Source organism: Parasteatoda tepidariorum, chromosome 5 (assembly GCF_043381705.1).
Source record: "Parasteatoda tepidariorum isolate YZ-2023 chromosome 5, CAS_Ptep_4.0, whole genome shotgun sequence".
NCBI lineage: Eukaryota > Metazoa > Arthropoda > Arachnida > Araneae > Theridiidae > Parasteatoda > Parasteatoda tepidariorum.
In genome coordinates, this window is record NC_092208.1 from 11,953,864 (window position 1) to 12,025,952 (window position 72,089).

General features: G+C 29.8%; 1 protein-coding gene across 1 annotated transcript; it reads left to right on the top strand.

Annotated features, from left to right (window-relative positions):
• The first annotated feature begins 25,784 nt into the window (after positions 1–25,784).
• On the top strand, positions 25,785–26,180 carry LOC139425590 (uncharacterized). Its single transcript, XM_071180886.1, has one exon. The coding sequence runs from the start codon at positions 25,785–25,787 to the stop codon at positions 26,178–26,180; it is 396 nt and encodes a 131-aa protein (XP_071036987.1).
• Positions 26,181–72,089: the final 45,909 nt, after the last annotated feature.

Consider the following 72,089-nt stretch of genomic DNA (forward strand, 5'->3'; position numbering starts at 1 on the left):
TGATTTAGTTAGTGCCACAGTTTTTACATTGTGTCGCACTACTACTGAACGTTTAAAAATAGTTTTTAGTTTGGTGTCACAGTTTTTACAGTATATTTCTCCGATACTAAACGCTTTAAAATGTTGATTTAGTTGGTGTCACAGTTTCTACAGTGTATTACACCACTACTAAAAGTTTGAAAACCGTGTTTCAGTTGGTGCCACAGTTCTTACCATGTTCTGCAACTAATGCACCACAGTTTTTCCAGCACTTGCAGTCTATCCAGAATGGTTGTGTTTTACAAAAATCGAAAAAAAGCGAAAAAAATTCTTTTTAGTGATCGATAAATATTAATTTATATAGTCTGGGGATGTTATTTTTAAATTTCAAGTGTTGTTTTATCTAAAGCCATCAGATAAAATACAGCTTATTCCGAAGCATAGTTAGGATAAAAAAAAAGCTTTTTAAGTTATTGATTACATTTTCAAAACGCTTATTACTTTCCACGGGAATGCATATTACAAAAGAATAATAATCAATTCAAAGGTTAAATTTTACATCAAGAAGAGGATAAAGTAAGTTATTTACTCTTTTTTTTTTCTTCAGATCTTCCCGAAGGGTTTACTCTGAATTAGAAAAAAAAAATTAAAACGCTAGCGAGGAGAGGAATCAATAAAACACTCCCTTTTCCAAAGATCTCTCCCTCAGGGAGGAGTGTTTTTTTCCCCTTTCAGAATTGAGTTACAAGGAAGAGGGAGAAAAAAAGCGTAAGCATTCGATCAGTAACATACGATCCGAAAGAATCTTGAATTAGATTTTTTTTTTAAAAGTAAAGAGAATAAAGAGATGATCAAATGATAATTATAAAGAACATATCATCTGATAATTATTTAAATTAATTTTGCAATTTATTTTATATTAGACGGTTTTTAGTCTAATGTATTTACATATTCCTTATTTTATTTTAACTCCATATTCTTTTTTTATCATAAAAATAATTAAATTAGCCTTATTGCTTTGTAAAACTTTTGATTGCTCACAATTGAAATAGCTCTAACATGAAAAAAATTATGATTTAAGGCTGTTTCTAAGAAGGTTTAGACCAATATCATGGCATTTACCCAATAAGAACCCTTTAGTTCAATAAGAAAGCACTGTCGGTGCTCTCTTATTGGATCAAAAAAATTATCTGATGTGATTTCTAATTAGCGCTGCTGCCCTTAACTGTGACTGTCATCAACATAAAATCAATGAAATGTCAATAATCTAGCTTCTCTTCAAATTTTTTCGTAAGCATAGAGATTGAACAAGAATTAAATTTTAAAATTAAGAAAATTTACTGTTTTTTTTTCCTTTTAAGACCAAATAGTTGTTGTTCTGGATACTTTCTCGTCCGGTCATAATTGGGCTATATTCGTGGCAAAGCTAATTTTAGAGCATTACCCATGGCTACGATAGTCCGTTTGCATCACTTTCTTGTGGTTTGGGAAATTGCGCTTCTTGGCGAGTTTTCTGTTTGGCGAGTTTTTAAAATTAAAATAAGTATTTACTTAGAATATACTTAACTGGAACCTAACTCATTCATTTTTTTTTTTCAAATAATAAAGTAAAATTATTGCGAACTACTTACCTTTATTTCAATTAATTTAAAACTGCATGTTTTTTTTTTATTTTTTTTTATTTTTAAGATAGCATAGCTTAACCACGCCTCCCCTTAGTCATCCAGGGAGATACTGACGACTCGAAGTGTGAGCTCGTACCAGCAGAGAAATGAGAGTGACACAAGAAAAAAGGGATAGCTTGAAGTCAGAGAAAGGTAACAAGTCATCGGGCTAAAGAGACGTGAGATTTGAACTCTTGGATCAGCAAGATGGATGCTCGAGACTGGGCGCTGCACACGCAGCACGGCAACCGCACCACAGGCCAAGGCCCTGACCAGAAGGCTGCAAAAAAGCTTAATTCTAAGAAGGAAAAAAAAAGCAGAATCACAAAAACTCAGGAAAATATTTAGTTTTGTTCACTGTGGAAGAATTGACATTATGGAGATTAATGTGGAAAATATTTAGTTTATTGTGGAAGAATAACCTATGCTTAAAATCACTATCCGTATTGTCCTAACCCATAAACATCCACTTTAAAAAAATAGAAGTGAATCAATACTATTCTGTAATCCTCAGTACTGAAAGACTGAAATAGACAAAAATGCATATGATAAGGTTTGATACCAAAAGAATGGAAAATTTTATTCGAGGATGTATAGTGATAGTCACTTAAATACCATACCTATAAACAGTACGCAAACCGTACCTATAATACCATACCTATAAACAGTAACTTTTGATCTAGGGATCGGATTTTCCAGTCCCAGATTTCAATCCCAAATGGCTCGAGTTCCTGACTTCAAATATGCTAATTAGTTAAGTTCAGATGCTATTCTAAGTTATGAAATCAGACACAAAAACGTACTTTCTCTGAATAAACATAGCTTTTTTTCGACGACTTATGACCCTCAAAATATGGGGAATATCCCGACCAAATTATTGGGACCATATGGGGAATATGTTCCCAATAATTTGGTCAGGAAAGCTATTCAAAGTTTGGACCCCTTATTGTTAATTTTACTCTTTCCGCATTTCACCATATTTCGAGAACTTTTTAAGCGAATGAAGAAATTTTGGCACAAAATTACGAAATTCATTTATTCGAAGATAATTAAAAAAAAAAATAGCTTTTAGTAAATATTTACAATTTTTACTACATTATTTAATGATAGTCAAAAAAATTCTGAATTGTAAAGTATAGCATTTTTAACATAATTTTAAAGGTCATTAGATCAAAAGTAATTCATGGTGGTCTGTTTATTTTTTTTGTGCACTATACAATCACTTAAAGCGGTATGTGCTTTGAAGCGTTATGCACACCATATAGCTATGCTATCTTCAAGTTCTGAAATAGATGTGATGAGAAATCATGGTTGATTAAGTCTTTAAATTATTCCCACAGCCAGGTCACAAGGATTCAAGTCTAGTGATCTGAGAAGCTGGCTTTTAGAGAAAAACGCCATCTCATGATAGTTTTTTTAAATTTTTTTAATTACATTTCTTTTAAATCTCATTCCCACAAACACTAAATAAATAAATATACTTTTTTTCCGACTAATTCGAAGTTTTAACTCTCAAAATATGAAGATGGGAGAATTTGGAAAAAAAATGGCCAAAATAGTTAATTACACAATGTAAAATTAACACTAAGGGGCTTAAAATTAACACTAACTTTGGAGCTGTCTCCTAACCTAACTGTTGGGACCATATTTTCCAGATTGCGGCTTACCCCTATATTTTTGGGGACAGAAATCCGAATTCGTCGAAGCAAAGGTATGCTTATTTAGAGAAAGTACGTTTTTGTGTCTGATTTCGTAACCTAAAATGTCGTCTGCACTTATTAATTAGAATATTGGGGGACACCTCCTAGAGCCATTAAGGTTGAGTCCTATAACGTGAAAATCTGATCATAAGTGATCAAAAGCTATCCAGGTTGATCCGTTTTTTTGGCGCATTATACATTAGTATCTCGTAATAAAGTTTAACAAGAATTTATTTGCACAATAGAATTACTTAATTTGGATCTGCATAATTATTGCAGCTAATTTTTACAGTATTATGATTTGTCGCTTTCTAAAATTTCCATTGCTGTAAAAATTAAGAATTTTTAAATATTTAAACCTACTTATTCTTTTAGAAATTTTGGTTTTTAAATAATATACGACATTTATTAAAATCCGCCATGTAAATAACAAAATCAAAAACATTTTATGAATGAGTCTTGATAATTTGATAAATTTAAAAAAAAAACTTTCTTTTAAAGTAAAATATGCTTTTAATTTTATAGGAAAATTGAATACAATTTTCTAAAATTAAACAATGAAATCTTATTTCAAAATTATTTCCTTTCTTATGTAATTTGAAGTTATTCACGGGGAAGAATAAATTTGATTTTTTATCCTTTACTTCAAAGAAAAATTTGCATAACTTTGTTTTGGAAACAAACAAATAAAATCAACCAATTCTTTTAACTGTTACAAGAATTCCAAGAAATAATAATGACTAACATTGTTTTTGTAAAGAAAAAAAAAGCCATTTGTTATTTATGTGGAAAAAAATTGGTAACTTCGTTATTCTCCGAACATTCGATTTCTGATTCGAAAACCAATTGCATTTTTTGTTTTACTTTCAAAAGCTAACTTCGCAAATAAAAAAATAAAATATTTAAAGAAAATTATCATTGTGAAGATTCTACGTCTTAAACAAAGATTTTGTAACTAAGAATTTATTTGCGTTCATTCTGTTAAGAAAATAATTTTCAAATAAATGTTTTTGTTTTCTACGTTCCATTGAAAATTATTATGTCAAACTTAAATAAATAAATAAAAATATTGCGTGTAAATAAACAGCAAGGGTCAAATTTAACAATAATCTGTTTGTTCAAGTTCCCTAACATCAGATATGAGCCGCAATTAAGTAATTAGTAGTTGTTTCCCAAACCAGCAATCAATGTAATGAAATGGAATGCTGATTTGTCTTTTTGTTTTTGATTTAGTATGTTGGTCTGTCGTTTTGTTGCAAAACAAAACATTTCATCATAATTGCTATTGGTCATTTGGACTTTTCGACCTGTAATAGATCATTATAATATAGATATTTTTAGAAAAAGAATCTTAATTTAAATGTTTTTGCTATTGTCTTTATGTGGTAAATATCATGTTTCAATTGGGTATTTTGATTCATGGCGTGTTATTTCTTTATAAGTATATTTTTGGAACATTTTTGAAAGGTGTACTAAAAATACATATTCAAGGCAGTAATTACGGAGCACTTTGAGTTATTTTAAGTCGTTGATTTATTTTAAGTAAACAGTGTTTTCGAGAGCTAAAAACTTTTTTTTATTATGATAAAACATGTTTTTTCTCTCTAGTAAGTATGCTTCAATGTCTATATTTTCAATATTGTATTTATGAAAAATATATATTAATGTTGTTCAATAAATATAACTTTATGTTTAGATATTCAATTTTTTAAGAAAAATTTAAAAAGTAATGCTTATCAACAAATTTTTTAATAATGATGTTTTATTTTGTATGTTCTAAAAACATTTTCATGAAAAATAGCATGCAGGTAACATAGAATTATGTAGGTAACATAAAATAAAGTAGTTTGTTTTATGATAAATGAACCATACATTGCATTAAGGAGAAATAATTGGGAAATTTCTGAATATTTCAAAATAAATTTAATTTATTTTACACATGAATCTGTCAAAATTATAACAAAAATCCAATTTGTAACCAGTTTAATAACAGAAGAGATATATATACTGCTATACTCAATCTGAAAATTTCTGAGTTATTTCCAATTCGAGCTTCGTACGAGCGTACAGAAAGGTTTTAAAAAAATGCCGGGGGAATTAAATTCTTAACAATAGGAAAAAATTTTATATCAAAACAATTAAAAATAATTGCCTTATAGTGAATAATAATAAAATTTACATTTTTTTACAATATTTTTATACAATATCCTAATGTCTAAAGAAATTCTTGAGGTAAAAAAAAATATTTATATTAAAAAAAAACTTTTATTTTTCTGTTAACTGCTTTATTCATGCATTAATAAATTTATTTTTCCGCATGATTTATCAAAATATTCTTATTACGAAATTTTGACGAAACCCAGCGTAGAATTTTATTTAATATAAATAATTAAATCCCAAGTGCAAAAACAGAATATATATAGACTCCTTTCGAAGTCCAACTTTCTGTAATCATACAACTTCCTGTATTGATGCAACACTCAGTATGCAACACCATTTTTTCCTGGTGCAAAAATAAAAAATATTATTTTTTTTCTTTCAAAATAAGTATATATACTTTTACTAATATATTTATTAAGACTTTCTTTGAATAATTTATAGAAATATTCTTATTAAGATTTTATCTAACATAGAATTTCTTTATTTCAGAGAATGATTCCCCCAAGGGCAAAAATAGAATATTTAAACTCCTCCTAAAGTCCAACTTCCTATATTACATTTAATTGATCATAAGGAAGAATGAAATTAGCGTACGATCTTCTAGCACGGGAGAAATATAACTCCCACGAGATAGCTTCTCCGTTATTTCTTTACCGTTAAATAACTTTAACCGTTGCCCTCGAATTTAATCAAGCCGATACAACGATGTCAGTTATTGAATTCCCTCTGACCGTTGAAAATGAAAGTATCCAGTTTTCCCGAATTTAAATAAGATTCCAACATGTCCGGGATACTGTTTCCGTCTCATGGCGATCGTCATTAGCTCAGAAACTAATAATTCCAGACATGATATCCCGATTGTTCGAACCATGGAAATAAATGAGTGGAAGTTCTTAATCAGCAAGTCTTGTTTCCAGAGAATTTATTGTTCCATCTGTCAGTTTTAATTTTCGTGACATTATAAAAAAAATGTATGCTATTAATTTTTAATGAGAGGACAGCGTTATTCACTTTAGTAAACTTGTTTTAAAGTCAAGTCGTGAAAATGTATATGGATTTTCGATGCTTCGGAAAATGATCACGTTTTGTATTCTAACTTTGTTTGAAATTATCATATTTTTATGAAGTACAACCCTTAATAAAAGTAACTTTTAGGTAGTTGTTCTCATCAGCCGTTAACAAAGAGGGGGTGGGATTGTTCTTGTTTTCCAGTGGCACCATCTATGGCCACGAATTTGACATCTGTCACACTAATACGTAACACCCGCTTATAGAGAGAATCCATTAATACATACATTAATTCATCCTCAGATCGTAATTTTGACCTGAAACAGAGAACGATCAATCTCCAATTCAGTACCCCCAGGAGGTATTGATTTGTTATGGAACATGGAAGACTTTGTGACCCGACATAGTTAACGTGCACCAGTCACCATTTACTACATTTTGGCCAGGATTCGAATTCCTTCGTTCTCACAAGAGTAGCGACCTGCCAACCAGGTTATCCTCGCCTACTTTTAGGTGATATTGATGTATATTTGCTTAGGTTGTAAAGGTTGCTTATGTTGTAAGGGTGATTATGACTACGACTTTATTTTGACGCAAACTGCAGTTTTGTGATTAGTGAACTCTTTTGTTCTTACCAGGACAGTTTTTAGATTTTAGTATCTTTTTTTTAATTATTTTAATTCATTTTATGAAATCTTTAGAGGTATACTAGCTTATTATTACAGCCTTCATCCATTTTGGCTTAGTTTTACTGTTTAAAAGATCACAACTTCTGGGAAAAGTTGATCCTTACCTATTATTGAAAGAAACTATAGATAAGAATTGAAAACAAAGCAAAAATTGGGGATTTTGTGGGTTTGTAAAAGAGGAAATAAAAACATTGAATTTCAGGATGGATTTGAAGTCAAATACTTATAAATTGGGTGAGTCATAACTCATAAAAGACTTTGCTGATTTTCCGCTGCTTAACATTTATTTCAAACTAGACTAAAAAATTGAATCTCAATTTTTTGTTTTTTATAATATAAATGCTTCAATACAGTACATACGGTACATGTTTCAATACAATTACGCGTTGAATGAAATTTTAGGAACGGAATGATGTTTTAAATTGAAATTCACGTTTAATAACAAAATTTTTTCTTATTATTTCAATGGCATTTTTTTTGTATTTCTGGTCACAATTAGGGATGTTTCATATCAAAGATACAGCTCTAGCCATAACTTTATCTGCATCAAAGGTTCGAAATTCTTTCACCCTTTTTTTACCTTAAGATTTTAATTGGCAACAACATGTGCCTAATTTCAAACTTAATATAAAGTTTTAAATATCTACCTTAAGGTGTTTTCAAATGTTATTAACTTTAATGGGCATAGAAAATTACTTTATATTTAAATGAAAATTTGTATTTTTATATTTTGTAGTAAGTTAATTTTCAACATTTATAAGCATTTAATTTTACACCTAAGGATATAATTGCAAGCATGAGGTGTTTGGTTTACGCTTGACCAAATATTTAATTTAGTATTAAAATTTAGACTAGATGTTAAAGTATTTTAAGTCTAGTTTAATGTAAAAAATTTAATTAGGAAGCTAATCATTAAGAAAAATATTATTTAATTTAACAATAATATAAAATGTCTCTTACGCAACAATTCAAAATTTGCAATAACTAAATCTAGTTTCAAACTATTTTTATGCATTATCAAAAAGAAATGTACCATAAGGGGATTTAAACTTTCAAACAATATCGAATTATACAAATTCAAACTTTTTCCACAAGTAGGTTCTTTTTTTAAATAAAGAAAAGGAATAAAATTATGTTTCAAATTTTAAACATTTATTTAAAGAATGCTTAAAAACATGACATAGTATACATAATTTTAGGAATTAAGAAGCTGTGATCAAACTCTTAAAAGGTTTATGCAAAGTTAATTTTTATTCCATAAAATTATACCAAATTATATATCATATATAATTAAATATTTGTACCTCGGGAGCAAAATATCCAATGTTAACGTCATTATAAATGTCCAGTATCACCTTAATAGTCTTTTCACCTTAATCGTCATCTATAGGAATTTAAGTTAAATTTTTAATCTTCTTTATTTTTTCTTGACACACTTTTGACCCACCTAGTCGGTTTGAAAATTTTAATATTCGCCGATATCACTAATTGATTCCGAGTTTGATACCCAAAGCTATTCAGGAGTTCGCTATACAGGATCTCTTCATAAAGGAACTCACTATACAAGAATTCTTTACTTCAAATAATACAGTCTGATCAGACACCAAGCTAAAGTCTTGGTGTCTGACCGGACGTCCATATTTCTGATCGTGTCTTTGTAGTTCATAATCCTCGCTAATGTAAGAGTCGGAAAAACTCACGCACAATTGAGCGGAATTATTTATCATACAGAATTAAATACTTATTCCGCGGTAGCAAAATATCCAATGATTACGCCATTATAAATATCCATTATCACCTTAATAGTCTTTTTATCTTAATCGTCATCTAGGAATTCAAGTTAAATTTTTAACCTTCTTTATTTTTTAACACACTTTTGACTCATCCAGTTGATCGAAAATTTTAATATTCGATGATATCGCGAATTGGTTCGGAGTTTGATACCCAAAGCTATACAATTCATACTGGAGGATACAGGGACACAGGAACTCACTAGTCATGAGCTCACTATGCAAGAATTCTGTACTCTAAATAATACAGTCTGATCAGACACCCTGCTAAAGTCTTGGTGTCTGACCGGACTTTGATCGTGTTTTCATAATTCTGAATACACGTTAATGTAAGGTAAGTACGGTTGAGTGGCTGAAAAGCGCGGGAAAAAGACTCGACCCCCCCCCCCNGACTCCCCCCCCCCCCCCTATGCCTTCCGATGTAGCTTATGGTCATTTAGTGCACCTATTCGCTGGTATTGTCTTCGGAACCTGATCAAGGATTAATCTTTAACCGTCACTTATAGCCCATTGACGTAGCTATTTCACGATATTAATAATTAATCTAACAATCTTTTGACTATAGAATTATCATTTGATAAATATTACTTATGAAAAAAGTAAGACGTTTACAAACAACTGAAACTTCGCATGCATGAGATTATAAAAACCTCAGTTGGGGAGTCGGTGGTTGAAATGTTCAACTCCGACTTCGGACTTTTCTTAGAGCTTCTAACTCCGACTTTACTAAAACTTGAACGGAATCCATTGAAAAAATGCATAATAATATTACTAAGTAAAGATGAGTTTCAATTTATGCATGTTATCTAACGATAAGTGTTATAGAGTTTTTAAAATATCTAAAAACTATGAGACTAACACAAGCATGAATAAAACAAAACATACAACGAGATCAGGAGGAAAATAAAAGAACGGGACAATTTTTGGAATTGGGTATACTATAGCCTACGTCACAGGTTGTGCTATTCCTACTAAATTTAACCCATGAACGGCATTTTCTGCGAGCCTAACTTCAAGCCACAAATAAACAAACGAAGTGTTTGATCGTTTAAATAGCTGCTCGCCAGATTTTATTGCATTATAAAGAAAAGTAATTGATATTCGATTTTTGATTAATAATTGATTTATGTGGATAGTGGCATAGAATTTAGCATTGCGTCATGGTAAATGTTATTCCTACTAAGTGGAAGTAGTTGTGTTTTTTTTATATTATACCCAATTAGTTAATTAGTTTTTGGTGAATTAAATTTCGTTGAGATTAGTTTTTCTGAATTTAGTGCTTATACTAACCTGTTAAGGGAATTGAAGTTAATTTTGCTTTGTTAATGTGTGTTTCCAATAAATGTGTTTTTATAAAATAAAATAAAACTTTTTTTCAATATAGCTTGACTCGTCTAGCCGTTTTATTTAAAGCGACATGCCATATTATAACATATTGTTGTTGTTGTAGTTCATTTACGTCTCACTAGAGCTGCACAATGGGCTATTGGTGACGGTCTGGGAAACATCCCTGAGGATGAATCGAAGACATGCTATCACAATTTTGATCCTCTGCAGAGGGGATGGCACCCCCGCGTCGGTAGCCTGACGACCTGCAAGCGAAGTCGAGCACTTTACGGTAAAACACCAATACAACGCACCCTCGGTCCCTACTCATAGTGATCCAAGTGTCATATTATAACATAACAGTTAAAGAAATAAAAACTTAAAAAATATTTTTTTAATTACTTTTTTAATTTTTTATTATTTTATTTAGTACTTAAAAAGTTTTGAAACTGACCAAATCCATTATAAGAAAGCATTGTGAGTGAGCCTGTGTGATATCGATATCTATATCTCACCTGCGCACTTGCCAAGTTCAAAAAAAATTTTATAGCACGAAAATTCTTTTGTGAATATTCTGGAACCAGAAAACAGTTACAAATTGATGAATAGAATACAATTGCATACCTTTTTAATTAACTTTTCAAATATTATATTAATAAATTTGTTTTTAAAGTTTTAGTATTATTACAATAGTTTAATCCACCATGTGATAGATTATATCTGAAATAATTGCTACTATATCATTTAGGTAATATTTTTGTTCATATACTAATTTTAAAATTATTTAAATAATTTTCATAAGATCATAAGCAAGAGCTGTTATAATTGATGGGCCTATTTGAAAAACAGTAGTACAGTTTTCTTCTATATGAGCTTCAGTTTATAATTTTACGAGGGCAATATTGTCACTCATCCTATTAAACCTAATAAAATAATTTTTCCTTTTTGTTTAAATAAACATATTTTTCCAAGCCTATTTCCATCTAATGAAGTAAAAATCAATTAGTAACTAATTTAAGACATAAACATGGAAAAAAATCTAGCTATTTACCATACACGTATGAAAAAGGCGTTTCTTCTTTTTCTTTGATTAAATAAAAAACTATCATTCTGAAAGTTAAACCGAAATTTTCAGTACGTAGACCATTCATTTGCTACTTTTACAGCTCGTTATTGTAAAAAATTACCGAAAATTCTTGTTTTCAAAATCATATATCATATTATCAAACATTTATGTATTTATTAATACACGATCCTTGCAGACTTGTGTGCTTAGTTACATAAGTACGGTTTATAAACCTTTGTCAAGTAGAAAAATATATCGCGCAATTCAAAAGAAGGACAGCATGATGATGCATCTATGGTTACGATAGGATTTGAACCCACTACCTCCACGCAACACAGTATTTGGTAGGTGATACCGCTAGGTCAGAGACGCCTGTTCTGTATGTTTATGGATACGACTTTTTAATAGTTGTAGGAATTGATAGATGTTAGCTTATAGCTTACATAGAGATGAAAACAACTCTCCGATCAAAAACAAACATTACAAGCATTTACTAAATAGAATAGATGTTATCAAAATGAACATTTTTGCATTATCTGAAATTATACTAGTACTGTTAAAATTTCCCTCTCAATTACTAAATTTATCACATTTGCTACTAAATTTTATCACCAAAAGTCATGATGATAAAATCATATTTTAATAATAATTTTACTAAGAGTCATTACTAAAGTGCTATACTATACAGTACGTTTTAGTGACACTATAGCGCCAGAAAACAAATAAATTTTAATTTATTATGGTAGTTTTGACCATAAATTCTTCTCTCAGTGAAGATTCATGATAATTTTCATTGAAAGAAAAATTATTTAAAAAATGCAATATGCTTTCATCCGCTGTGTTAATGCGATAATTTTTGCTTCATGTATTAAAACTGATTTAAATAAGGTAACATTTTAGAAAATAATATCTTTTGATGAAAGTATAATTTTAAAGATAAGGACACTAGATCATACAACGTTGATCCTTTTGTTTGACGTTCTATCTTTTCCGAAGTAATTGTGCCTAATGGACATTTTATGCACCCTTTTTTAGTTAAAGAAATTTCTTGACTCCCTTCACGGCAGGTGGTTAAAATGTCTCTTATTTAATATGTTGAAAATGCCATTAACATATGGTGCAATCATTCCTCACCTAGCATCATTAAATATGAATTATTCTCAACTTAAAATTCAGTGTTGAAAACTCTTCACTTACACTTGTGGGGAATCTTTTTTTTTTCTTTGAAAGTAATTTTGAACTGTTGTCAATAAAGTTAGATATTAACAATGGCTTTCTTGGGGGTTATTTTTTTTTGTGCTGCTGAAAGAATTATTTTATAAAAAATAAAAAAAATCTAGGAATTTTTAAAAAAAAATTATTTTGCATATCTGTTAATGAGAGTTGACATTAAGTTGCCTATTACAATATTTATACGTTAAATTCAAATGTAAGTTTTGAATTAAGCATTATTTAAAAGAGCAATTAACTTTTGCCTTTTTATTGTTCAATGTAACCAAGCTCATTTTGATAATAAAAACTGAGAAAAAATTTGTTCAATTAACGGCATTTATAAAACATTAACTAAATAACTTAGCTCCCTATTTCCTGTATGGGTGATTTAAATGCATATTTAAAAATGAAAACACTGTGACAATTAACTATGAATTACATATATATTTTTGAAATACTTTAAGCTAAATCATACCCGAAGTGACTTATACTTGCGATCATTTTGAAGAAACGTTTCAAATTTTTGTTCCTTAATTATTTTATTTAAAAGTTAAATATTTATTAGGTATAAATAATTTATAACCATAGAAAGATATTTTTAAACTAGGGAATTTAAAACATAGAGAAAACATGGAAAATAATAAAGATTAATAAATAGAGAAGAAGAAAAATTACTAAAATAAAATACCTTTTGAAATATTTAAAAAAAATTATTTAAAGAAAATAAAAATATCAGAAAACCGGGAAGCAAAATAAGGAGAACATAAAACTTCTTCATTAGCTCACACGATTATATCCGCAAAAGGAAGTACTTTCTAATATTGTTTCAATGTTGAAAAGCAAAAAATATATCAATACAATAGTGTGAGGAGCACTCAAAAAAATTGAAACGAAAAAACGAACACTTTAAGAAAAAATATAAGCGAAATTAAAACATATCAAGCACAAAGCAGAAAATAAAATGTAAAGAAAATACCGAATAAAACAAAAAATGATATCTATAAAGCGAGTAACAAACTCAAATGAACTTACACGTACTAGAATCTTTTAATAATGATTTAAACTATTTTCGTAATAAGATTTGCCAGATAACAAAATATGTAATCCTCTATTTAGAAGTCTTAAAATATGTAAGCGTAATTTTTGTAATTATTCAGTTACTAATTTTTATATTGAGATTTTTTTTGTTTCATTTTATCAATGGAAATAAATTGAATTGAAATAATCGCACTAAAAGCAACAGTGAATAAGTATAAATAATTTGAAAACGATGAACATTATGTATTCTTTATATTCAAATAGTTTAATTAACACATAAACAATCTGGGATATAATATTGTGTCTTAATTTCTAATTCATTAGTGATTTATGTTTAATTTTACTGGAAAACACATGCTAAATAAAATCCTATTTTCATAATACACCATGTGTTTGCATAAAAGGAAAGACAATAAAACGTATTACGTAGTTCAAGGAATGTTGTTTATAGATTTCATTTATGTATTTATTTCTTATTATCGTAATATTTAAATAATTTAGTTTATTGCGAAAACTAATACAGTGTTTAGTGTACTTAATTTAATAAATTATCTTATTATTAATTAAATAAATTCGCGATGAAAAAAGTTTAAATTATTTTTTCCTCTGAAATTTCTATTGACAGGAACTAACTATTTTTAACTAATAAAGATTCTGAAAATAATATAAACTATATAAAGTTAGCTGTTTATTGATAAAAAATATCATTGAAATAATATATTTATTAACTTTTATAAAATAATGTTTACGAAATTATATGAATAAAATTATTTAACTTGGGGAAAAATCTTAATGGTATCTCGGATATTGTTTATTTTTTAAAAGAACTTCCAAAACTCTTTGGTGCTATAAAATATCTTTTCTTCATTATTTTTCCTAGAATGGCACTTTAAATTATGTTTTTCCCTTACTCTGAGAAACTTTTGAACTAATGATCGGATCTTCACGTTCTAGGACTCAATCCTAATAGTTTGAGGGGGTGACCTTAAATATGCAAATTAGTTAGTCTAAAAGATATTTTATGTTATGAAATCAGTCACAAAGCGAATTTTTTAAAGCTGGACATCGTAATGTTGATCTTACTTTTTGTGTATTTCTGTATATGTCTAAGCATTTTATGCGAATTAGAAACTCGGTGCGTACAATGAAATTATTCAAAGATAATTCCATGAAAAATGTGACTTTTATAAATATTTATTATTTTTATAATTTTATTTAATTATTGTCGGAACTATTTTGAATCATAAAGTAGAAAATTTTTACATCATTTAAAATAATGTACCAAACTACAAAATTTGAGCGAAATCGGTCAAATAGTTCCTGAGAAATCGTATATTAAAAATTCCTTTTTTTTCCTATTTTTTTTTTACCTTTTTATAAAGCATGCAGAAACTGCTCTAGTTGTTTTCTTTTTCCTTTTAAATCATGCTCAAACACTGCGAAAATGAGTTTATTTTCTTTTTAAAAACATGGGGGGTGGGTTGCGTAAAATATTTTTACCTCTATCCAATCAAACTGGAGCACTGTAATTTGAAAAAATAAGTTTTATTTAATTCATAAGGCTCATGATGGCATCGTAAAGTACATTTAACATTTTTCGCACTGTAAAACGGATGCATTGTAAAATACGCTGTTTCTTTCAAGGTATGTGGAGGCTGGGTAAATTATGTTTTCCTACTCAATCACATTGAGGTATTGCAAAAAACTTTTTTTTTCTCTGTCAAGGTATAGTTAAAGGTACCTAAAATAGTTATCTTTTCCTATTTTTTCAGTTTTCTCTTCTCATTTTTTAAGATTGAAATCTTCTGCTCAAAAGAATTTCGATAAATTAGTTAATATACCTATTATGATGCTGTAATAGATATTACACATTTCGTAGCTTTTAAAATTTCTTTAATTTTATAACTTTATTTAATCATTCTTAATCGAATTTTAATTATAATCCAATTATTTCATTTTTATCTCTATTCTTATAAAAAGCTAATATAAATATTTTATTTCGTAACTTTTTATTTCAGTACAAATGTAAAACTCATTAATTCGCTGTCACGACTTAATTTAACATCAAAATCTATTTTTAACTCATTATTCTTTACTTTTCTTACCTGAAAAATGTTTCAAGTACAGGGCAATACTAACTCTCATGATCTTTTTTGGCGACAAGCTATAGCCAAATTTTTTTAAATTTAATATTGATTACGGGGGTTGGCTTTGTTTTTTGGCTTATTTCAAAATCTATCGATAAATCGCCAACCATGGATCTCTTCGCATGCTCCTAACTGTCTATTGGAAACAATTCAATCACTTTTAATTTGGTTTTGATTTTGACTGGTCATGAGGTATTTATCTCCCATGACCTGCCCTTATTTATATTACTATGCAAGATTTATTATGTTACTTAGAAAGTCGTATGGATTAAATAAAATTATAATTAAGATCCAGTTTTCAACGTCAACTATCACTTCCGTTATTTTGTTTTCATCACAATCTTCCATTAGTCAATTATTCCATATATCTCCAGCAGCACCAAAGTTCGTCATTATATTTAAATTTCTTTTTGTAACATGTGGTTCTTCTTAAATTTTCATGAAACCAAAACTACTTAGGAGATGTGACTGCAATGACCCTGGCTGCAGTTATGCACACAAAGAAGTTTCCGCAAAATTCGAACAGTTAGCCGCTAATTTGTAGAACCAGCTTCTGAGAAGAAACCCCAGTTCCCGTAAATGTAACAAACTTCCACAAAAAATAGTATAGTTGACTTTTAATTCATAAAGCCAGCGTCATTCTTAGAGAAAAAAAAAAACCCTGCTCCCAAAATTTTAATGAGCTTCAGCAAAACTAGTAGCATTGATTTACATGATCATTATATTAAAATTCCTAAACTGAATTCGGGGGTGTACACTTATTTCTATGGTGTTTTCAGCATCAGGCTGTGAACACAATGGGTTCGAATCCAGCTGGCACCAAAAAGCATCTTTCTAAATCTCACTTTTTATTCGCGAACATGCTTCTCTCTCACATCTTGGCTGTCGGCAGCTCTACATTATTTCTAATTGATTCGCTAAAAAAAAATCATCTGAATCTCAAAAAACTTCAAGGCCTGAGACTAAAAATGCATTTTACAAGTGTAACCTTTATTTATGTTCAATTTAATTTACGACTAGTTAAAAAAAGAAAAAAAAACTTAGTCCCAATACTTGACCCTATAATATTTTTGCCGAGTTCAAAAATACAAATTTTGGGATTCAGTTTTAAAAGACACTCGGAGGTAACATAGATTGCCTTTAAACGTCAGTGTGAGGATAAATTGAGACAAAATTCTAATGCATTGTTACTCGTAAAATGGACAAGATAACTTAACAAGATTACTTGCAGTCCATGTGACCGAGCGGTCATATTGCCAGACTGTGAAGCCAATGGCTGCGCTTTCGAATCCCGTCTAGGGCATGGATGTTTCTCTCTGTTTGTTGCTCTCTGTTGTGTGATATGTGAATGCGTCTCACCCTATAAACGGGAGAGACACACGGTGAATATCAGTGGCAGTGAATATCTGTGGCAAACGGGTGAATATCTGTTGTTGTTGTAGTTCATTTACGTCACACTAAAGCTGCACAATGGGCTATTGGCGACGGTCTGGGAATCATCCCTGAGGATGATCCGAAGACATGCCATCACAATTTTGATCCTCTGCAGAGGGGATGGCACCCCCTCTTCGGTAGCCCGACGACCTGCNGCAGACATGATGGAACCCCCGCTTCGGTAGCCCGACGACCTGCACGCGAAGTCGAGTACTTTACGGTAGAACAGTTCAACGAGGATCAATACCGCGCACCCTCGGTCCCTACGCAGACTGATCCAAGTGGTCACCCACCCGCGCACTGACCGCAGCCAGTGATGCTTGATTTCGGTGATCTGCTGGGAATTGTGCCTTAACGATCTGCCCACTGCGGGACTGAATATCTGTGGCAGTGTGGCGTAAGTAATGTTGCTCACCGCCGTGACTTAAGTTCACAGATGCCCGCCGAGTAATGTTAAATGTGCAACACTTCCGGCACCTACATAGATGAAGAACGAAAGTTCAGTGCCTGCCGTAGAAAAAAAGAAAGATTGTTTGTTGTTAAATGCAATTTTTCTTCTTCATGTTTTATTATTTATTTATTTTTTGAATTTTGGTTTGTTATTTATTTTTTGATGTATTATTTATTTTTTGAATTATTACCATACTTGACATGATCTTAAATGAAAATACAATATACAGCATATTTGCATTTTGAAGATTTTTTTTGTACAAATTCCAATTGCATTAAGTACTACAACATACTTTTATAGTTTTCTGTGATGATTTACTTAAATATTCATTAAAAAGCCTTCTTATCAATAGAGCAGAAACCTTAAATAAGAAATTACATAAAATCAGTTCTTGTCTTAATAGTTTTAACCTACATTTTTTAACAGCAAGAAAATAAAATAATCGTCTGTGTGGTTTGAAAATTTCAAGAAATGTCCCTTAAGAAAATTCAGTTCCTATTTCTCAAACCTTCCCTGGGGAAAAGGGAAGCATTTTATTGAGTGAAATGATGGAACAAATACAGTAAAATAATTCTAGCAAATCACAGTGGGACGTTTTTTGCCTTTACTCCTGTTTTTACTTTTATTTTGAGCAATAACGAAATGGATGGTATCTAATATCAAAACTTTTTTACTCCTTTTAGATTTTTGAAGTGAAAAAAAAAATCTATGCTCAAAATATAATAATTTTTTGAACATTTCTCAATTTAATGCTAATTCTTTGCATTTAGTTACTTACTTTATGAATAAGCCTATTTTCAATAAACAATAACAATTATTCTTACTAAGTACATTTAAATAAACATGTTTCTAATTACAATGCAACTGGATAAATACATCAGATACATTTTGGAATGCTATGAATGGTCAGTTGAGACTTTGAAACATTAGTTTTTCTCTTAAATTTTTGAATAGTTTAATTTTCAATTAAAAATTATGGTTTGTAAATAGATTTTTGCTTTCTTTGACAGCTTAAATTAGATAAAGTTTTTTTGACACTTTTTCCATTCAAATATTCGATTCTTATTTATCTACAACGAATAAGAAATTTTTAATTAAATGAATTAAAAAATAATAATGAAACAAGTTGAAAACCGAAGTTTGACTTGTAAGATAACTGCTACTTTAAAAAAAACTGAAAATACTATCTACTGATAAATCATTCTTTGTCCCTATTCCTGCCGATTATAATATAAAATGATTTATATAAAATTATTATTTTCTTTACATAAAATTATGATGATTTTTAAGAAATTATTTTCAGATAAATGATTGGTGATGGCCTATATATGAAAAATGAAATTTTTGTACTTAATCATTTTTATATCAATGTTCTCATTTCATGAATTAGATTTCTTCAATCATAGCCAGAAATATTGATTTAACATAGCAGACAGCTTTAAGTAATGCTTACATACATGAAATTAACAATATATGAAAAAAACATTGTTTTACTGGCAGATCATTTGAGTACAATGAAACAACCTGATGTGCAACAGTTCAATTATTAATTTTGTTACCTAAAATAACGAAGAAAAATAAATAAATTATACTAAAAATCATGTAAGAAACTTGCTATTTTATAAGAAAGGGCTGTAAATTAAAATTCATAAGCTTCTTTTACCTTTTAACTCGCTGAAAAAATCTGAATTTTCCACAAATTAATTTGTAATTTTTAAGACTGAGTAATATATATATATATATGCCGAAGAGCCATTACATTATGACCACCCTTATGACCCAATAACATGTAGGACCACCTTTTGCCCTCAAAACTGCTNCAGAAATATTAAGATAGAGATAAAATTATGATGATTTTTATGAAATTATTTTCAGATAAATGATGGGTGATGAAAAAGGAAATTTTTGTACTTAAGCATTTTTATAATGTTCTCATTTCATGAATTAGATTTCTTCAATTATAACCAGAAATATTGATTTAACATAGCAGACAGCTTTAAATAATGCTTACATACATGAAATTAGCGATATATAAAAAAACATTGTTTTACTGGCAGACCATTCGAGTTCAATGAAACAACCTGATGTGTAACAGTTAAATTACTAATCTTGTTGCCTAAGATAACGAAGAAAAATAAATAAATTATACTAAAAATCATGTAAGAAACTTGCTTTTTCATAAAAAAGGGCTGTAAATTAAAATTCATAAGCTATTTTTACTTTTTTAACTCATTGAAAGAAATCTGAATTGTCCACAAATTAATTTGTAATTTTTAAGACTGAGTAATATATATATATATATGCCGAAGAGCCATTACATTATGACCACCCTTATGACCCAATAACATGTAGGACCACCTTTTGCCCTCAAAACTGCTAACACCCGCAATGACATTGATCCCACAAGGTGCTGATACGTAGTCTGAGATATCTGGTACTAAGCGCTCACCAACTGTTCCTGCAATTCCCTCACATTGCGATGGGGTAGCGTGGCAGCACGAACTTAGTTTTCCAAGTAGGACCACAAATGCTCTATTGGATCAAAGTCAGGTGAATTTGGGGGCCAAGACATGACTTGAAAGTCACTGGAATGTTCCTCGAACTAATCCATGTCGATTCGACCCTTATGACATGGTGCATTATCCTGTTGGTAAACACCATCCCCCGCAGGAAAAACTGTTGCCATGAGTGGGTGAACCTGGTCTGCAACTATGTTCAAGGTGCTTACAGACGTCAGGGATTGTTCTATGAGGATTATGGGTCCTAATGTGCCCGTGAAAACATTGTTCCTGGGCGAGAAACCATGAAAACCTGGGTGAGACCATTGTTGTAGATGGAGGGTGGTCATAATGTAATGGCTCTTCAGTATATATATGTATGCATGTTTGTATAATTTTTTGGATCGCTTTAAAATTCTTCCCTTTCATGAGCTAAATTTAAAAAATAATTCTAAGATTCTTGGATCCAGAATTTGAAAAATAATTCTAAGAGTATAAGAAATACACACACCCACACACAAGCTTTTTCTTTGATGATAAAAATGTGTAGCACTATACGGCTTCATAATGACCTTTTTTTAACACTTGAATTGAAAAAATTTATACTTTTGAAAAAAAAAAACTAATAAAAGAACTGTATGCTATTGTCCTTAATCAGGAGAAGTATCAAGAAAGATACTTCTCCTGTAAACCTATTTATAGCCTATGCGAAACCGTTGCGAAATCAAAAATTCATATGCAAGTCAGTCGCTATTTTTTATACTTAAGCATCAAAAAGGGAAGCGAAGAAGAAAAAAAATATTGAAACACGGAGCTAGAGCTTGGCATAACCCCTCTCTTGAATTGCTTGAATTATTTTACTGCATATCTCTATCATTTCACTCAATAAAATCCCTTTTCCTTCCCTAGTGAGAGGTTTAGGGGAGGGAAAAGGGAATTTTCTCTTGAGATCCTCTTTGATGTTTGCGAATCGCGATCGTTTCATAAATTTTCTCTTCGTTGAAAAGACGGATTTCAATGTCTAAAGCGTAAGCGTTGACGTGAATTTAATTTCCCCTTCGGTCGTCCCCCAACTTCTCAAACATTTTCCGTAAAAAGAAAGCCAACCTGATAACGACTGCTGGAAATTTCCTGCATTTTATGATAAAGCTCTAAATATTCAAAATACTTCAAACAAGAACGGCTATCAGTGTTCTTGATTTTAATATTTATTTTGAATTTATCTATGTCTCCGGTGCGTGCATCTGGTCTGGCTAAACTTGAATTTTCAATCATTTTATGCTCTACAGGAAATGTCTAGACGTCTCTTAATGATTTTAAGAATGCTTGTTAAAAGTAGATTTCGTAATGAATTCCATGGTTGTTTTTCTATCAGACTTTATCTAACCTTACTTGTGCAAAAAATGCACATTATTGATTAAATTAATAGTTTGTAATTCCAGTAAATAAGCATTTTGATATTGCAAACTATTATGATATTGCAACATTTTGATATTTGACGAAAAAAGCAATGAGTTGCTACAGATACCGGCATTTCATACACTGATGTTTTTAAAGATGAAAAAAATATCAAGATATTGTTTTAAAAAATTTTCAAAAAGATTTAAAGATATTGTTCTTTATTCAGAAAAAAATAAAAATTTTTTTTTATGAAACTAATCGCTTTAATTTATGCTACTTGTGTTAAAAAATATTATTTAAATTATCAATTTGCAATAATTGTAAAATTAATTTTTACATTTCCTAATAAAACAGAACATGCAATATGACACTACAATATTCCCAACACGGATATTTATGAAAAAAGGCATTACTATACACTTGTCCGGTATTCCTTTCACAAATGGTTTTTCAATTGAAGTGCTTTAACCCTGCATTCTCAACACGAATGTTTTGTTTCTTAATCTGACAGCATTTACAATTACCAAATTAGTCCACAATAATGAAACATAATTAATTTATAATTAATAACATAATTGGATAATGATAAAGCAAAATTCGATTGAAAATGAATATATTCAAAAAGAAGAAAATATTCTTCTTCTATTCAGGTCATTAAGAATATTTTTTAAAAAATCCCAAGAATAAAAAATTTGTTTTGTTTTTTTCTGATTCTTTATTAAGAATCTTTAAATCATTCTAGTTCACTTTATCAAAATGGTATTTGTTACAGGATAAAGATACTGCGATTTTGTGAATAGCATATACAAAAACAATTAATTAGTTTGTAAAATAAATAATAATCTAACATAATTATTAACGAACTTTGATGCTATTCGTATTCTAACTCAGCAGCAATTTAAATAAACGCATCATTCCAAGTGCATTTAATTATATTTACGTAAAACTGTGCTTAATCTGCCTCGTCGAATGTTTGCTCGAGCAATTTTACGACTCCTAAGCAGATTTTGAAGCATTCGAGTGTCGGAAATTAACGAAGATTAACGGTTGTCGCATCGATCATAAACTAATGCGTTACTTTGCTTTTATTTGACATTTCTCATCAAACTGTAAGAGAATACTCATTCCAACTCAACGGGAAAAATTTATTCAGTTTAATTTATTTAAATTAATTTTCAATAAACGGGAAAGCGGGTGTTAAATTCAAGAAATAGGGAGGTTCAGAAATATTAAGATAGAGGTAATAAATGTGGAAGCAAGTATGTAATTATGCTGAAATTTCATTTTAGAGATGAGAGTGAGATTTTTGTGTTAAAGGAAATAAATTATTGTCAAACTATTATTTAATAGCTGTAACCATTTGCAAATTAAACTAGATTTTATTATACACATTAATTCCGTTATACATCCTTATCTATAACATATTATAACCGTCGTTGAACAGCTGACCCAATTTTTTGGGTTTACGACTACTAATGTTCAACTCCTTAGCCTTGTTATTTTGAATCCAAACCGGAAGACAAGGGAACTCCTGGATCAAGTGTTGGGAGAAATTTTGAATTCGTGGAGGGATTTTTGATGGAACTAACCCGCATTAGCGTAACATGGAGAGGTGAACCACGAGAACCTCCCGCGGTTAGCCTGACGGCAAGGGGACTGTAACCCATGATCCGTCTACTACTGATGGTATCTTTACTTCTGCACTATGTTCGGTGTTAGCTGGGTGCGGCACTCGTATCGACCAGCCATCAGTGGGATTCGAACCCATTTCACCTCATTGGAAGACGAACGCTCTATCCTCTGAGCCACCACGACTCTATCTGTAACATATTTTATTTTATTTTACAACCGTCTTTGAACAGCCTACCCAATTTTAAGGAGTTTACGACTACTAGTTTTCAACTGAGTAACCTTGTAATTTTTAACCCAATTCAGAAGACAAGGGAATTCCTGAATCGAATATTGAGAGAAATTTTTCTTCACGGAGGACTTTTTGATGCAGCTAACCCGCATTTGCGTTACATGGAGAGGAAGACCACGAGAGCCTCCCACGATTAGCCTGATGGCAAAGGGACTCTAACCCATGATCCGTCTACCACTGAGGATATTTCACGTCTGCGCTGTGGTCGGTGCAGTCCGGCTGCGGAATTCGCATCGACTGGGATTCGAACCCGGTTCGCCTCATTGGGAGGCTAACGCTCTGAGCCATCGCGGCTCATCAGTAACGTATTGATCATATCGAAGCTGTTCAAAATTTACTGTAATTTAACTTCATTTCTCAAAAAGAACAGTTTACCAAAACTTTATTCAGGGTGTACCAAAAGTATTTAAGTCAAATATCTCGAAAAATGGAATTGTTTTAAAAATCTAGAAATATTCCTGTAAAATATTAGAGAATTTCGCTTCGAATTTTTCTTTAGTTAACTGTAACGATGATCTTATTTTCTGCCGCTAAGGGGAGTCGGCAGGGCATATATCAACAATTCTAAAATGACCTTTTTTGAAGTACCTTTTCTCAGCATCTAAACAAATTGCATCAATGTTTTTCACAGAATATTTACATATTTATATTGTGATATCTGTTAATACATATCTTTGGCAGAAAATTGTTTAAAAAATAAAGAATTCAGAACTTTTCTTAAATATTTCATTAATCCTTCATAAATCAAAAAACTATTCTTGTTAACACTAAAACATTATCTCAGGATGCAGCTGATATAATCTCAAATATCCCCGAAAAATTTTTAAGCAATATTATTAGTAGTTTCTTGGAAAAGGTACAATGAAAAAGGTCGGTTTCAGAATTATTGATTTATACCCTACCACTCCACGTAAGGTGGGAATCATTCCATTATCTTTGCCAGTTCTTTTATCGTTTGAGGCGAATTATCGTGCAAAAGTCGGTTTCATCACTCTTCATGGTACTATACTGGACATCCAGAAAGAGGTTTCATGATGCCAGGCATTCTAATTTTTAACTTGATATATTAGTCGCAAGCAATTTTACAGCTATGACACATTCCTCAAACACAGCTCAAACGCCACGAGCAGTTCTTATAAGGAGTATGAATATAAAAGATGGAGATGTCGTAAATGCTTATTTTTCTCCATTTGTAATTCAATTAAGCTCTTCTCAATTTGAACTTTTAAAAAAATTATACGTTTTCAGTTCATGATTTTTAAAAAAAGTTTTGAGCAAACATCTTTCATAACTCAAAAATCTTTATGTTAGCTCTAAAACATTATCATATAACTGATGTAATCGCATATATCCCGAAAAAATTTCAAAATGGTATCGTAAGTAGTTTCTTAGAAAAGGTGCATCGAAAAAGGTAATTTTTAGCATTATTGATATATAATTTGTTGCGCATGCGTTGTGAACCGTCAATGCATCTATTTTTACATTATTGCTTTCACTGATACCAAACTCAATCCCTATCATCAAATCTTGAGAGAGAAAGGAAAGCAACTTAAGAATACAACTAGATAGTTCAATTTATTAAAGCAGATTTGTGTTTTCGGGAAAATAAATACCACAATTCGACCTACAAGCGCTTCGAATTTTGTTTCACAGATGGCGCTGTAATCGAAAAATGAAAAAGAATTGTAAATTAGAATTAAAATAATGGAGACTTATAAGAGGTATGGAGAGAAATTAAAAAGGATGAAGAAAATATCAAAAGAAATATAAAAGGAAAAAATAAAAAATAAGATATTTCCTTACTTGGAGAAAAAAAAAAGTGAAATACACTCGATAACAAAAAAATCGACGCACCAAGAAGGAGTTGTCCGATTGAAATGAAAATTGGTGGATAGGAAGACAATGTACAGAATAGTAGTAAATGATTAAAATTTCAGAACAACTGAATAATTTATTGCGGAGTTACAGTAACAAGTTCAATAAGGTGTTGACCCGCCTCTAGCCTGGATACAAGCTGCCACACGGCGTGGCATAGACCGATAAAGCTCCCAGATGGTCTCTTGTGGTATTTCCTGCCAAATTCGATCCAATTGTCGAACGAGGTCATCAACATTCCGTGCCAGATGCAATAGCCTTCCCATCATATCCCAGACATGCTCGATGGGAGAGAGATCTGGTGATCTGGCAGGCCAAGGAAGTGTGTTGCGGTACGCATAAGCAAACTGTAAAATAATTGAATTATTCTTATATGTTTATTTTTGTTTATGTAAATTAAATACCTTTTTGGAATATTGCACGCCATGTCATCTAAAATTAAATATATAGTTTTCCGACTAATAGGTCTAACTAAACGGTGCCTTCGAAAGTCACTTGGTCGCGCATTACTAGATGAGGAAACCTTAGCTACAGTATTGGTGGGAATAGAAGCCTCGCTCAACAGTAGACCTTTGATTTACGAGCATGGTGAGAATGATACAGATGAAGCTTTGACACCATCTCATTTCTTAATTGGTCGAAAGCTTACTACTGTTCCATCTGGACCTGAGATTAAAGGTGATAAACTCACTAATATTTACAGAAAACAACAAGATGTACTTGATATGTTTTGGAAAAGGTGGACTAAAGAGTATTTGCTGGAACTGCGTTCACATCATCAAGTAAAAAATGTTCGGCAATCACCACGAGTACGAGTATGAGATTTGGTTCTACTGCAAGAGGTTGTACGACCAAGACACGTGTGGCAAAAAGCTCTCGTGGTTGAATTAATTAACGGTCGAGACGGAAAAATTCGTACTTGTATCCTTCGTGTCTAAGGGAAACATATTACCCGTCCAATCCAACAGGCCATACCTTTGGAGGTTGACCAGGGTGGGGAGGATGTTGCGGTACGCATAAGCAAACTGTAAAATAATTGAATTATTCTTATATGTTTATTTTTGTTTATGTAAATTAAATACCTTTTAGGAATATTGTACGCCACGTCATCTAAAATTAAAGATATAGTTTTCATTGATATTTCTTATTCTTATTAGTTGATAATCTTTAATAAAATGTTTGAGAAGCTTGCAGACAGTTCATAGCAACACGTGCCGTATGTGGTCTGGCATTGTCCTGCTGAAAAACCAACCTAGGGCGCTTCAAAAGGAAACGGTAGCAAAACAGGTCTTAGGATGTCGTCGACGTACCGCTGTGCAGTAAGTGTACCTCTAATGACGACCAAAGGGGGCCGGCTGTCAAAGGAAATGGCACCCCAGACCATAATGCCTTGTTGATGGCCGGTGTGGCGCGCAATAGCGAATGCAGGATCCCCCCTCTGCCCCGTGCGTCTGCAAACACGTCTTCGATGATCGTCAGGACACAGTTGGAAGCGGGATTCGTCACTAAAGACTATACGTCCCCATTCGGCATCACTCCAGCCTTATCGAGCCATGCACCACTGTAATCTGGCTCGGCAGTGTGCAGGCGTGAGTGCTTCTTGGTGCGTCGATTTTTTTGTTATAGAGTGTATTTTGAAAAACCGATTTTGTAACACCAAAGGTTAAGTGTATTTTTCATTGCTTTTTTGCCCACAGTGCTCACATTCGAGGAAAAGACAAGATATTTAATTGCAGATACCATTATACCGGGAAGAATATTCAGGGATTTAGAAAAGAATTTAAAATATTTTTAAAAATATTAAACCGCTTTTAAAATCCTTTTTCCAAGTAAATGAGAATTATTAAACACGATTAAAAAAATTCTCTATTTTTGCCAAAATTTAGGAGCCTATCCAAGAAAAATCAGATTTCACAAAACTGTTGCTTTTCTTCGTATTGTCATTTCATGTCCTTTGTCAGAATTCACAAACAAGGCTCTCCCACTAAAAATGAAAAATTTTGATTTACCAGTCTTTAATAACTGTATCAAATTCACGGCAGTTATAAAAACACCATATTATTTGCTAAAAAGTGTCAGTTCATAAGATTGCAAAGCTTACAAAAATAAGGAAAAAAAGAGACGTTAAGGTCATTAGATCAGATGTTAAAACTAAGACAAACGCATTCTCGAAATGTTTGATCGTTTCTAAATTTTTGGACACCCTGTATATTTTGTGAAAACTTGCGTAGTTTTCCAGGATAAGCAAAATAATAAAACGTTCGTGAAGAATAACAAATAGTTCTTAATGACGAAAATAAAAATAATAATTCAAAATTTTTTAGTATACTTACGAAGAATAAAGTTATGTCGATATGTTTAAAAAATTTTAAATTCATCCAATTCCCAAAAATTAAAACAATATTGAAAAAAAATTTTCTGAAATATAATCAAATGTTTCAGAAAACTTTGATTGAAATATAATTCAGTTTCAAGTTGCATTCAACAAATTTAATTAGAGGTCTCCTAGGCAATTTTCTTTTTCAAATTAAGTTAAAAAAACAATTTCAAATTTTTATTTAGTTCTACTTAAAATACCTGAGAAACATTAATTTAAAAGCAAAATTTTATTTTTGTGATAATGGTTTATTTTAACTTAAAATTCCCTCTTATTTCAAAATTATAAATCAATTTTAAAAGAGAGTATGCTTAAGCCTCTCTTGTGATTGCTTTATTTTTATTTTCGTCAAAGAAAAATAATTTCTCAATTTTTTTAAACATTGAAATATAATGTTTCAAAAACGTTTTTTTAAGAAAAAAAAGTAAACAAAATTAAATTAGAAAGGTATTTAATATCTTGCATTAATTATTTTTAAAGGTAATAAAAGTCGAAATTGGAAAAAAGGCTGTTTATTTTTTTTTAATTATTTAAACTTCTTCTGGCATACATGCAATTTGAAAAAAAAATTGTGGTTCATCTTGTTTTGTAGTTTAATCTCAAGAAATATTAAGGCTTTCGATAAAATTAAATCACTCATGTTTTGGTAAGAATCTTTTGCAAATTTGAGTTAAACGTGACATTTTAAGTAAAGAAAGTAATATATCTTTGTTATAGTAAATAGATTTATTCTTTTCTATCACTGTTTCTTACGGCAATATGAGATAAATTGTTATTTCTTTCAGGTGAAATTGTTATTTTTGGGATAATTAATAAAAAATAAATATTTTAGTAAAGATTTGACAAAAAAAAAACTACTAAACAACGCTGATGTTAAGTTTTATTCCTTCTGAAGTAGTTTTGGAATTTTAACAGCTTGAAATGAAGCACACAATTAATATTTTTAGCGAATTGACGATGACGATTGAATTAATGATACGAACATTTTTTTTCAACAAAATTTGCATTTGCTATATTTTTTTTCCATATATCTAAAATCGACTGCCATTACAAGTTTCAGACTAAATGTTCAAAAACATTTAGAACAAAAATTAAATTGCGTTCATAATTTAATTTTCTATTGAGCGATCGCATGAGTAGAATCAAATATCAAATAAACAAATAAACTGAAGAAACTGAAGCATAAATAAGCTATACTTGATAACGTAAAATCTTCATTTTCGTTAAAAATTATGAAGGTGAAAAAAATCGGCATGTTTTGAGCCCTCTACATCTTGTTTTAGATTCGCTGGAATTTTATTTTTTCATATGAATACCGATTCCTTAGTTACGGTCATGAGTTCACCAAAAAAAGTGGAAATCTGCTTTATTTTCTTCCTTCACACCTTGCGAGTCTTGAGAATGGGAACCTATTTTTGAGCATTCACCTTTTTATCCACTTTTATAATTTATAAAGCAAGTGAAATTTTATATTATTAAGATCAATTTATCGGTTTCTTAATAAAATTCAGTTAAAACTTAATAAAACAATCAATATTACCGCAAAAATAATTTCATATTTTACCATATTCATTTTCATCGGTTAAAAAAGATAACTACTTAATTATATCAACTCTCTAAAGCAAAATACATTTTAATCTAAGATGTCGTACAAAAACGTCATTCCTCAAAATAAACATTTCTTTACTCTATAATTATGAAAGGCAACCGCCATATGGAAAATATTTTCAAAAATTCAGTTTGAATTTCAGCTTCTTGTTATGAATTGTATAATTGTGCATTTCATTTTGTAATTCTAACACAATTTATATAAATCAAAAAATGCAGGCAATATTAATAAAATTCGTTTATCCAAATATCAAAGCAGATTTATTTCTATACTTTAATTTAATAATGATTAAATACTTCAGACTCGTAAGGAAATAAAATATTTGTAATTTAAAGATTTAATTTTAAATGAAAAAAATATTTTTTTTACATAATGCATTTTTAAAACAATTTCCTATTCAAATTTTATTACCGAGTCACTATTTTGGCAATTTCTTTTTAATTTCATTGTTTTTATTATATAGTTTAAAGTAACATAAATTTGATTGCCTAACGATTGAAAATTCCCTAATCATTATTAAATTGAATAAAAGGAAAAAAATTGTGAATAGTTCAGTAAGATTTTTTTGATAATATTTCGAATAAAATTTTTGTAATGCATCTTAATTTAATTTTAAATTTTAAAAAAAATTACGTTTAATTTCAAATAAAAAAATATAATTTTTTTTTTACATGAAGCATTTCAAAGACAATTTATCATTTAAATTACATTGGACATTTTATTAAAAATTTATTTTTGTAAATTTTTTTTTATTTCTAATTATACAGTTTAAAGTTACATAAGGCATTTGACTACTTTACGATTTAAAATTCCCTAATCTTTATTAAATTGAATAAGCGAAACATTTATGAATACTTCAATAAGATCTTATGATACTATATCGAATTCACAAAACTATTTTCTAACTAGTCGGGGAGAGTGGGGTCAATTGTAACAGGGTACGATTGTAACAGAGCAAACATTTCGAGTGTCGGGTTCTAGATTTGGTTCCTAGGTGGCGCACAAGGTGTATTTAATAAATCTACATGTACACCCCTGCTGGCAACTATCTTTATGTACTTTTGAAAGAGATATATCACAAAAGATATTTTCATGCTATGTAAGTACTTTTTTTGGTATTAGAATATTATATTGTAACAAAGTAATTTTGTTTAANTAGTACTATTTTAAAAAAATAATTTTTTTCATAAAAAAAATTCTCGGCAGTGATAGTCTTGATTAGAGGAAGATTGGATTCCTTAAGAGCAGTACTAAGTGTTTGCCAAACTGCTCAAAGTCTAACATTCATAATTAATTTTCTCTATTTGACTTGGGTTTAAGTACTGAGAGGGTTTGTGTGAGTAGAAACTTCAGATAATGAAACTTAACTTCTAAACTCTATTTTGTCACGGATTGAAGTTTGCAGAAGCTTTGCGGTATTGACCATTGAATTAAATATTTGTTGAATTTTCGTGCCCAGTTGATTAGTTTTGTATAATTTTTTGAAAGAAAAATTCGTCTTTTGAGTGAGAGTTGACTCTTTATTTAAAAGTTTGGAATTTATTCTTAGATTTTAAAAAGAAATATTGATATTAAATTCTTAATTTTTTTATGCATTGAAAAATAGTTAATCTTAAAATATGAAGCCTGACCTAAGACTGTTCGAAAAAATTTAAATTTTCAGTCATTTTGTTCGCCATTTTATCCATGAATATTTTTTTTAAATTTTGTCAATGATCTACGCTTTGTTTCTTGGATTTTGTCTCAAAGGTGGATAATTTTTATTTCACTTTATTTTTTAAGCAAAATGTTCGAGCTCATTGCATGGTCTTAAAATTAATTCATATATGTTATTATGAATGACTGAAATTGGTTGTTGTTAACTTCCACCGTATGTTGACAATCATATACTCGTTTTGGTAAATGTCCGAAATATATACTAGGTCCAGTTAAGTGCCAATCGGTACCAATTTGCCGTAATGCCATGTCCGGTATTGCATGTATTTTAAGGTCAAGTGCCACTGCCCAGTTTGCCTTTAACTGGTACTTCGAACACTGATATTTCTACTAATCTATCCTCAGCAGATGTTAAAAAATCGAAAAAATATAATAATGTCCACACATAAATTAATATCAAATCGGATATAACAAGCATTTCGGACATTCACGAAAGCCACTATGTAATTGTTGACATTCACCGGTGAAAGTCGACATTATCTTGATTTTGATCATTCAGGGTTACATAGATAAAATAGTGATAGTATATTTTGATATTACAGAGTTAACACTGTTTACTATTACTATAGCTATGTACCATAGATAGATTTTTAACTTATCATTAATATTGGATTATTAATATGGTAATATTTATATGGACAGAACTAGCTTGTTTCCGAAAATTAATTTTAAAAATGAATTGTTTGTACAACTACTTTTAATATAACTGTCTTTTTCAAAAGACACTTAGCACAAATGGGTTCATAATCTAACATTTATTAATATTATCAAAATTAATTCCGGACGATTTATTTTTATTTCTGTATAAAGTACATTATTACGATGAATTTTAAAGTTTTGAAATTTTTTTTTTCAAATTTAGAGTTTAATTCGAATTTTAAATATTTTATTCCAAATTTTCAGTTCTTAAATCCAATTTTTTTGTGAATCTTATTCTGGCTACTGTTATGAGTCCGTGCAAACAATTAGTCTTCACAAATCACAGTTAGACTATGCAAATGAATATTTAAGTTTCAAAAATATGTTATTCGAATGTAAAGGATCATTATCATACATTTGAAGAAAGAAACACGTCAAATCACGCAATTATGGTTAGGCACCCAGCCTCGGTTTACATGTCTTAACGCATATGGTACAGGAATTTCACGTAAGTTTGATCTCAGTCAGCTTTGACCTTCCACACCACAATTAACGAGAGAACTTTCAACCATAACATATTTAATGTGCTTCTTGCTGCATATATATTTCATTTTGCAAAACTGTGTATGACAGTCAACCCAGTTTTAATTTTACAACTATCAATGTTGGACTCCGTAATTCTAAACCCAACGCAAAAGACAAAGAAACTCCTGGAACACGCTTACCTTCGTGGATGACTATTTTGATGATACTGTGGCGTAACTACCACTATAAATATTAAAAAACAATTACTAGTATATAAGACATGTTGACTTTATTCTATCTTGAGGTACCTTTTGATAGATGAAGGTTGATATAGTCGATAAATATATCTTCTTTGTACTAACTCGCATTCGAAGTTATATGGAGGTGAAAAACAAGGAAACCTCCCACGGTTAGCTCGTCAGCAAAGAGATTCTACCTCAGGATCTGTTTACCACTGGGGTTATTTTATGTCAGGATTGTGTTCGGTGCGAGCGTAGGTAGAATTCGTTTCGTTGGGATTCAAACCTGGGTCACCTCATAGGGAGGTGAGCACTCTATCCACTGAGAGTAAACAGTTTTGTTTTACCAACTTTAGGATCGAACTCACGACACCTAGCTCTTCAGTAGTGGAGTGAGTGACGTCTATCAGGCTCTGCCATCGAAATGCATTAAGAGAAAACAAGAAACAGTTTAAAATTTTCTTTACAAAACCTACAAATAATTGGAGTTTGGTTAATATTAATTTTTTTATTAATTTTATTAGGAATTGCATCCGAAGTCTATAAGAAATGGGTAACATTTACTCAAATTTACGATACATAAATCTCCTTTTAAAGGTTGAATGCATGTTATTATAATTCGTAGTTAAACTGAATTACCATTTTTAAATCAGTATACAATTCAAGTAAAATATGTGTATGTATTAATAACTTATTTCCGGTAAATACGCTTCGTATTTAAATTTCGATAGCGAATTGAGTCTTATAGTCTTAATTAGAATTTCAATAAATAGGTAAATGTTATTGTAACGCAAAACTGACTCTTTGTCACGTCAAATTAAATTAATGCATAACTTTCAGTAAACAAGTTACAATCCATTTCGAAAATTAATTCTGGTTTCTAATGCTTTTAAGAACTTATGAACCAAAATTAATGAATTACCGATAAAATGGAAAGAAGTTGCAATGCATCACTCTTTGCTTGTGAAGTTTCACTGATTCAATTGTTGTGATTGATTGTGAGATTGCGAATTCTATTTCACTTAAATGGGAAAATAATGTTTTAAAATTATTAGAACGATTTAAGTTGAAAGCGTTAATAAACATTTATTCAGGTTTCAATTACTTAATGAAAGATACATTTACATCAGTTATTTTAAACTTTACATAAAACTTATGGATTTTAATTTATAGTATTATTTTCATAATTACGAAGTTGTGAAGTAGAATATTGGTATTCTGCATTAAAATTAATTAAATAACTAATTCTATAAAAATAAGCTAAGTAAGTCGGTTTCTGGAAAACTAAAAATAAATTTGTGAAAAAAACAGAAGCAAACTTAGTTCGTAAATTTTCGTGTTAACTATAATAATAAAAAGAAGAGTTTCCTTGATCGTCTGTGTTTGCAAGTCTCTTATAACATCGAAACCGATTGCGCTAGTGTTCTGAAATTTGGGCAGTAAGTGTAAGGGATAAATTTTAGCATTTCATCCTAGCTTTCTCAGATGAGGTTTTCATTTCTTCAGTTTTCACCATTCTTATGCTAAACTATCGACGATTTTTTTTCGCTCTAATGGTCCAGCTTACAGCTTTATTTCATCGAAAAAAAATTATTTCGTTACGTGTTTTGTTAATAGTCACACTTTTGAAACGCAATTATATGAAAAGGAATAATTGCCGGGGATTTCCTCTCCGGATAAGTACCGGAAGGGATGAGTGCTGGTAAGGATAAGTGCCGGTAAGAATAAGTACCGGTAAGGATATAAGTTCCGGGATATCTCTCTGCCTTCATGAAAATAATCATGCTGTTTTTCAACAAAAATAATCTTTAACAATGGTCTTCAGAAAACTGCGAAAATGTAGCACATTATTATTTTTCCCCAATCGTTTTTATTATAACATCAACGTCAGACAAAGCATTTAATGAAAAAAAAATTTCACAGTTTAAATATCAAATATTGAATAAATTATGTAATAAAAATCTGATGGAATGTAATGAGAGAAAGGCCAATCAGGCGACTGAGTGGTTATTATGCCAGACTGCAGCTGCGAGCTCGAATCCCGCTCAAGGCATGGATGTTTCTCTGCGTGTTGCCATCTGTTGTGTGATATGTTAATGTAGTTCAAACTCGGAACGGGTATCTGTGGCAATGTAGCGCGGGTGACTTTGGTTCACAGGTGCCCACCAGGTAACGATAAATGAGCAACACTTCCGGTATCTTCTAAGGAAAAAAAACGAAAGTTCAGTGCCTGTCGTTATTAGAAGAAAAATGATGAGAGAGAGAACTGTTACGAAGAATTAGCTGGTATTTCCTGGTTGTCTCATTTTAATATTTTGATGACCCCCTCAGAATTACAACGATTGAGCAATCGTGACACGTTCTTCTGAGTAGGAGTTGGATATCTATTGGATGTATAGTTTGATCATCAGCAAAAGGATATCTTACTTTTATCTCTTTTTTTTCTCCTCCTTCCAAATCTCACTTTTTTCCTTTCTTCGTCTATCTCAGAAGTTGCCGAAAAAGAAGTGATCAGATATTCTCGAAGGAGGGAAGAAAATATAAAAAAGAAGAAATACGGTGGTCACTTTTGACCGCAGAAGGTGGGAGAGCTATTTCTCAAGATTAAGTAAGGAAATCCTGTCTTCTTACAAGTTGTCTTTGTGGATGAAACAAAACGGCCATAGCATCACCAAAGAGGTAGAAAAACAAGAGAAAAAAATAAAAACTAAACATAGCTTTTCTAATAAACCATATATTTTTCTGTTTTTTCTACAGAGTTTTCAATGAAATCTGCAGTTTCTTATGAAACTAAAAGGTATTATAAGAAAGTGATAAAAATATTCAAAAATTAATTTCATAGTGATAATTGAAAAATTGGATCCTACATAAATCAGGTATATTCATAAATATTAATTTTGTAATATAAAATTAAAAAAATGGGTTTTGAGGTAAAATTGTTATAATATTTTTTGAAAGACAAACTTTAAATAAAATATTTTTGTACTAGGATAATTTTTAATGACGATATAATGATTAAAAGCTCTAAATTTAAGACAGCCTCTTGCAGATTAAGGTACCTACTTACATTTGGAGACAAACATTTTTAAATTTCAGTAAACTTTTTTTTTAATTTATGTGTCTATCTAAATTGAAATATAAATAAAAGATTTATGTATGATATAAATAGTTACCTAAAATATGATATAAGGTAAAAGAAAATACGAAAAAAAATTAGGTAAATCTAGTCAAAAATTCACTTTTTTTCAAAAACACGTAACTATGTTAAAAATTATTATTGTTCTACTTTTCTTGCTTTATTCATAAATCCTTAGTTAATAAACTACGCATTATATATATATTAGAGTGAGGAGCACTAAAAATATCGGAATTAAAATAAAACATATCAAGCAAAAAACACAAGAAATACAAAATATAATAAACATTTGCAAAAAAATGCAGAATAAAGCTCAAAGTGTAACATATTAAGCAAGTAGCAAAATCAAACTCCGTTTTACTTGCATGTTGCAAAAACGATTTAAGAACATTTTAGTAACTAGTTTGCCTGACTACAAAATATGAAATTAAAGCGTAGATAGATGATAGTGGGATATATTTTATGAAGCGTTTTTACAGAAGAACAGAGCCGCATTTTGTCTGTTACCCTGGATTGCCCGAACTGAATATGTGCAAGATAATTATATTGTACTGGATAATTCAAAAATTATAATGAATAAAAAGTTGAAAAAAACAACCATAACATCTTATTTTTGATGGACTTTTTTTAGAAATTATTATTATTTATTGAAAAAAATCCTTTATTAAATACTTGAAGAATTTTAGCTACGGATTTACCCGAATTGGATTTGCACAAAATAAAAATGTTATTTTAGTTAGTAAATTATTTTTGTGTGAAAATAAATTCATTCACAATTTCACAACACGCAATTAATTCAATGATTTTATATACAATTGAATCACATTAGTTGGATATCCATTGCTTCCCTATTTCTTTTTTTTGGATAAATAAACATTGCTTAAAGTTCTTTTAATTCTATCTATAGTATTTAAGTTAATGATTTTAGAAAAATTAGAATTTAATCTAAATAGTTTATTTATGTTAAATTTGAAATCATTCCTTATATCGTATAGGCCAAAAATGCAGCCATTTACTTCTTTTTGTCACTTGAATCCAAAATATTGAAATTAATATTATCATCATGATTACTAAGCAAGATTAAGTAAATATTATAATTATATAATTTGTATTATTATCAAATTTTCAAAAATGTATAATTTTGAAAATTAAGGATTATTTACTATAGATAATGTGATAAATCCCTAGTGATTACTCATTGTGGATTAAAAGAATTGTAAGCTAGAAGACATTAGTGATGATGTCTTCGAATTAAATAAAAGAAAGAGTCATCTGCAGTTTCAATTGCAGCATAGTGTAAAACTAAATCCCTGAGAAAGGTTCGTTTTTCATACATTTTTCCCGAATGGGCCAACTTGAATTGTAAAACAATGCTCAAGATCAATGAGCTTTTCTTTTGTTATTATGAATAGCATTCCAATGGAAATTCCATAAAGTTAAAATTTCAAGTAGAACTTTAACACTGTTGGTTGTTTCAAAACAATTGCTTCTTGAATTAATACTTCTTCATTTTGGCAACAGTGCATTAAAATGACAAGCACCTAAAGTTGGCTTGCTTTAGAAGTATCCACATGTTGCCAGTTAGAATAAATATTTTAAATCCTGAATAATCGTATTAACTATCACTATTCTATTACACAGCTGAGTGTTTTTCCGGACGAGACAATTGCTCTCATAAAGAATAAAACTAAGGGCCTATTTTATCCAGAAATAAACTTTCACAAGAATTGAAGAAGGTTATTTTCAAAAGATCAGTTTCTTGGTTTCATTTCTAAATAAAGTCTGCACATTAACTATTCTAAAATATCAGAATGCAGTATTTTATTTTTTGGAGTGATGGAATACATTTTTTTTCTTGTTTTTGTTAGAAAAATCCAATGGTTATAAGTTTTGAAATAATATGATTTATCTCTTGTGATTTTGGGGGGGGGAAAATATCTTTAACTTGTTCTAGACCAACGAGAAAAGCTGAGCACTTCGGTAGGCCCGCACTATTTGACAGAATATATACCCACGGGCCAAAGCGATTTTTTTTCTCCATTAAACCTACTTTAGTTTAAAAATTCATATAAAGCCATTACTGCTACTAAATGTGCTAATGTTTTCAATTTGTTATTATTTGTAATCAAATGTTCCCAATTTTTAAAGAAGGAAAAAAAAAATTAACAATCGCAAAACTGACCCAAAGCCCAGACAGCACAGATTGTCACAGTGATGTCATGATAAAAACAAAAGCAGTCACAGTCATAGGTGTGACGGTATTGAATTGTCCAAAGAAAGTCCTGTTGTGACTTTGGTGTTACATTGTCTTGTGGTAGAACATATTTCATTCAACCTTCATTGAAGTCACATGTATACTTTTATGTGACTGGACATACATACTTTTATGTCTTCGCCAAACATTTGAAGAACAATTTCTCAATAATATTTACCCTTCTATTATCAACAAGCTTGCAACCGATAACTTTCGATTTCGGGATCGCATACTCTTACTGTGTGTAATACGGTAAAATGAAATTTTTTTTATTCATTACAAATTTATGTGAAGTCAACATTTCTTACTTTATTTCAATGAAAAAATATGATATCAGAACGTGTAGAACTGCAATAGTTATAGAATATTCTTTTTCTTTATAAAGTAGTATATGTTTCTGTATCTATATAATTCGGAAAACAACAATTAAAAATGATCCGAATTACTTCAAATAGTATCATTTGTGCTGATTATTAAAAATTTTTTATCGTTTTCTTGGTAAGTATTTTTCAGTTTTGAAGGAATAATTTCAACTAGAATTCAGCTATTCTGTTTTTAAGCTACGCATTAAAATTCATATCTAGATTATACAATTATAAAATTTTGCTGTGTGGTATGTTATCTAAAAGTAATGAAGGGATAATCTATGTATATATTATTTGAGAATAAAGTTTTCAAACAAAGAACATTTCATTTGGAATTCTCCGGATTTATAAAGCAAGTAAGTGTTTTGATTTTTATAATAATGAATTTGCTTGTAAATAAAGTTTTTTCTATTTTGATGATAGTTCTCAACAAAATGGTTTTTTACGTCTGATTAAGAACTATAAGAATTAAAAAAAAGAAACAATATGAAAGTTTTTAATTTCAATATGAAGAATTTTTAGAATCGTTTTTTTTTTTTATATTAAGAATTCTTTATTTTTCATTAATTAGTTTATAATTTTTTGATAAAAATTGTTGTCAAAGTACTTTTTTTGAAAAATTAAATGGTATAACATTACGTGTTTATGTATACTTCTTACATATTCTGATTCAGAAAAGTATGGAATAAAAATTCAACTAGTCTTCAGATATTCTGTTTTTTTGTTACATATTGAAATTCATATCGAGATCCTGCAATGATAAAATTTTATTGTGTGGTAAGTCATCTTAAAGTAATAAAGGGATAATCTATGTATATATTATTTGACAAGAAAATTTTCAAACGAAGAACATTTCATTTCGAATTCTGCGGATTTATAAAATAGGTGAGTGTTGTGATTTTTATAATAAAAAAATTGCTTGTAAATAATTCTTTTTCTTACTTGATTATCGCTCTCTACAGAATGGTTTTTTACGTCCGATTGAGAATTTAAAAAAACATGAAAGTTTATTATTTTAGTTTGAGGAATTTTCAGAATCTTTTTTTTTTGTAAGCATTCCTTATTTTGCGTTGTTTGGTTTATAAATATTGGTTTTTTTTTAAACTTTATTTTTTTTAATAAAAATTGTTGTCAAAAAACTTTTTTTGCGAAAATAAATTATATAAAATTATGGGCATATGCATACGTTTTGACTATTTTAATATTTGAAGTAATATGACACATAAAACTATGGAATGTAAAGTTTAAATAGGCCTTTCATGTTATATCAATAAATTTAGTAAAACTATTTCGCAGGCATTAGGTTTTAACTTGAATAAGAAGATGCATATTTCTTTCTCCTTATTTACAAATATTTTTTCGATGTGTTTTGGATGTTCCTTCTCTAAAAAAAGAGATACCATTTTGTTTTCGCTTGCATAAGAAAGAATATCAAACATTTTTCTTTTTTAAATTTAATATGCCACAGTAAAGAAGGAATGTTACAATGCTACATGCTACATTAAAGCCGCCTCTAGAGTAACTGAATGACTGTTCATATAGAAATCGCAGGTATTCGTCTCATACAACAACGCCCCCTACAGTTCGTTGCGATCGCGAATAAATACAATTGGAGAACATCTAAAAAAGAAGAAACATAGCAAAAAGCAGACGATTTTAAACCAAACGATTTTTTTTTTTTTTTTTTTTAATTTTCTTTTTTTTATTCGCTTGACGAAGTCTGAGTTTGCAGTTAATGTTATTTCATCATAAACCTAGTCATCTGTAAATGAAATTTTACAAGAATATAATTCTTTAATTTTTATCGAATAAGTTGTGAGCGTTAAATGCCTCTTCTTTGATCCATCAATTCCAATAAATGTTATTTGCTTATTGCGGAGTTTGGATAAAATTTAATTATTAAGTTGTAATACATTAATTGGAGAAAAGGAACGAAACACTTCTTAAACTATTCCAATGTTTTACAAAAGGTGGCCTTAAGATTGTTTGTTTAATGGAAAATTGAAGGAATGAAAAGTGAATATTTTGAAAAAAAATTATCCTTTTTGATGAATGTTGTGATTTTAAGAAGTTTTGTGATGGATATTCCGAATGTTGTAAGTGATTACTCACCTTGCCAAGTTCCATTTTACTTTGAAAACAAATGTGCTTCATGGCGATGCAAGAAAAAAAAATTTGCATTGGAAAGGGGTAAGTCCTGCTTATTTTGTTTTTAAAGATATGCATAATGTGTTAAACAAAGTTGTTCAATTTCGGTTTTTCAAGTCGAAGTTATTTCATTGTTGAAAAGTCTTTTCATTTTTAATTGCTTATTTTGATTGCAATGACAATATGTATTCCGCTGTTAACACAATTAAGTATTTTTTCTTAACACTTCAAGTTACACAAATCTGAAACGACAAAAAACAAGTTTTCTTGAATTAAATGCTAACATTTCATAAAAAACACTTAAAGTATTTTTTTAAAATACAGTTTGTCTAGATATATGTATTTTATGAATTTTATTTACAAAAATTACACTAAACTAGTTTTATTTACATTAGATATTAAAATTTTATAAAAGTGCTGCTTTTCACTTTTGATAAACTGTACAAAATTTAGAATATAATCCTAAAGATAACTGAGCTGTTAACACAATTAAGTATTTTTTCTTAACAATTCAATTTACACAAGTCTGAAACGACAAAAAACAAGTTTTCTTGAATTAAAAGCTAACAAACATTTCATAAAAAACGCTTAAAGCATTTTTTTTTAAATACAGTTTGCCTACAAATATGTATTTTAATAATTTTATTTACAAAAATTACGCTAAACTAGTTTTATTTACCTTAGATATTAAAATTTTATAAAAATGTTGCTTTTCACTTTTGTTAAACTGCACAAAATTTTGAATATAATTCTAAAGACAACTGAGCAAAAAAAAATGCATTTTAAGCAAGTTTTCAAAAGAGTAAGATTTTGAGATTGTGTCTGTGCGTCTTTAACGTGTTAATATTCTATTATGAAATGAATTATGAATATAATGAATGTAATGAATCTATTATATTCATTATATTCATAAGAATGTAAGATAATCATCAGATATCAATTTTAAAATATATTCTATAATTATAATTAATCAAATTTCTGTAATGCGAAACCAGTGCTGATTGAAATATTTTATATCTAACAAAAGTTAGTACATTATAGTGAATGAAAATAACATAATTCTAAATTTTTCTGAACATCATTCAGGAAATGCCAGCTTTTTCATTGCATAACTATTCATAACTATTGCATAACTAACGAAAAAAAGCGATAGCCATAGAGATTCATTTGTGAAGGTATATGTGACTTTCGCTAGGTCGATCCGTGAACCTTAAAATGTTACTATTCCCACCTTTGGTGACATTAAATTTTGACTTCACGTCACCTAGACTTCAACATGAGACCACATCGAGACATCTAGTTGTCGCAGTGACAGCACCGTGTGACGAAGATGGGACATATTCACGTCTCAACATGGTCACGGTGTGATAAAACAGGAACATATTTACGTCGCAACAGGGTCACCGTGGGACGAAGATGTGACATATTCACGTCTCAAGTGGGTCACCATGTCACAAAGATGTGTCTTATTCAGGTCTCAAAAGAGTATTAGGTCTCAAAAGAGTATGTGACGACTTGTCAACATTGCGTCACTAAACTGAAATGAGAATATGTCACATTCTTGTCACACAGTGACGTCACTGCGACAATTATATGTCACATTTGGATCTTATTTCACGCTTGGGGGACGTCAAATCATGATGTCACCGAAGGCGGGCACGGTAACTTTTTAAGACCTACGTGTCGACGTCGTAGATGTCACATGTGACTTTACAAATGAGTCTCAGTGACTGTCGTATTTTCGTTGCAATCTGGTAATGGGGCTATCTGAGAACATACGAAATACTATCTAACAAACCCCAAACTGTAAGCGACGAGTTTGCACCAAAGTAAATCAATAAGCATTCCGTACTTTTTCTACACCATCAAAATATAAACAATAATCCTAAGCGCAGCAATTCATGTGCAAATCCACTCGAAAGAGCCGAACACGCGCAGTTTTTCTAGCATCCACGGTTAATCGTCTGTGAAACACTATTTGAAGTTATAGCGAACTTCAAACGTCATAAAGTATTGTTTAATAACTGAAAAATAACGTTTCAAATTGAAATCACGTGCATAGCATCATGGGCTGTTGGTATCGAAAAGGCTTGTCTCATGTATGATATCGTGGATCGTAAAAGTAGAATCGTGTTATCTGGGTCCTGAAGATGTTCATGTTTTATTTGAGACACAAATAATGTACGTCTCAAACGTTAACTCTAACTTAACGTTGCGATATTTGGACCTTAGAATATTTTAATTGTTACTTTTTCTTCTTTTTTTTAAGATTTTATCTTAAGGTAACTATCACTTCTCAGAGAAATGCTGATAAAATCGAAATTGCAAGTAGAAAACTAACACTGTTTGAAGACATTCTAATTCTTTCGTCAATTAATACTCAAACAATAATTCGTCAATTAATACGTCAATAATTTATGTGCCATGAGATGCAAAAAAGCGCCAATTAAAAAAGTGGTTATTGTATTAACTAAATGAATATTTTCTTCTCTTAGTTACTTATTATTGATTTTTGAAAATAATAAAAACCATTTGCTGTATGTGAAAATAGTCCTTTTTCAAATCTGAAGAATTATCATAAAATTAATTCCTACGCATATGTCACACTAGATCAAAATGGGTTTTAACTGCCGAGAATTAATAAAACTGGCTAACTTTAGAAGCTTCCATAAATTGCTCATACACGACATATTTTATACCGTGAATAATCTTATTACGCAGCATTGACGTGGTTGAGCGTTCATCGCGAAAATTGGAATTTATACAATTACGCGTTTATTAGAAGCATGTGACTGAAGGGCTTGCTTATATTAATCAGGAATAAGTTTGCATTAGAAATGTAACGTTTACTTTTAAGAGATCAGTTGCTCAATTGTGTTCATGAATGATATTCGCAAGTAAATCGTTCAAAAGTAACAAATACCTGTACATTGTTTTCGGGAAAATTAAATACATTTTCAATCTTGCCATTGGTTAAAATAATAAAATTGAACTACATGAGTTATTTTTGAAATAGTGTGATTTTTCTTTTTTGATAATGGGCAAAAAGTATCGTTAAACCCTTAACAATCTTATTATTTTCAAGAAAATGGTCGTAAAAGTGCCTATTTTTGTATACAAGAAAATTATTGAAAAAAAAGCGTATATACAATATCTGCATTCATTTTTAAATTTTGGAAATTTCTTTTAGCTCGAAATTTGAAACTCCATATGTACTCCATATTCCCATGTATGACTCCATAATGCTCACAATATTACAAAATACTTTATCGCAGAACGTGCAACCACGTGTATTCGCTAAGAGCAGAAGTAGCTGACCTAAGAGTACGAAATACGTATCACAAATACATATATTTGAATAGTGCTGACATCTAGTTTAAATCTAGTTAATCTCCAATTACAATAAAAATAGTCTGGTCCTGCAATCCAGCGTGTAAAATAGGAAATTAAAAAAAAAATTGGAGCAAGAAATGAATATATTTAAATATTTTTGTTGTATTACTTTTGAATGTTCGAGCCCAGAAATATCACGAGCACGAGAAATAAGAAACAAAAGCTCTTCCCGTGATTTTGAAGCGAGCGAGAGGGAAGCGTTTAATTACATTTGCATTGCGATAAAAACACTTGACTAAAAATTAATTGTAACAACAATTTTTCACAGGATATTCAATTGTTTTGTATGTTTTTAAGTAGCATAATATTTGAAAACCGCAACGTTTTTCACTAACTGATGTATCAGATGTAACAGATGGACATGTCTGTCAGAGGCATTATTTTAAAAACACATGTTACTTGGTTACGCTTCCAACATAACTGTTCACAAAGCCACAGTTATCGTCATATTGGTTTCGGATTGATGTTATATATTTCTAATGCTACTATTTCGAAGGAAACCACGACAATTGTGTTAGATATTTTAAACAATTTCAATTTCGATATTAGAAAAAAAGGGGGATTAAGTAGAGAAGGTTTTTTTCCGTTTATTTATTTATTTTTTCTCATACATATTATATATGTTATAAAATAATAGTCTCATTGTAATATCTCGTACCTTTGATATTTTTTAATTGCTTTTCTTTTTTTTGAGCAGAGTAACTTTTTGTTTTGAAATAAATATATTTGGAACAAAATAGCTAGTATGCAGGAAAGGAATCGATCCTCTCTTGCCATTTCATATGGTACATAATAAATTGAAAACAACAGCATTAATTTTTTTATTCGATTGATGGCTCAAATTTAATAGAAGAATAAGTCCAACCCAGGCAGACCGACAGCATTTTTTTTAATGCATTATAGGTATTATGTTTTTATAAAGTAATTCAAAATGATAATATGCCTATTTGTTAAAATGAATAAGCAAAAAAAATGTCGAAAAGATAATATTTTGAAATATTCCTTTCGTTTTGCGCTGTACTTAGGAATGCAATGTGTTATATACGTAATTGCTAATAGTACATATTATAAGATAGTTGTAAAATTAAACAAATATAATATATTTCCATTCAATTAAGAGATCTTTCCTATTAACGATAACCAATTCAAAATCCCTTTTAAACATAAATGCTATTTTTAACTGTTATCATTTTGAAGTGTTCGGTTTATATTTCTGAAACTTTCTGTAGATATTTATCTCACATTTATGAAATAAAGTATATTTAAATCTTCATATTGTTCGATAATAAATTCATGTTTGCAACTAATCTCCGTGCTTTACGTATACATCAAGTTAATCTATGCTAATCTATTAATAACCCCATTTGCTCGATGTAATATTAAATTGTGCAACAATTAACAGAATTGTCATTGAATTTATATTTGTAATTCAGTATACATAGATAATGAATTCCTTTAAGAGTTAGCCACTTAGGAAGATGATTCTTTTCCTTATAATTCCCTGCCTGAGTTTGTTTCAGCAAAAAATGCTAGGACTTATTTCAAGAATCAAAACTAAATTTGCGTAAATTCCAGTAAATTTCACTTAAGAGGCCATTACCAAAATTACATTGCAGACTTAAAAGTATCACTTAATGTATCGCAATCTTTATGCTAATAATAAGTGCCTTTTTAAAGGATATTTTACCCAAAACGTGAAATATATTGGGAGTACAAATTAGTTCGGTCCGTTTTTAAGAGATGGCTCTGCTGTTATGAATGTTTCATAGTGACAGCCGGTTTCGGTAGCTTCAGAGAGGTTTATTTCAAGAATCAAGACAAAGTTTGGGTAAATTCCAGTAAATTCCACTTAAGAGCCATTACCAAAATTACATTGCAGACTTAAGAAGATCACTTAATGTAGCGCATCTGTCAATAATATTCAGTTTATATCGCTTTGAGTTTCATACAAAAAATCCGTTTTTTACTTTGTTGATTATGTCGCATTTTGTGGTAACTAAGCACCATTTGCGGGAGGTTTTATGCTTCTGCTTTAATTGGAAAAAAAGTGCAGCTGAAGAGCATCGAATGCTTGCAGAAATTTATGGTGACAATGCTCCAACTGATAAATCATGTAGAGAATGGTTTCGACGTTTCAAGAAAGGTGAATGGTGAATGAAGAATGGTGAATAGTTTTGTAAACTATGAGCTGCTACATCCTGGTGATTCCATAACGGGAGATCCATATAGGCTGCAATTCATTTGTTTGAGCCGTGCATTGCGAGAAAAACGACCGGAATATGAGCAAATATATGACAAAGTTAATCTTCTACATCATAACGGTCGGCCTCATGTCGCAAAAGTCATAAACATTTATTTGGAAAAGCTCAAGTGGGATATTTTACCGCACCCGCTGTATTCGCTGGACATTGCTCCATCCGATTACTGGCTGTTCCGACGGATGCAGCATGATTTGGCTAGTCGCCAGTTCACTTCTTTCGCAGAAATCGAAAATTGGCTCCTAACTTGGATCGCCTCAAAAGACGAGACATTTTTTCGAGATGGAATTCGAAAATTTCCTGACAGGTGGGAAAAAGTAGTAGCCAACGATGGACAATACTTTGGTTAATCTGTTCATTCCTTTTTTATTCTTAAATAAATGCATTTTTGATCTAATTTGTACACCCAATACAAACAGTAAGATATAATAATATTGTTTTGAAAATTTTTAATTTAAGTTTAAAAAATATTTCTGAAGTAGCACTCAAGAAGTAAAACGAGAAAAAAATCATCAGTTTCTTTACGATACATTTTTTTTTCTTCATAAAAAAATTATTTTCGTAGAAGTTCTTATTCAATTAATATAAATAGCTCAAGAAATATATTTTTTTCCAAACGCAAAGATGTGGAATTTAATGCTCTTTAATTTAAGTGTATGTGAAATTTTGTCAAGCAATATGTGGCCACGAAACGAAAGCCCCCAGTCTTGTCCGAACAAAAGTACCTCAGTTGAGCGAATGGGTGAAGGAGACCGGAGAGCACCAAACTCAGAATATCATTATTTTTGAAAATGGAACAAGTCCGTGGCTTTTAAGAATTAGTGATTAAAAGAACTTAAAAATATTGTTTTAATCAATTCGGCTGATGTTTTTAATATTATAATTTGATGAAGCATCAAAGCACAAGATTGATTATTAAAATTTTTAAAAAAAATATGCAAACGAATTTTGGCTCTTAATAGACACTGTGCTTTCAGTGAATTGGAATTTTTTTTTTTGTAGTGGATGATACACTACAGTACTCTCCCCCCAGAATTATAGCTGCGATAGAATTCGATGAATGGATAGCACTAGTTGATTCATTGCTGTTTTGTGAGAAGCCTAGAGAGCTGTAATAAGATCACCGTACTTTTGAATGCTAATTGTGAGAGCTGTTTTTAAGTTCACGGTCGTGGTCTCTCCCGTGTTGCCTTTAGCAGTCTAGTGAATACGTTGCATGTTGTTTGTGATCGAGACTGAGTAGCAACAGCGAGTGAGGAGAGCAATGGCGCAGTCACAAGTAACAAGGCAACTTTTCAATGTGAACCATCCAGCGAAGTAGGCGTGTTCAAATCGTAGTGGGCGTATCTCCTAAGGTAGGCGTATTCACATCACATCCGAAGATCACCAATGTGGGGAGAGTAGATATCGACAATGTCAACCTTCATCTATTAAAAGGAACCTTCATCTATTTTTTTTCTTAATCATTCTAGTTAAATCTCCTTTTATGATTGCAAATTCTAAAAATAAGATAAAAATGATAATACTTAATTGCCTGAATTTTCCTGATAAGCAGAAGTCTTATCTTAAAATAAATTATTCGCGTCAGATAACTATTCATATAACTGCAGATGAGAAAAATGTTCTATTCCAAAGAAAAATCTGGAGTCATTGACAGTTCGCTAACGATTTTTAGTAACCAAAATTTTTATAGCTCAAAATTAAGTTAGAGGACACAAAAACTAAATACAAATAAAACCTCGAAAACTTTCGGTTGAACTCAATTCATATCTAAAGTTGATTTAACTCATCTTTTGTGTCCAAACATTTCTCAGATTTCCTTTGGTTGTATGATTGCAGAAATGATTAATTTGGCGAATCTAGCAAAAAAGGAAAAAGAAAAAAAAAGAATATCGGGTTATTGAAGGCTTAGAAAAGCAACTAGACAACTCAATCTAGATTTTTATTTGGACTTTTTTTTGTCGAACAGGGATTTCCTTTTGTTATGAGTGCTTTTGTGCTTTCAAAGGGACACACAAGAGTTATTTGTGGTCGGTCGTCACACACGTTTGAGCAGAAAAGGAAATATTGTCTTTTTTTCCTTTTGTTTTCGTGCTTTTTTTTTTTCATCAGATATATTCCTTGGTGACAATTTTGATGATAAATGATACCGTGGAGAAATAATAAATTCGTATTTATCAATAATATGCAACTTAATTGATTTTTTTTTTTTACTTTGTGTAAAAATAACAACCAATAATGATGTTTATACGATAAAGTGTTCTAAAATAAATGCATATTTTCAGGACTTTTTCATATTCATTGAATACAATTTTATTATGGTTTTTACAAGTCATCACTGTTGCGAAAAAGGGGTGATTTTTGTCTAAAACGTAAGGACATATGTGTTCCTGATTCAAAAATGGCGTTTTTTTCTTTACCCATTGGCAAAATGGGTCATGTTTTGGGTTTGATGGCGTTCGCACTTCATTTGGACGTTATCACACTTTTCGACTGTGTTCAAAAGTAATAGTAAACAGTGCGCATGCGTTGCTATGGCGACCGCTGCTGTTTGATATTTTTTTAGAATTCCTTTTTTTCTTTTCATTTTCCCCTGCAGTCATTCGTAATGTATTTACGTAATAATAATTTTAAAAAAATTTTATTCTCTTTATTATTAACTTATAATTACTGTCTTGACTGTGATTTTAATATAAATATGAATACTGAAGAAGGAAAAGTCTTTTGTGACGTCTGGACGCACGTATATAGCCATGATTTGAAATACCAATCTGACGACAAACATCAATTGAAACAGATTTTGCAAACCATGATTTGAAATGTTGTGGTGTTTTTTTTTAACTATTAATACCTATACTTAAAGTCTTCATAAAAAATATTAGGAATTTTATTTTGCATAAGAGTATGTTTCCTGTTAGTACTTATAACTTGCATAATAGTAGGCTTTTTTTCTGTTTTCTCTAGTTTGCTTCTCAGATGTATTCAAATATTTTGACACATGATTTTTCTCTTTATAAGACTCCACTATCTTAGAAAACTTTCACTTAGAGTTCGTTTTTTAGAAAAATATTTCAGAAACATTCTGATATTGAAGTGGTCATTAATTTTTGAGTCCATTTACGCCAAAGGGGTAAGTTTTTTGTTTTACGAAATTCAGTTAGCGAAAACTAATAAACGAAAGGAATAATGGTATTTTTGCAGCTACGTGCTCTCATGTTTGAAAGTGAGGAATACTTCCTATGTAGCAACGTAAACTCAGGCACTTTTCTATCTTTTTTTCATTTTGTTACGCTGTTTTAAGTAATAATTTAAGTAGTGGAAAAAATTTAGTTATACATTAAGTCCCTATTTAGCATAATTTGGTATTTTTATAGAGATAAAAGCTTATTTACGAAATAATTATTTAGATTTATTTTTCATGATTCTTAAATGTCTGTGGAAATTTAAGCATAAACAATGCTATATGTTACCATATATTGTCATACCCATTAGTGGTGACAGAGCTTGCCTTTTTTCAAGCAATAGCATCTACGCATAGCATATTATACCCGCTGTATTCTCTGGACATTGCTCCTTCTGATTACTGGTTGTTCCGACGGATGCAGCATGATTTTGCAGGTCACCAGTTCACTTCTTTCGCAGAAATCGAAAATTGGCTCCTAACTTGGATCGCCTCAAAAGACGAGACATTTTTTCGAGATGGAATTCGAAAATTGCCTGAGAGGTGGGGAAAAGTAGTAGCCAGCGATAGACAATGCTTTGATTAATCTGTTCATTCATTTTGTTCTGAAATAAATGCATTTTTGACNATATATATATATATATAGATGGATAGATGGATAGATAGATATTACGGAAAAAAATTAAATTCTTATTATAAAAAGTAGTTTCAGTATTCTATTTTATTTTATAACCGTCTTTCAACAGCCGAGCAAAATTCTGGCTGTACGACTACCAATGTTCTACTCTGTAGCCTTGTAATTTTAAACCTAATGCAGAGACAACAAGACCTAACAAGAGAACTGCTGGATCAAGTATTGTGAGAAATTTGCCTTCGTGGTTCGTGGGGGACTTTTTGATTGAACTAACACTCATTTGGGTTAAGTGAAGAGGAAAACCACCAAAATCTCCCTATGGTTAGCAACATAGTAAAAATTATGTTGCAGATAAATGATTTTCCTTTAATCGTAGCAATTTTTTTTTAAAAAGTCTATGGACTTTCAAGAAAAAAATTATGATGCAGATAAATGATATTTTTTTATCATAAAATTTTTTTTACAAAATTCTATGGATTTACAAAAGAAAATGGTGTTGCAGATAAATGTCGTTTTTTTAATCGTAGACATTTTTTCAAAAGAAATCTATGGGTTTACAAAAGAAAATGATGATGCAGATAATGATTTTTTTTTAATCGTAGAAATTTTATTTCAAAAAATCTATGGATTTACAAGAAAAAATGGTGTTGCAGATAAATGAGGTTTTTTTAATAGCAGAAATTTTTTTTAAAAGAATCTATGGATTTACAAGAAAAAAATGATGTTGCAGATAAATGATTTTTTTTTAAAATCGTAGATGAGAAATTCTATTTCACAGTTTTGGGATTTATTGTTACTGGTATATAAGTTTGAGAATGCATATACGATAATACCATTAACCGAGGCATATGAGATTCAATTTATCCCTATTTTTTTAGTCAAATTTGGTAGTTTTAATTAATCTATTCTACCCATCACACTGGCTGAGAGGCTATATTCTTATAAATAACAAAGCATTGGAATATTTTGAAGTAAGTCTCTTTAGACAAACACACAAAATAAAATTGTTTGATAACAAAAAAACTAGTTTATAAGCGTTTAAATTAATGTTTTTACATACTGTAACTGAGAACAGTTTTTCTCTGTATTTAAAAAAAAATTAAAGTGTAATGAGAATATAAGAGTTTCTAATCCATAAGTATTGCCCATTGGTAAAATAGTTTCTTCTTGGATCAGAGCTATTTTAACAGCATATTTCAGTGTTTTTTCTCCTTTTTTTTATCAAAAATTACTTGCGTCGCAATTTTAGCTGTCAATGAATGCAAATCATTTAAATTTTCAAACGGATCATAAATTTTCAAATATGTACAATATAAACATATTAAAGTATAGAAGCAGTTTTCATTTCTTTGTAAAAAAAAATACTCGTTTTCAGTGTTACATCCTATTAAACGATATGTTTAACAGTGGCTGAACTTTAAAACATATTCTGATTTAAATGACACGCAGAGCTCAAAGTTTTCATTTGTTTACCTAATTTATATTTGCGATGATTATATATTTTGGCGTAACATAATCTTCCGATTTATGAGGCAAATGTTATAATATTACCCGTCTTCAATATACAATTTCTGACGTGAAATTACAATATTCATGGTCTGAACCATCATCAGAAAGTCTTGTTTTACTCTGATTTCTCTACAAAACTCATTATTTTCACGCGGGCCAGACGTTTCTGTGGCTAAAAGGATTGAGAAGAAGGCGTCATATCGTGACAAGATAATGCCCCGGATGTAAGTCGCGCTGCGTCCCTAGGGATTCGATCTAGCAAAATATAATCCTCTTAAAATTCCAGACACACACAGTGTTAAAATTTACAGAGAAAGCTGTTAAAAGCAAATATTACGTAAGAAACTGTAACCGTTTTCAGAAAGGAGAATCTGAGTTTTATGTATAATTCATATCATTCGCAATGCTTTGTGAATTATTCCCGCGTACAAAATTTATTTAGATATATGCTAGTTGAAGGAAAATTATCTGATAAACTTTGACACGTTATATGCCTAAAATTAATAATGCGACTAAGTTTTACAGCCTGAAAATATGCAACAATAATTTAAGCGTATCGTCATTTTGAATACTCTATAACGCCACGTTAAAACGCTTAAAATTAATAATCTGACTGATTCACACAAAAATAAATAATAAATTATAATAATAAATTAAGTGTAACATGATTTTAAATACATTATAACGCCACGTTTTAGCTCTTAAAATTAATACTGTGACTAAGTTTTGTGGCCTAAAAATATGCAACAATAAATTAATTGTATCGTCATTTTAAATGCGTTATAACGCCACTTTAAATCGCTTAAAATTAATAATCTGACTGACTTTTGTTACAGAAAAATATGCAACAATAAGTTAAGTGTAACATAATTTTAAATACATTATAACGCCACGTTATAGCTCTTAAAATTAATACTGTGACTAAGTTTTGTGGCCTAAAAATATGCAAGAATAAATTAAGTGCATCGTCATTTTAAATACGTTATAACGCCACTTTAAATCGCTTAAAATTAATAATCTAGCAAACTTTTGTTACAGAAAAATATGCAACAAGAAATTAAGTGTAACATAATTTTAAATATATTATAACGCCACGTTATAGCACTTAAAATTAATACTCTGACTAAGTTTTGTGGCCCAAAAATATGCAACAATAAATTAATGTGTAACATGATTTTAAATGCATTATAAAACGCCACGTTAAAACGCTTACAATTAATAATGTGACTGACTTTTGTTGCATAAAAATATACAACAATAAATTAAGTGTATCATGATTTTAAACACGCTATCACGCTTAGAACTAATAATGTAAGTAACTTTTGTTGCATAAAAATATGCAACAATAAATTAAGTGTAACATGATTTTAAATACATTATAGCGCCACGTTATAGTGCTTAAAATTAATCATGTTATTTAGTTTTGTTGCATAAAAATATACAGCAATAAATTAAGTATAACATGATTTTAAATACGCAAGAGACTTTTCGATTGATATTTAAGTTGAAGAAAAAACAAAAATGTTATCAAAATCTGCTGAATTATTATCGGATTTAATAAGAGCGAAGGTAATTTCAGAAGAAAAAAATATATAAATTAACTTTGACACGTTATTAAGCCTAAAATTAATAATGTGGTTAAGTTTTGCTGCTTGAAAGTATACAACAATGAATTAAGTGTAACATGATTTAAATTACGTTATAATGCCGAAAATTAATAATGTGACTAAGTTTCGTTGCATTAAAATATACAACAATGAATGAAATGCAACAAGATTTTAATTATGCTATATCGTCACGTTATAACGCCTTAAATTAATCATGTGACTAAGTTTTGTTGCATTAAGATATACAACAATAAATTGAGAGTATCATGAGTTTAAATATGTTATAAATCGTAAAATTAATAATGTGACTGAGTTTTGTTGCATTAAGATATACAACAATAAATTAAGAGTATCATGATTTTAAATACGTTATAACTCTTGAAATTAATAATTTGATTAAGTTTGTTGCCTAGAAATATACTGTATATATATATATATATATATATAGANATATATATATATATATACTGTTGTAAGATAAAATATTTTTAGTGGGGAATCTGAGTCTTTGTATTTAATTTTATTCAACAACTTTAATTATTTGCGAGTAAAAACTAAATTAAAGGAAGACTTCAAAGATACAAAAAATAAACATAGAAAAAAGAAAAAAAGAAATCGATAATGATTTCTTTTGTTTTTATAGCACATATATTTTGTGGAGTTACGAGAGCTCTTATAAAAAGTATTTTCTGTCAGAATTAGGTTAACAAAATTTTTTTGTTCTCACACCACATTAAAAAGACCGAAAACAATATTTTTTTTCTAAAAGCATTACAGCCTCATCTGTTTAACTAACTAAAAAAAAATGCTTTTGCCAAAGTAAACATCGTTCATTTTTAGAATAAATTTAGGAATTAAGAATTTATTTTGCTTCTTATTTTGTCTGAGTGACATTTTTTTTATTCCTTCTTATAATTTGCTATAGACAAACACAAATGATTTTAAAAGCTATAATGGACTTCTCAGAATAAGATTTATCAAGTAATAATAATATAATATATTGCATTTTTTGATATTTATATATTAATATTTATTTTTTCTATTTTTAGTTTAATATTTATATTTTAAAATTTATATTTATTATTTATATGTAACAATTTATTATTTATAAAATGCGAAAAGCGTTTTTTCTTAAATATTACTATTACTATGTGGCAGGGTGGTGCAGTTGGTTAGTCGTCGGCCTTCTGAGCACAAGTCTGCGGGTTCGATCCCCGGCCCAGACACCGGATTTTCGGGATGCAGAAAATTATCAGAGGCCATGTCGCATCATTATGCGGCATGTAAAAGATCCCTGGAGTGCCTTATTGGCTCTTGGCATTTCCGGCAAAATTAAATTCCTAGTGCACTTAAACATCCAAATAGAGTCTCGGTGCTGCCATCTAGAGTGGCAGAAGCTAGACGTTCAAATTAACATGACCAACGGTATGTCACCCATTGTGGTGGTCCTGAAGGAGTGGATACCACTTCTGGAGAACACACTAGGTCTGCTCATCGGCAAAACCGATTGTGCAGCTCATTGGAAATAAAAAATAAATAAATTTTAAAAAAACTATTATTTTGGTATTAATAGATGAATCATTTCACTCCTTATTAAATGAATATCTAGAAAAATAAAAAAATTTTGAAATTTATGTTAATTATTAACATTTTTAAATTGTTAATAATATATTGTTAAATATTAACAATTTAAATTATTTTGTAGGTGTAATTCAAGTAGAGCAGTGAATTAAATTTTTCATATTTCTATTAGCATTTATGATTAAATTTTTCATATTTCTATTAGCATTTATGATTAAAATTTTCATATTTCTATTAGCATTTATGATCAAATTTTTCATATTTCTATTAGCATTTACGATTAAATTTTTCATATTTCTATTAGCATTTACGATTAAATTTTTCATATTTCTATAAGCATTTATGATTAAATTTTACAAAAAGTGATATAGTTCATTTATTTACTTTACTGATCGTCTGATCACTGTGAATTCTTGGTAGTTGTACAGCAGCAGTACTTGGTTTCTTCATGGATGAGCTTGTAGAATGCCAAGAATAAAACATAGTCCCTTTTTTTATCAACGCAAGTTCACAAGATTTCCATAAGACTTCCTCTCCTTTTTATATAGAATAATGGCGAAATAAAAAGTGAAAATAATATTAAACGATTTCTTCTAAACTAATAAGCATTAACTACTCTATAAATAACTTACTTGTTGAACTGAATAGCAATGGGGAATCCTATGTGTTGCAGTCGCAGTGGATACAGGCAACAAATAAAATTATGATACACTTATAAAATAAAAATTTGTTTGCTAACTCATTTTGTGTAAAAAAATTTTGTAAAATCTTTTTCTTAAACTCATAGGCTGAAAAGCAATGGTGATTTCTGTGTTTTGCAATGGATGCATACTACACGCAGGATTTCTTATTTTAGAAATTGTTTGCAAATTAACTTTGTGTACAAAAATTTGTAAAATCTTTATCTTAAACTCTCTTGTTAGGCTGAAAAGAAATGGGGAATTCTATGCTTCCAATGAATGCATGCAACAAGCAGGATATTTTTTTTTTTTTGAAAAATTATGAAATAAGAAATTGTTTGCAAAGTCATTTTGCGTACAACATTTTGCGAAATCCTTTCCTTTAACTCTTAGGTTGAAAAGCTATGGTGATTTCTGTGTTTTGCACTGGATGCATGCTACACGCAGGAGTTCTTTTTTTTTTTTAAATAACTTATGAAATGAGAAATTGTTTTCAAATTCATTTTGTGTAAGAAATTTTATGAAATATTTTTCTTAAACATTCTTGTTAGGCTGAAAAGCAATGGAGAATTCTTGGCTTTCAATGGATGCATGCAACACGCAAGATTATAAAGCAAGCAACGAAATAAAAAATATTTATAAACTCATTAAGTATATGAAATTATGGGAATCTTTTTCTTTATAGAGATTTTATACATTTAACAGACTTACTTGAGATCGTCATATTTTTAAAATGACTTTTATTAATTTTAAATTTTTATATTAATTTAATTATATTAATTTTAATTTTTATATCGTTAAAATTACTTTTTTTGTATACTTCTATGATTTGATTCCTCATCTGTAGTGTATTTTTTTCTTCTCAATAAATGTTATGAGCTCACATAAAATAGCATTATCTTTAACTGAAAGGCGTTATTTTCAATTATTTAAGAATCTTCAAGAGACAGTCTTACAGATGGAAGTTTGATTTAGTTTTTCTGTACCGTTTTTCAGTTTTTATTCCAATTTCGAGATTTTTGAGATCTCTTTATCTATTTCATGCCTATTATCTACCTATTTGAAACAGCTGCAGCTGCATCTAACATTGAAAATGCAAGACTTTCTAAAGTAGAAAAGAAAGTAACAAAATAGAATATAAAATTGACAAAACACTATTTCCAAGCATTAACTTGGTAGAAACGTGATTTCGATTCGCTTATATCGAGTAACTTTTTTAAGCTCAGATATTTCATTTCACTCATACCTTTAAAAAAAACTTTTTGAGAAAATAAAAGATAAGAGTCAAGAGATTTTATTGGATACTAGACATTTTTGTTAATAATTTAAATATACACAGAGTGTCTCAGTTAAGCATTTCAGAACTTATAAGGGACCTGAATCATCATCATAGTTTATAGCCGTCATTGAACAGCCGACCCAATTTTTGGTTTTACGACTACTAATGTTCAACTCCGTAGCCTTGTAATTTTGAACCCAATCCAGAAGACAAGGAAACTCCTGGATCAAGTATTGGGAGAAGTTTAGCTGAAGAAGTTTGTGGAGGACTTTCTGATGGAACTAACCCGTATTTGGGTTACATGGAGAAGAAGACCACGAGAACCTTCCACGATTAACCTAACGGCAAGAGGACTCTAACCCATGATCCGTCTACCACTGAGGATACTTCACATCAGCACTGTGGTCAGTGCAAGCCGGATGCGGAATTCGTATCGACCAGCCATCGTCGGGATCGAATCCGGTTCACCTCATTGGAAGGCGAACGTTCTATCCCCTGAGCCACCGTGGCTCATCATAATCATAGTTGTCCAGACAGCCCAATGTGGGCCAATGCCTTCCTCTAAAGATTTCTCCATGGCTACATTTATCTTTGATCGCCAATTCCTTTCATTAATTGCAAGAAAATCGGACTCCACCGAATCAGCCCATCTCAACTGAGGCTTTCCCCGCTTTCTTGTTACTGTTCTATCTGTTCTAACAGCAAATGCAAAGCCTTGGCTTTATAGAGAGACAGAACGCTCCAACTTCCAATCCACAAATCCAAATTTCGTTTTCCGAATCGTTTCCATGATGTCATCCGACACTTTTCTTCAAAGGATTTCGCTGCAAGAAGTTTTTACAGGATAGAAGTGTCAACCCTATGCATAACCCATAATCAGGAGGAATAACCAGGAGGAATAACCAATGAATAACCAGAGTGCCCAGTCATACCCCCAGACACTCGGCACCCATTTTAGTCATCCTTTACAACTTGCATGAGCTCCTTTAGGACCATTCTTTCACGCCTGGTCACCACACTGGTCAGGGACCTTAATACTGGCCTGAAATAACAAAAGATTGAACAGAGTAATATAACTATGAAAATAAAGAACCAGTATCTCTTATGTCTTAGTTAACTTAAAGAAAGCAGACAGAGGAGTATTTATATGTTGGCAATTGCTTTTATCGCGTTGTCATCAACATAAATATTAACACTCATGACTAATGAATGCATATTTTAATTCCGCGACGTATTTTTAAAAATATGTCATGAAATTTTTCTAATTAATCAAATTTCTACATAGGAGTCAATATTTTGTCATACAAATAAAATTTAGTAAATTCACAATAATAACAAAAACGATATCAATTATAATTATCGATATCAATAATTATCGCTTTGCATTTTAATTACCATATTGTCATATTCTATGCACCTCTGCTTCTTATCGGTAGCCAGTAACCTATGCAAATCAGAATTTGTGGCTGTTGGCTATAAAGTTACATCAAAAAGTCCTTCGCGTAGGCAAAGTTCTCCCAATACTTGATCTAGGTCTGATACTAGACCCTTGTCTTCTGGATTGGGTTAAAAATTACAAGGCTACGGAGTTGAACATTGGAAGTCATAAAATTAGAAATTAAATAATCTCTTTAACGACGGTTATAATCTAAAATAAAAGTCATAAAATTAAAAATTATATCATCTGTTCAACGACGGTTATAATCTAAAATAAAAGTCATAAAATTAAAAATTATATCATTTGTTCAATGACGGTTATAATTTAAAGCAAAAGTCATAAAATTAAAAATTAGATCATCTGTTCAACGTAGGTTATAACTAAAATAAAAAGTGTTTGATGTTACCTAATTCGGATGTTGAGATATTAAATCTTAGTTTCTAATTAGTTTTGTTCGAAAAGCTACAAATTTTATCAAAATGATAATTTTCATTCAATTATTTTTGTCGGAGCGTACAAGTTTATAAAGAGCGTATAGATTCACTTACAAATGCATACCCTTGTCTTCTCCTTTAAAATCAACACTAAAGACAAAAAATAAAATAACCTTAAGTTATCGCATCATAAACTGAAATGTATATTCAACTATCTACGTAACAGAGATGTCGGGACACATAGTAACCACTGGTGTGGATTTTAAGAAACCCTGTTCAGGAATATAATATTAAATTGCATGAAAATTGCACTTTGTAACAGAAAAAGGATTGCAGATTTGAAATCAGTGACAAGAAAGTATCTAAGATCCATTAAAAAATCTCATGCAACAGAAAACAGAACAAAAAAATTGTCTTCCCAATATGATTAAGGACTAACAATAAATTGATATGAACTAAATTAATATTTATTTTTAGAATATTTAGATTTCCATACTATAAAACTTTCGCAAACTTTCTCATCATTTGAAATGCTAAGCGACTGAAAAACAAAATAAAAGTGTAAGTGACATAATCTGAACGAGAGATAAATTTGAGTGACAGCTACGAGAATCTTCGAAATTCTGATAAGAGACGAATAACAAGTTGAATAATAAAAATGACACGGTTTATTTTCATGCGAAAGTCTATTATATAGTCGGTGATGCGATAGTTCACGTTTTTGCGAATCGGAAAGGATTTATCGTTTCAGAAGCAACTTAAAAAGTTTTATCTCGCGACTTTTTTTTTAAGAATTTTAATTATATGTAATTTATTTTAATGCACCGTAGTGATATTAAGAAGAAAAAAAAGAAATCTGCTTAGTAAATTATATTAGAAAACATCTATTTAGAAAATAAAATAAAAACATAATTTGTATTATATTATTTATATGTATTATATTTGTATTATATTAATTGTATTGATATAACAGAAATTGTAATATTTGAGTTATTATTATTGTATTTTATTTGTATTATATTCATTGTACTTACACAATTTACATAATTTTTGTTTTCCTCTTTATTTGTTTTCGCATTTATTTAATTTATTACCGATAACATAATTCGATAATATTATTCTACAATATTTATTTAAGTGAAAAATGTCCCATAGTTGACACTGATAGTAAGACGCATTTCAAAGTAGATAATTCTTTGCTATATTGGCCTGCAGGAAAATTGTGATTCAAATTATAAAACAAACTCCCGAGGACATTTTAGCCCCAGATCAACTGACCCCAGTCATGAACGAACAATAGAACGTGCCATCGTTATTTTATACTGATCAACTTTTAGCCTTACATTTTGAAATTTTATCTACTTGTGATTTTAGACTTCATCGACTTCTATTCAGACTTTTACTTTTAGACATTTACACTTAGGACGTTTAGCTCTCATTGATTTTAGTTTTGAGATTTTATTTTCATCTCTTGTTTCCTTATTATAGTAGTCATTTAATTCTCGACATTTACACCGGCTCTTCCAGCTTTCATTGCTGTTAAAACATGTTTTTAATTGTCAAAACTTTAAGTTAATTCACTTTTAACTGATTATCATCCCTGTCATTTGGCAGGATTTTACTGTATTTTTAGTTCTTAGCGTAATTTCTCAATGTAATAATTAAACTTTTTATCTCCGTATACCCCCCTGAGGTGGGTCGGAGTTCAACCTATCTTCCCACTTGATAACCGAATTCAAGCATCACTTGTTGGTGACCATTTTAATCAGCCTGAAGGGACAGAGGGTGTGCGGCATCAATCCACATTAAACTATTCCACAGTAAAGGGGACGACTTCGCGCCCAGGTCGTCGGGCCACTAACGCTGTTAAGCCCTTCCCTCTTCAGAGAATGAAATTTGTAATTCTTTGAATCATCATCAGGGATGCTAGTGAGACGTAAATGAACTACTAAAGTACAATCAAATGAAAAATATTTCATGAAGTATTTCATAGTAAATAAAAGTGTCCTTCTTCTTTAAAAGACAAGCAATTAAAAAAATAATCACTCGTAATAATCAGTTTTCAGTCCGCGGAATCATCTCAATTTTAAGTTAATAGGCATGTCAGGGCCAACGTAGTCAGCACTGTGCACTGCCTGCCTGCCTTTAATTGCTAGATAAGTTTACACCCATTGATCGGAAGCTGGATGAACTTCAAGAATACATCAATGATGGAAGCCCCTCTTACACATTGACTTCTCAGTGCTATAACCAATGTACCATCGTTTCTCCGATGCTCATTATTCAAGCATTTGATTCAAATTGAAACACATCTCCCTTAATAAACTGAATTCGCATTAATAAAACTAAACAGCGTTAATAAAGCACGAATAATGTCACTAAACAGGCACACTTACAAATTTGAAAGAATTGTAATACTACATAAATGTATATCGTTATAAGAGATACATTAGTGCTTTTCAAATGATAGTATAATATACCTCATTTTGCTTCAAGTATTATAAAGGTATTGAGGTTATTATAAAGGTGTATAGTTAAGGTATATTATATTGATATGTTTCGAGCATTCAAATACAGGTGCCTATTCTCAAAATTCATTCAAGTCTGTATTGTTTTCCTTATTCAACATCTGGTGAGTTTTGAGAATGGGTGCTTATTTTTTAATGTTGTAAACATGTCAATTCCCGACCCTCTATATAATTTGGGAAACGAAGTGAAGTATTTACATTATCAACTATATCTTGAGATTGTTTGTGATTCCTTTACGTTGTTAAACTTTCTTTGTATGCAACACAAATTATGCCTTTACATTTGATTTAAAATACGAATTATTTTATTTCATATTTTTTGGTTCCTTACTTAAATCCTTTTTTGCTCATGACATACAAAACCATACAAGACTGGTTTGCAATATTTTTAAGCTCTATAAATTTTTAAGAAATATGTTAGTGGTTATAGATAATATAGTAGTGCAAATATTTTATTAAAATGGATTATTTATTTGAAAATATTGCTCTTAGTGGGTTTTATGAAAATGTATAGTAAAGCAACTGTACAGAGTTTTAGATTATATTTATTTCATTTATTATGTATTATATTTATTTATTTATTATATATTATATTTATTTAATTTATTTTACATTTATATTTGATTAATTAAATATTCTTTGTCTTATTTACTCACTTGTTTATTTCTTTGTTCATAGCATTAAAGCCTAACAGAAATGTTTTACTTTTTACAATAATTTTTACATTTTTCACATTTTAATATTTTATAATCGTCATAAATATTATAAAAGCGCTCTTCTTTTATTGAAAAAGTATTATTTATTTGAAAATATCCCTTTTAATGGCTTATTTAGAAATATATATAAAAGCAACTATTCAGAGTTTTAAGATTAAATTTATTTAAATACATTTCTCTAGTGGGCACTTGAATGCAAATGAAAGTGAAAATTTATTTGCCTGTTATTTTCCTCATTATTTTTCATGTAAAAGCTAATTAGGCTTCCACAACTTTGGTGAACTAAGTAAGATGACAATAATTACAATTTTTAATGTTGCCTATTCGTCTGATAATTGAAGTCAGGACATATTTTATCCTGCAGTTAAGTATGTTTAATTTGATACTTAATCTTCCTGAAGAAGGCATTAATTAGAAATATTCAAGTTGGAAAAAATTTTACTTTTTATAAGTAATTCAAAAGTACAATATGTTTTGAAAATGAATGCAATATGTTGAGATAAATTGAAAATAAACACAAGGCCTTAAAGAAAATTTTATTGCAAATTGAAAACTCTATTTTAAGCTATTATACTTTTTTATAAGTATTGGAAGTTCATCTCTAAATATAACTTTTGTTTAAAAAAAGTGACGATTGAGAGCACGTTTCTGCATCACTAAGGTTTTTGTTGTAGATTTATTGTTCTATTTTTTAAAGAGATTTAAATTTCATTTTCTGACATCTTCTGTTAAAAAGAGATTTGTGATAATTGTGAGCTTATTTCTGTATTGATTCGGCTTTCCTTGTAGATTTTTTGCTCTGTTTAACACTGAGATTTAAACGTCTCTTCATTACCGTTTTTGTTTTTTAAAAAAAGAGGTTTTTGACGATTAAGAGAACATTTCTGTGTCACTAAGGTTTTTCCTGTAGATGTTTCGTTTAGTTTGCTAAAGGGATTTAAACTTCACTTCATGACATCTTTTGTTATAAAGAGATTTGTGACGATTGGGAGTACATTTCTGTGTTAATATAGTTCTTATTGGAGATTTATTGGTTAGTTTATTAAAAGGATTTAAGCTCCATTTCATAAAATCTCTTGTTGAAAAGAGATTTGTGACGATTGTGAGTACATTTCTGTGTTAATATAGTTCTTATTGGAGATTTATTGTTTAGTTTATTAAAGAGATTTAAACTCCATTTCTTATTTCTGTATTGATTCGGCTTTCTTTGTAGATTTTTTGCTCTGTTTAACACTGAGATTTAAACGTCTCTTCATTACCGTTTTTGTTTCTTAAAAAAAGTGGTTGGTGACGATTGCGAGAACATTTCTGTATCACTAAGGCTGCTAATGTAGATTTTTTTTGTTTAGTTTATTAAAGGGATTTAAACTTCATTTCATGACATTTGTTTAAAAGAGATTAGTAAAGATTGTGTGCACATCTCTGTGTTGGTATAGTTTTAACTGTCGATTTATTGTTCAGTTTATTAAAGAGATTTAAATTTCATGCTATGGCATATTTTGTTAAAAAGAGATTGGAGATGACTGTGAGCTCATTTCTGACTTAATATGATGGTCTTTATTGCAGATTTATTACTTCGCTGAAGATTAAGATTTAAACTCTCATTTCATCACATCTCATGTTAAAAAGAGATTAGTAAAGATTGTGAGCACATTTCTGCGTTAGTATAGTTTTTATTAAAGATATTTAAGCTTCATTTCGTGATATCTTCTGTTTGAAAAGAAAATAATTACGATTATGAGCACATATCTATACTATTTGTTGTTTCTATATTTTTCATGTAGTTTTATTATTTCCTTTAACATAAAGATTGAAATTTCATTTCATGACATATTTATCTGAAAAGAGATTAGTGACGATTATGGGCACATTTATGTGTTACTAAGATTTCTATTGTAGATTGTTGTTACATTTTATATAGAGATTTAATTTTTTGTGTGAACTATTTCTTAAGTGATAATTGTATGTACATTTTTGTGTTAGTATGATTCATATTGTATATTTATTACTTTGTTTAATATAGAGATTAAATCTTCATTTCTTAACAATGTTTAGCAAAAGATTAATGACGATTGTTGGATTTGTTTTGCTTATTTCATATATTTTGACATTGTTTTGCTAATGTATTGTTTAAAGTTCTTTGGATTAGATTTTATTGGATTTAGAGTTCATTGAGATCTTTTGTAAAAAAATGTATTAAGGATTTTTTGTAACATATCTGTGTTGTTATGAATTTTATTGTAGATTTATTATTTTGCTTATTTTAGTGATTTAAACTTCATTTCATGGCATCTTTTGCTTAAAAAAAAGATTTCATTTCATTTTCGCAACTTATTTCTCTTCATGGATTTCACTTCCAAACCTGCTGTTATGTTAAATGCCATACCATTGATCTTCGATTCCTGAAACACAAATTTTGTTAAAACGACCTAGTGTACTTATTTCTGTGTTGTTATGTTTTTCATTTTTTTGTTAGATTTATTAATGTATATACGATTGCAACTTTCGTTTCTTAACTGCACCTTAGCTAAAACGTAAATGGTATCTATTGCCTGTCTATGTACAAAGTTTTATGGGCTTTATGAGCTTTTAGATTTATGGTCCATATTAAAAAAACTTTATTTGCAAACTGAAATAAAGTTTTCATACTACAGCATAAAAATATTATGATAAAAAAAGCGTGTATTGCAAAACATCGTTGCATTACGAACTGCTTATTAAGTGGACAAATTAACAAGATGTTACACAAAAACAAAGAACTAAACTTTAAATTTAAATAATAATGGAGTTATTGCAAGATATTTTTTAAAAAAAACGCTTTAAAATTTATTTTAGTTTATTCTGTATTTACACGATAATTAAGAAACTAAACACGTAACTATTAATAATTCGCTAATTAATTAAAGGATTAATAATCAAATTTCTTAAACCTGTCTGCGTTTACAATAAATTAGGCAATTGCAACCACTGACAATGGCAATAAAAAGTAAATACTTTTCCTAATTTTTTTTAATTTTCACAACACATGTTTTGTATTTAAAAACTAATTAGAAAGGCATAAAAACAGAAATTTTATTAATTACATAGAATTTATGAAAAGCGGCTGCCTTTGGGGCTAATAAAGCGCAAATATGATCACCGATAATGGTAATAAAATAAACAGTTCCTATTTTTTTTTCCTCCGGAAGCTTTCCTTCTCGACTTACTGGCTGATAAGTGGATAAAACAATCTTATTTTCTGCGAGAGGGTTATTTTATTCTTTTGTTACCTTCTTTTTCTCTCACTGATCGAAACACAATTAACTGGAATAATGAACATTCCAGCATTGCTCCTGAACGTGATAAGCCGCTAATGTTTTAGTGAATAAATTCAGTGGTGCAATAGATTAGGGGCAAAAACAATGGCGGAAACTCTCAACAATATCTGTTGCTGAGTTCTGATCTCTGCATTTTACAGACTGAAATCAATGGAGGAACATTTATTTATGCATTTCTATTTTACTGCACCTTCTCTCAGAGATATGTTTGTCTTTATATTGTATTGTGAATTGCCGTACAAAAAATTAACTTTTTAAACAGCTTTTCTTCACAAGATAACAAACAAAAGACGATTGTTTCTTTATTGCACCTAGTTTAAAAGGAAAGGGTTTACATATTTTTCACAGAAATAATTTTTCAATAATAATAAGTATTTCAATATTTTTTCAATTAATACTATTAGTTCACACTCTCCTTATGTCTTGTTCCAGTTTTCAATCATCCAATCAACTTTCTATTCATCCTCTCAAGTACGAAAACAATTTTTTGAACTTGGAGTCGATAACACTTGATGTTAATACAGTTTTTTTTTTCAAATATTAATTCGTTAACTAAATAGGGATGATCGAAAAACGAAATGGAATTTTCTGATTGGTTAAGCGTTAAGGCCTGGTTTCTTAGGACAGAACGCCGTCAGCTGGAAATCAGCGCTAACCTCTGATTGGTCCATTTGTGAGTTTGATAGTATACGTCATCGAACGCTCATCTTGAACTACAATTGCCGTCCAACTCAACTGCAGTTGGATTAAGGTCTGGTTTCTTAGGACAAGCGCCTTATCTCAGCGTGACGTCAACGTCCCGCTGACGCCAACAAAATACTGGTTTGTTAGCTCAAGGCCTGGTTTCTTAGAACTAGCGCCTTATCTGGGCGTCAGCGGAAAGTTGACGTAGAGCTGACGCCAAAAAAATACTTTTTTGTTAGCTCAGCGTGAGCAGTCGNATCACCAGATCTCTCTCCCATCGAGCATGTCTGGGATATGATGGGAAGGCGATTGCATCTGGCACGGAATGCTGATGACCTCGTTCGACAATTGGATCGAATTTGGCAGAAAATACCGCAAGAGACCATCCGGGAGATTTATCGGTCTATGTCACGCCGTGTGGCAGCTTGTCTCCAGGCTAGTGGCGGGTCAACACCTTATTGAACTTGTTATTGTAACTCTGCAATAAATTATTCAACTGTTCTGAAATTTCAATCATTTACTATTCTGTGCATTGTCTTCCTATCCACCAGTTTTCGTTTCAATCGGACAACTCCTTCTTGGGGCGTCGATTTTTTTGTTATAGAGTGTATATTTTTTTAAACTTGCAGTGGATGACGCTTGTTGTCAATGCAGTTTTTTCCAAATTATGAATCATTAATTAAATTCAAATAATTAATTTCAGTTTCAGAAATTGTAATTCTTTAGTAAAAAGGAACTAAAATAAAAATTGTCTTTGTTGACATAAGCAAGAACATTACAGACATAATTTTTTTCTCAAATCAAATTATATCTTAAGTGAGTAGGATTGCCTTGAAATTTCAAGTAAAAATGCCTGAATTGCCACGAAATTTAGTTATGTTAAAAGGGTCATTTTTTTATTTTTTTATTAACTTATTCATCTTTTATATATTTTTATTTCTTCAAAACTGACTTTTGATCCTCAAAGCGTAAGTTAGATATCTTTAAGGAAGCAGCAATCGCTCCCCTAGGAATTGAAATGGAAAGTAATAACTGCCAGCAATGCTATCCAAGCGATTTCCCACGTATTGGTAGGTGGTTGAACCTAGAGATCCTCCAAGAGATCCTCAAATACCCCTATCGAACATACCAACTGCATGTAGAACTGGCTGCTTAACAAATGTAAATAGCATTATCCTGGTAACATTTAACATAATTCGGTATTTAAACAGATAATTTAAGCTCTTGCAGATCTTTAGAGGCTAGGGCCCTTTTGGATTCATAGATTCTTTAGAATAGGTGATTGTCACTTTAGTTATTTATGTTTCATTATTCCGTTTATTTATGTTTTTATTCCGTCATTGTCTTTTAATCTGAGTCATCAGAAATCAAATGAATGCCCAGTCTAGGGAAATAGGCTCCATTAGTTATTACTGATATCAAAATACTTAGCTTTAGGACCTTTAATATCAATTTATCTAGAATATTTTTCACGTTATCTGTAAGACATTTTGCGCAAAACAAAATATTTTGGAACAAATAAGACACTTTAGCATGAGTTTTTCCTAAAATTAATATAATTTTATTAATTTTTAAATAAATTTTTGCAAATATTTTTTTTTTAATATTTAAGTTACTGATGATCATGAAATATATTTGGCAGTATTACGTAGAACATATTACGTAGAATATAATATATAAGTATTAATAAGTAATAATATGATATAATATGTAAGTATTAATAAGAATAATAGAATAATAAGAAATATATTACGTAGATTAAAATGGTGTAGATATCCAAGTATTTATACCATTTTAATATACGTAACTCTATATCCAAAATGTTAAGGAAATCAGTCAGGTATTTATGTGGATATGAAAACTTAAAAGTGAGCATTACTGGGGTTAAATATCTTTTTGCGTTAAAATTTGACCATTATCGTTAAAATTTGGATCGTTAGAATAGTTAAAAACGAATCGTCAATCGTTAAAATTTTGATCAGAAGATATTAAGATGTTCTCTTTTTTTCCTTTTATTTTGGATATGCCTTTCAAATACTAAATCCCAATTCTCACTATTATTCAATGCGTGTCAAGTCGTTAATGTTACATAACGTAAAAACCACGTAAAAGCTCAAGCTCTTTCAAGACAACTCGTAAAAACCCTAATATGATCAGTTCCACCGATCTACAGAATCCATGCAATGCTTTTCCATAAGCAAAACAACTGACTTGATTTATATAATATCCAACCAAATCAGAGTTTTGTTTAACTCCGAAATAATACCCGAAATCCAAGCTTTCGGTCGTTTATTCTCTGCAGAGAAGATAGGTTGTAAATAACAAACTTCGCAAAAGAAAATATGGCGAATCGATCGTCCACGGAAAGCATTAAACAAAATCAATATAAAAATATCTCTAAATTCTTTTCTACCAATTCTTATTTTCCCTGCCAGAACCTCAGATAACGTGTTTTCTCGGGTTTCTTTAGTACATTTATTTCTGTAGCATTAACCGAAATATTTTCTTTCGGTCTGGGGAAGAAGCAGAATCAATCGACTTAAAACATAAATTACTACTGCGAGTTGGTAACCTTGACACGCCTTATTACTCCACGTACAAAACTGAGAAGCCGTAAGCATTATCTACGCTTCGATTGATTTCCCCAGAAGACTATGATAGAGGAAGAAAAACGTAAGAGAAAAGAATGAGTGCAATAAAAATGTAGCCAAGTATAAAGAATAAGATAATAATGAGACGAAAAATATATATATATACTATTTCTTATTTGCTTAGCGAAGATCTTTAATTCTGCAGCAAATATGATTGCTTAGGAAGTCAGTTTTTGGAGACTGATATTTTTTGCGATGTTCCAAGACAATGTTGTATTCCTGATATGAAATGGCATTGAAAAGGACAAGCAGGGTTACTCATAAAAAGTTCAGATAATAAATCTTTTTCATTCACAAATATTCAACAATTAAGTAGAATTAAAAATATCAGAAATTTATTTACTTCTGAAAATTGAATGTTGTTGAACAATGAGCAATTAGTTTGAAAACAATTAATTTTAAAACAGAATGTTGAACAATTAATTTGCAAAATAATTAATGAACATTTAATTTAACAACATAACAATGAGCAATTAATTTGAAAACAATTAATGAACAATTAATTTAATAAAATAACAATGAGCAATTAATTTGAAAACAATTAATGAACAATTAATTTAAAAACATGACAAAGAGCAATTAATTTAAAAACGTAAGAATAAACAATTAATTTGAAAACAATTAATAACCATTTAATTTAAAAACATAACAATGAACAATTAATTTAAAAACATAAAAGTGTATAATAAATTTGAAAACAATTAATGAACAATTTATTTAAAAACAGAACAACGAACAATTAATTTGAAAACAGTTAATGAGCAATTTATTTAAAAACATAGCAATGAACAATTAATTTAAAAACGTAACAATGAACAATTAATTTAATAAAATAGCAACGAGCAATCAATTTGAAAATGATTAATTTGAAAACAATTAATGAGCAGTTTATTTAAAAACATAACAGTGAACAATTAATTTTAAAAAAATTAATGGATAATTAATTTAAAAACAAAACAATGAATAATTAATTTAAAAGCATAACAATGAACAATTAATTTAAAAGCGCAACAATTAACAATAACCTTGAGAACAATTAATGAACATTTAATTTAAAAACATAGCGATGAACAATTATTTTAAAAACAATTAATGAACAATTAATTTAAAAAAATAACAATGAACAATTAATTTAAAAAAATAACAATGAACAATTAATTTGAAAACGATTAATTGAAGAACAATTAATTTGAAAACAATTAATGAGCAATTTATTTAAAAGCATAAAAGTGAGCAATTAATTTAAAAACATAACAGCGAACAATTAATTTAAAAACATAATTTCAACGGCGAATCAGTAACCTTGACATGCTTATTGCTCCACATACGAAACTAAGAGCAGGTAAGCATTGATTTCCCTGGAGGAAATATAAGAAGAGGAGGAAAAGAACGAGTACAATAAAAACATAGAACTCGCCGCCTTTCAATACTTTTTATGTACAACATATAAAATTTGAAGGGCAACTGTATTCAAACATTCGAATTCCTCAACTCCTTCCTTCATTCATAACATCTCAATTAGTTTTAAGCAATATATTCATAAAACTTTTCCCCACCTATCTGTCCCCCGAGTGGAAGTACTTTGATTTCAATTTTAACTATTTCGAAGAGATTATTACCAAAGTTTCTTATTGTATCGAATTTCAGTAATAATTTATGTCTGTCAGACATCCATTAAATCACAAAAATCACTGTAAATAGTAGTTCGGAACATTTTAGCACAGTATGCAGCAAAAGTATTAAAATAATTATTCCCCTCTCTGTCATGAAATAAGATCGAAAACTCATTCCAATGCTCCGTTTCATGTTGTATTAATTTATATATATATATAAATTAAGAAATATCGAATGTATTTCTTGAATGAATGAATGAATGATTCTATGAATGTTAAAATTAATAAATACGAATTAATTTCACTAGTTAACAATTTATAACGATAGCGTTATATTGTATAACATTTCAATTTGGAAATAGTTTTTTTTCCCTTGGGACTTTTCGCTAAAAAGATCCGATATAAATGTTGTTGATTTTGACCTAGCAACATCAAATTGCTTTCTCTTATTTTTCTTTTTTCATTTTATTTATTTAGTTTTTGTTACCTATGACATCAAGTTAGGCGCGAACTTAGAATATGAAAAAATCTCGGGAGAGATAAATTTTTCGATGACAATGGACAAATAATCATTATTCAAAGCAAAAATAAATAAATAAATAAATAAAAATTAAAATTAAAAACTATTAAGAGTGCAATAACTTTCAAACAAAAGTGAATTTTGAAAAAAAAAGTCGAGTCAATAAATGAAAATGGCCTTTTAACATGCCAAACTTCAAATCGGTACTTGCATTTCTATGAACTACTGAGAGATTAACCTAGTGCTAATTTAAAAAACCATTTTATTTATTGAATCCAAATTATATTTATTCCATCTGTTTCCTTCTACCTTTTTCCTACACACCTTCGTAATTTCAAGCTTCTACCAAATTCAAGTGGCCACCAAAGCAGTGGAGCCATCACCTCTGCAGAGAATCAAAATTGCCAAGACATGTCTTCAGATCCTTTTCAGGAATGCTTTCCAAACCGTCACCAATAGCTCNTGTAGCATCGCATTAATCTTTGTTTTTTGAAAAAAATTATATTTTTAAAAAACGACCATTTTGTTTAAAAAATATATAACTATTGCATATTTATGGAAGAATATATTGCCAATATTTGAATCGCTCCTTAGATTTGATAAACAATTAACTATACTTGAAGAAATATGTACATATAAATTAAGAAATATCGAATGTGGCGCACAATAAAAATTAATAAATAAGAATTAATTTCACTTGTTGACAATTTATAACGATAGCGTTATATTGTATAACATTGCAATTTGTAAATAGTTTTTTATTTCCCTTGGGACTTTTCACAAAAAGATCCTTTATAAATGTTGTTGATTTTGACCTAGCAACATCAAATTGCTTTCTCTTATTTTTTCTTTCATTTTATTTATTTAGTTTTTGTTACCTATGCCTTCTAGTTAGGTGCGAACTTAGAAAATGAAAAAATCTCGGGAGAGATAAATTTTTCGATGACAATGGACAAATAATCATTATTTAAAGCAAAAATAAATAAATAAAAATAAATAAATAAAAATAAATAAAAATTAAAATTAAAAACTATTAAGAGTGCAATAACTTTCAAACAAAAGTGAATTTTGAAAAAAAAAGTCGAGTCAATAAATGAAAATGGCCTTTTAACATGCCAAACTTCAAATCGGTACTTGCATTTCTATGAACTACTGAGAGATTAACCTAGTGCTAATTTAAAAAACCATTTTATTTATTGAATCCAAATTATATTTATTCCATCTGTTTCCTTCTACCTTTTTCCTACACACCTTCGTAATTTCAAGCTTCTACCAAATTCAAGTGGCCACCAAAGCAGTGGAGCCATCACCTCTGCAGAGAATCAAAATTGCCAAGACATGTCTTCAGATCCTTTTCAGGAATGCTTTCCAAACCGTCACCAATAGCCCAATGTGCAGCTCTAGTGAGACGTAAATGAAGTACATACCTCAAGTTTCTATTTAAATCTTATAGGTTTTGTGCTGCAAAACAAATGTAACATAGAGCAATGAAAGTGAGTAAAAAAATGTATTTAAAATTTCAATAATTTTCGAGCAAATTAGAATTTTAAAAACTATCCTTGCTAAGTTGAAGTCATCCTTGTTAGTTAAGTAACCCGCATGCTGTTTTTTATTATAAATTTAGCAGTTAATATCCCATTGCATTTCATTTACAATCCTTAGGGGAGCCTGTATCCCCTTGAGAGTGCATCTCCAGGTG

What these genes read in the sequence shown, in the direction of transcription:
- LOC139425590 (XM_071180886.1), top strand. Translation starts at nt 25,785, where the DNA reads ATGTCATCTAAAATTAAATATATAGTTTTCCGACTAATAGGTCTAACT.